Genomic DNA, 71,933 nt, shown 5'->3' with positions numbered 1-71,933 from the left:
GCTAATATAATAAATGTGTCTCTCAAGCGACTCCCACCTCCAGTCTCAAGGTAACACAACAGTTTATCTAAATTCTGCAGAATTGTGGGGGTCAGAGTGATCAGACATGTGTATGAGGCAGTTGGCCAGTGATCTCTTTGCTTTCTCCCACCATATCTTATTGACTGTTCTACCTCTCAGCCACCGTATTTCTGTCTTGTGCTCTTAGCCTCCCTGTTGATAAACTGAATAATCTTCGTTTCCATCGAGGTTTTGACATCTTAAATGACATTTTGTAGATGGTTCATCCCATTTTAATTGTATGTATACTAACATCATTAAACAAATATATATGTATGAGGCAGAGGAGCCCCTGTCATTAAATTACAATAATGCCCAAGAAACACGACTTGAATATGACAAGTTTAATAATTTAAAATAATTTAAATAATTTATTAAAGAAAAAAATTAGAAAAATCGCCAGGAAAAAAATAAAGGTTGTATAGAAGTGAATGGGAATATATACTCTAACAACTTTATTTATTTATTCATTTATTTGTCCAGTTTTTTTAAATATTTGGATTTCAGAATGGAAATGAATGGAACAATGTATTTCCCGCTGGCATGTGGCTTCCTATAAAAAAAATCTGTGAGAATATTTTGTTCATTTTTTTCTTAAATAAGCTAGCATTTGAGAGAAAAAAAGTGTGTTTTTTCCCCACAAACTCCAATTTTGATAAATATGCCCTAATGGTTGCCTAGGTACAGTAATAATACTCTTTTACATGCTAGTAGTAGTCATCCTAAGCATGTGATAAGAGGGATACCCATTGGGCAGTTTTTATGTCTGAGACGGATCTGCACCACTTGGGACTTCTTCAATAAGTAGGCGATGTCCCTTAGGGATCATTTCTTGGAGAGGGGTTATGCCCAAACAGATTTTAAAAAGGCATATGATGGGGGCGTGGTCTGCATGGCGCACTGAGCAGACGTGCATTGTGGAGCTCCGCTGGAAAGATCCTGATATCCCCGGTAACTACCGATTAAACCCCTCCATTTGAGGTACTGAGGTTGCCTGGTCGTCCAAGACTATGAAGGGGACCAGTAGACCCCAAAGAGTGCGATCCGAGGCCGCGGCTCGCTTGGAACAGTATGCCCGGACCTCCCCGCAAAAGGGCGGCGCCTCCCCGCAGCGAGAGGACGAACACCCAGCACCTACTGCTGCGCTGCAGGACCAGGCCGTTCAGCTCTTACTCACGGCGATTACCGACTGTCGGGCAGCTTTATCCTCCAAAATAGAGGAGGTAAAGACGGACCTCTCTCTCCTGCGTGCTGATTTGCAAGTGCTGAGAGAGAGAACGACGGAGACGGAGCGGAGGATCTCTGCGCTGGAAGACATATGCACTCCTATGACGCAGCAGGTACGCACATTGCAGACCCAGAGTGCAACCCTGTTCGCGAAGCTTGATGATTATGAAAACCGGCAGAGACGGAATAATGTGAGGATAGTGGGGCTCCCGGAGAAGGCAGAGGGGGATGACCCGACGCGATTTATTGAGAACTGGCTAAAAGAGCAACTACCAGAGGCCTCCTTCTCACAACAGTTTGTGGTGGAGCGCGCACATAGAGTTCCAGCTCGCCCGCTCCCCCCTGGGGCCCCACCCCGGCCGTTTCTCTTGAAGCTTCTCAATTTCCGCGACAGGGACGAGATTCTACGGGCTGCGAGACAACGCCCCGACATTCTGCACCAAGGCGCCAAAGTGTACCTCTTTCCTGACTACTCCGCTGAGCTACAAAAGGTTCGAGCAGCATTTGTGGGAGTGAAGCGCAGACTTCGAGAGGCCCGTCTGACCTACGCCATGCTGTACCCGGCCAAGTTGCGAGTCCAGGCGGATGGTAAGGCGCAATTTTTTAATACCCCTCAAGTGGCTACTGAATGGCTGGACGGTAGAGGCCACCGTGAAGCTCCGGCGGCTGACTAACGCTCATGGGCTGTAAGTAGCAACATTTCTTTATTCAGCATTGGGTCCATTCTAGGCTGGAATGGTTCCCTCCCCTGGGAGGACAGAACCCCTTCTTTTTGGCGGGACATTTCTTGAGACACTTTTATACGCCTGGGCTAGTGACTGCTGGGGCGTTTTGCCCAGTGCTGTTGACTCTGCTATGACCTGGGGAAGCCTGGCGGGGAATGTTTGGAGGACATGGCAGCTTTTTTGGACACTTATACCCCCTCCCCTGGCCGCCCTGCTAGCTCCCTTTTTCACTTGGTGTTTGGGTGGGTGGGACCGAGACGCTGCAGATCTCAGGACATGCCTGTCAGTCCAGAGGCGCCTGGCCTACTCCCCCCTCCCGTTCAGATGCCTTGTCAATATGCTGTCTCACCGGGTTACTGGATGTTGCTATTGCTCATTCCCTAGTTCAATGTTTATCATTCTGTTTAACACTTGAAGGAATGTTCTGTATCTATTGTTGCAGTCGCTGAGTAGCTGTGTTACTTATGCTTACTTGGGAGTTTACTGGTTTCCTTCGGGTCGCCGGTTGCTATTGGTTACCGGGGCTGGTTGTAATTTTCAATTAATGGAGAGCTCCACAGGCGACCTCTCTCACTGTTAGTGTATAGTTTAGTGGACACAACCTAGTCCAGTCTGACCACACTCCGTTCTTACGGTTAGTTTAACCAGTTATGGGATCAGAGACCTGTCAAGTTCTGCGACAGGTAGGGAAAGTTCAAGGGATTGTAAATAAATGTTTGTACCCTAACCCCCTTCCACCCACTCTCCTCTCCCCACCCTCAGGTACACCATCTCAGCCCCTGTTTGGCCCGTCTCAGCTGCTAATTCCTGTTAGAGAGCACAATGGGGTCACTTAACATTATGTCCTGGAATGTCAGGGGCTTGAATACGAGATTCAAACGGGCTCTTGTTTTTGATTATGTTAAGAAGTATTGTCCACATATTCTCCTGCTGCAAGAAACGCATTTGGTGGGCCAGAGGCTTCTGGCATTGAAAAGGCCCTGGGTAGCCCATACTTATAACTCCACTTTCTCTTCACATGCCAGAGGCACCTCCATTTTAATTAGACGTAATATTCCGTTTGAGCTGATAACACTTACGACTGATCATTATGGGAGGTTTGTTATTTTATCGATGCTGATTGCGAACCAACCGCTCAATCTGATTAGACTTTATGCCCCTCCACCACTAAATTCCTCACTGCTGGATGCACTGATGTCCTCGTTAGCTAAGCACCCAGTTGCACCTACCTGTATATTGGGTGATTTTAACGCCACCTTGGCTGCAGACAAAGACAGGTTCAATGTCACCTCACCGCATTCTAATAAAATGGCACAATGGGCAGAGGCAATGCAGTTGACTGATATCTGGCGCTGGAAGAACCCTGACGGGAAAGCTTTTTCATGTTATTCTGCCACACATAATACACTGACCCGCATAGATCTGGCTCTGGCAACAGGGAATTTACTACACCATGTCGGTGATGCGCAGTACTTGCCCAGGGGCATTTCGGATCATGCCCCATTACTTATTACTTTAAATATGTTGTCGCCCAAAACTCTTAGGCCGTGGAGGCTAAGCCCGCTATGGCTCACAAATGACACAGTAGCTGAGCAGACTGAGGAGGCCATAACTGACTATTGGGCTTTAAATGCAGCAACAGCAGACCCACCAATACTATGGGAGGCCTTTAAAGTCTCTGTCAGGGGGCATATCATTAGTGCAGTGGCGGGGGCGCGATCCAAAACGGCAGAAGAGATTCAGCATACTCAGGCTTCCCTCTCCCAAGCGGAAGCACATTATATCACCAATCCATCCATCCCCAACCTGACTGCTTTCAAAACGGCACAGGCCGAACTAGAGAAGGCCAGAACCAAGGCGACCCGAAAGAAATTACTTTACGCTGCACAACGCACATTTGACAAGGGTGAAAAGAATGGGAAACTACTGGCTTATCTTGCTAGGGCGCACGACCAATCTACTGCGATCCCTAGAATACGGTCCATGGCTGGGGATGTGATTACTGACCCCGAGGGTATTGCACTGGCCTTCTCTAGTTACTACCAAGCCCTTTACACTACGCGAGTTGACTACACTCTGCCCCAGCTGAGCACCTAACTTGATGGGATCCCCATCCCTACGTTATCCCAAGACCTGAGGCAACAGCTGAATGCCCCGATAACGGTGGGGGAGATATCTCTAGCTTTAAAATCAATGTCTGCTAATAAATCACCGGGGCCAGATGGGTATCCAGCAGAATGGTACAAAAAGTATGCTGACGTGATTACACCGCGTATGCATGAGACGCTTGTGGATGCAATAGAGTGCAGAACCCTTCCTAAGTCCTGCCAGGAAGCGACTATTGTAGTTATCCCTAAGGAAGGGAAGGACCCCCTCTCCCCAGGGTCGTATAGACCCATTTCTTTATTAAATGTGGATGCTAAGATCATGGCAAAGGTACTGGCCAATAGATTAAAACATGTGATTACGGAAATAGTTCACCCAGATCAGTCAGGGTTCATGCCAGAGAGGTCCACTGACATTAACATCCGAAGGCTCTATACCAACATTTTGGCCGTGCATAGAGAGATAGGGAGTAGAGTGGTAGTCTCTCTGGATGCTGCAAAGGCCTTCGACTCTGTGGAGTGGGGATACCTATGGGGGGTTATGCAGAGGTTTGGTTTAGGGGATCACTTTATTGCCTGGGTACAACTTCTATATAAGAACCCTCAGGCACGAATCAGCATCAATGGGGTGCTGTCACGGGAATTCCAGCTGAGCCCGGGCACCCGTCAGGGTTGCCCCCTCTCACCGTTATTGTTTGCCCTGGCCATAGAGCCCTTGGCGATCCTAATACGCTCTGCCAATTCTGTCAGGGGAATGTATTTGGGGCAGGATGAGGAGCGAATATCTCTATATGCGGATGATGTGCTGTTATACCTAAATGATCCTGGCCCCTCCCTTCAGGCAGTACTTGCGATCACTACAGAATTTGGTCGATATTCAGGATTGTGCATTAATTGGGACAAGTCGAGTGTCTTCCCAGTAGATGACGGTTTAGAGCCTTTGGATTACCCCCCCTCGCCATTGAAATGGGTTACCTCATTTCGATACTTAGGTATTATAATTGTAAAAGATAGCTCCAGATACAAAGAACTAAATCTAACCCCAATAACAGATAATATGTCACTTCAGCTTAAGCAATGGGAAAATTTACCTCTTACCCTATGGGGCAGAATCAACTTGCTAAAAATGGTCTTCCTACCCAAATTTCTGTATATCCTACATAATTCCCCTGTATATATACCCAAACCTGTTTTTCAGCGTATAGAGCAAATCCAGTCCTCGTTTATATGGGCGAAGAAATCCCCCCGGTTCTCTAAGCTTAAATTGAAAACCCCACTCAGTGAAGAGGGACTGGGCCTCCCAGACCTTTTCTGTTACTTCCTGGCCTCGCAGCTGTTTTATATAGCCTGGTGGCTGGTACCAGACCCACATAACCCCCATCTTAAATTGCAAACTACTCTGGCTGGCTCGGTTGATTCCTTGAAATATATTCTGTACTGGAAGGTATCAGACCTACCAGTAAAGCATCCGGTCCTTACTACCCCCCATAGAGCATGGACAATGGCCACGCGAACTCTTCGCCTTTCTAGTCCGCTGCTTACCGAGGATCTCCCACTGTGGGGCAACTCACACTTGCCCCACTTTGGGCCACTCCTCACTTACATGAGATGGCCGAGAGCTGGGATTATGACGTTGGGGGATGCTGCGCCAGATGGGTTACTCCTTACTAGGGATCAAATGATCCAGGCACACCCGGGGGCACAGATTAGTCATATGGGCTATTTGCAATTTCGACACGCCTTTGTGGCACAATTTACTTCAAATAGGTTGGAGTTGGCTTTCCCTCCTGTGTTGGAAATTCTGAAGTCTCCATCTCAGAAGAAATTGGTAACCAAATTGTATAGTACTTTGCTCTCTACATTTCCCTCACCGTTTGCCAGGGCATACACGCTGTGGCAGATCGGAATTCCTGATCTCACACAGGAGGAATGGGACGAATCCACCTCTACAGCGTATCAATATCTCATTGCTACTAGGGACAGGTTGATTCAGTTTAAAATACTACATCAGCTCCACATTACACCATTGAGGCTGAGTCGTATGGGTGATGCGAGCAAGGCGTGCTGTCCCAAATGTCAACAGAGGGAGGTGGGATATCTGCATATGATATGGGACTGCCCTAAGGTGCATAGATTCTGGAACAGAGTGATGACATAGATTCTGGAACAGAGTGATGACATATATAGGACAAAACGACTTTCCCCAAAATAATGTCACCACAAGTATGTGTTCTTGGAGTGGTAGACGAGGTGACCCCCTTTAGAGCAAAGAGAGACCTCTGGCGTAGCCTACTGTTTTATGCTAGGAAAGCGCTCCTTATGAAATGGATGGACCCAAAAGTACCCTCCTTACAGTTTTGGTTGGACCTTATTAATAAAAATCTTCCGCTGATTCAGATGACATATCTAGCTAGAGGGTGCACCGCCAAATTTGAGAAAACCTGGGAGGAATGGACGGAGGCCAACTCCTAGATAATAGGGCTTCTATAGTGGTACACAGGCTCGGGTCGGGAGATAAATTTAGGTGCACCTGATTTCACAATGTCTCTATGCATTTATTACTCTGTGCTTCTTGTATATGCTATGCATTGTGTACTGAGATGAGGTCTATTATCTCTGCTATTATACTGTATTTTGTGGACTGTGTGGAATGTACCTGATACCCCCCTTTTTTCTCCCCCCCCCTTTTTTCTCTTCTGTACCCCCCCATAACTTGAAAACAAAATAAACACTGTTAAAAAAAAAAAAGAAGGCATATGATAGGGCGGTGGGTGCAACCTGTAATGATTTATTGAATAACAAAGCCAGGTGTACTAGTTCTAATACCCATACAGGACAATATACAGCGATTCACACTGGATCACGATATCCCCGTGTAATTACTACTTATACATCTGATACCCCCGCCTCCAAAAGATATTACGCAAATATTGGAGTGTTCTGAGGCAAGATCCAGTTTTGAAAAAACTTATACCTGCCCAACTAGGTTTTACATTTAGGAAAGGAAAAAGCTTAGGTTCACAACTATCACCCAGCCTCTACTCAGAGGCTAGTAACACGGCTAAGTCCAATTGGCTGAGTGTTAAGGGATGTTATAAGTGCGGGAGGCCACGATGTCATTCATGTGGTTTTATGAGGCCCTTGAAGGAATTCACCTCCAGGACAGACACCTGGTCTTACAAGATTAATTTTTTTGCTAATTGTGGCACCAAATACGTGGTCTATCTCATTACATGCAGGTGTGGTGTACAGTATATTGGTAAGACCATTAGACCGGTCAGGAAACGCACTTAAGATGTGTTTCTAAGTACGATAAGAGTTCAGCAGTGGCAAAACATCTATTAGAGGAACATGATGGTAGTACATGCATCTCTTTTCAAATTATTGATCTAGTAAACCCAGGAGCTAGAAAAGGAGATATGGAGAAGCGACTCCTCAAGAGGGAGACTTACTGGATTTACACTCTAGATACCATCATGCCCTGCGGCCTGAATAGGGATTGGGAAGTCAGTCTCAGCCTATGGGGAAGGTCCCCATAGGCTTTCTATCAATTTTTAGGTCGAAGACAATCGTTCGATCGATGGATTAAAATCCAGTTCGATCTAACGAATAGCGATAAATCCTTCGACTTCGATGTTCGAAGTAAATTTGCCCCATAGTGTGCATTGTCTGTAACCATGGTTGCTATAAAGTTGTGAGGAAGTGCCTTAGGGCACGAAACGCGTCAGTGTTGAGTAATATGCATTGTACCTAAACTGACAAATTTTAATGGATTAAATAAAGTACAATATTTTATATTTTGGAAGTCGTGTCAGAGAAATCCGTATTTATCATGTCAACCAGGAGTAAATATGTAAGTATATGTAAGGTTGATTTATTCCACCAACGTCTTCAATAACTTTACATTGTGCTGACAAGCAGGGAGCACATGTACATTATTGTTTGGTGATGCGTAAGAATCACAAGTAATAGGGATTAGGTCACATGATTGTAGGTGCCTCTGAGAGGACATAGTGGTAGGGATCCTTGACTGGCACAACAAACTTGGCTCATTATGTGTGATCTGCATTATTTACCTAGTGAATACTAGAATATATTGCATACTTTATTAATGGTTTATATTTCCAATATTGTTTTTGCAACACTACAGGGCAACACCCAAGTTCTTCCTTTGACTTGTATTAATTTATAGAGGGTGCATGGATCTGATGTAAGATCGTGGTGGGACCAGTGGGACAATTCTTTTTCATACTGAGTATCAGGAACACTTTTATACCAGATTGTTATACATCAAATATTTTTACTTGTTTTTAACTTTATCAATTTTGCCCTCATGGTATATATTTTTAACAGAGCTATTAAATGTTACGTTTTATTTCTCTGTTTTAAATATATTGATAATGGGTTGAGTGCAGAGGACTCTTGTAGTTGACTATATGTATTTTGTGGTCACAGCCTCATTGCACCCCCGCCTAATGGTTTTAAAAAATAGTGGTGAGCACAACTTTCCCTTGTATGTTTTATTTAAGTCCAATCTTTTGGTATCTGTGGATTGTGAACAGCCTATCGCATGTTTCGCACTTTAATCACTATAAGCACTTTGGGGGAAATTTACTAAAGGGCGAAATGGCTAACGCTGGCGAAAATTCGCCAGTGTGACGTCATTTCGGCACTTCGCCAATTTACTAACAGTTGCTGGTGTAATTTAGCTGGTGTAATTTCTGCAAGGAGATAGATTCTGGCACAACTTTTCACTCTAACGCCAGGTGAATTTTCACTCTGGCGAAAGAGCACTAAGATGCGGATTTTACTGAACGTTACCTCTATCGCCAGACTTGCCTTCGCCACCGCAGACGAGGCAAAGTGCAATAGAGTAGATCGGAGTTTTTCAAAAAAAAAGGTTAAAAATTTTTCTAAGTCCCAAAAAACTCTGGTGTCCTTTTTACAGGGTGATAGGCTGAAAAAGATCGAAACAATTTTTTTGGGGTACCCTCATTCCGCCCTACATTTGATAACATATGGCACCTAAACTAAACTGTGGGCACATGTGTAGGGCATTATAACAACTTTATATAATTGTATTAAGGTTCCCTGGCCTTGTGTAGTGTAATGGATTTGCTGCAACATATACGGCCATTGTTCTTTAACTGCCCGCCATATGCAAATTAGCCGACGATATCGTAACTTTGAACTGCTGAGCGTATTTTTGCTAGCGCAACTTCGCTAGCGTTTGTTACCCTGTGCGCAACTTCGGATCTTCGTGAATTAGCAGGCGAATTTATGCCTGGCGAAGTGTTGCGATGTGCGCAGAGCCATCGCTGGCGAATTTTCGCCGGTTAGTGAATTTGCCCCTTTATATTTATGAATTTTTTAAATGAATTTGCACAATTGATTCAATGACCACAAACAGTAGTTTCTTTTTAACACATGAACTTTATTTGAATCACTATGAATTTCTTACATGAATTGAATTAATATATTTTCCAGTTTGTTTTTTCCTTTTGTCCACACAAATTACTTTCGAATTTATAAATACAGGTATAGGATCCGTTATCGCATTATCCAGAAGGTTCTGAATTACGGAATGAACATCTCCCATAGACTCCATTATAATCAAATAATCCAATTTTTTTTTTTAAAGGATTCCCTTTTTCTCCGTAATAATAAAACAGTACCTTGTACTTGATCCCAACTAAGATATAATTAATCCTTATTGGAAGCAGACCCAGCCTATTGGGGTTATTTAATATTTTCATGATTTTCTAGTAGACTTAAGGTATAAAGATCCAAATTACGGAAAAATCTGTTATCTGCAAAACCCCAGGTCCCAAGCATTCTGGATAACAGGTCCCATACCTATATTGGATTGTGCGACTGCAATAACTCTTCTGGTGGTTCCTTTCTTTTTGGACATTTTGTAACAAACTCTTGATATTAATAATTGTGTTTTGGTTTTGTGGAAAGAAACGCAATATCAAATTTGAAAAAAAATATTAGACATTCGAGTTTTTCTTAAATAAACTCCCAGTCTAATTGTGAGTATATTCAAATTGGAAAAAAAAAATCACATGAATTTGAAATTCAGCCTTTGATAAATGGGCCTCTAAATATTTACATGATTTTCTAGTACATCGCTGGTGGCCCATGGGTCCTTCATTTGTGGCCCGCAAACCTCAGGGGGAATAAATGCAGTTTATATAAAGCCATCCTTGCAGAACATCTGATTTGCATTGTGCGCTTCTCTAGATAAAGTTTTGAGCCGTGAGAGTGAGATTATGTTGGACTGCAGGTGATTAAAAATGTATCAAACTTTTCAATGATGCTCATATTCGGAATTGAAATGTTTCTTATCTGCTGCTGGATTTAGCCAAAGGGAGTGGAGTGTGAGTGTGAAAAATTGCAGTCCTCAGTACCAAAGAAGTAGAAAAAAAGGTAAGCACTGGGGAGCAGGGGGGCGGCATCACAGGAGGCATAGAATCACTGTGGATAACAGGTCCCATACCTGTACTATAGAATCAGGGAATTTCAGATTGAATTCGCTAGGGGGCTGCCTAACATTTGCATTTCCCCCTTGTCACAAGGCAAATTTGATAAAGAAGATTATAATCTGGGAAAGGAACTTCTAAATTTTGTTAATCTTATTAAAATGCAGTTCCTATCCCCAATTCCTATAAATCAGGCATGTCCAAAGTGCGGCCCGGGGGCCAATTGTGGCCCTTTTTTAAATTTACACCGGCCCTCAGCCTCCATCATGAAATTAATAATAATGAGGCCCCCCAGCACAGTACGATCAGGAATCCTATAGCAAAGGTCTAATCCCATAGACGCAAAGATTTTTCTTGCCGAACGACCGATTTTAGCAAAGTCCGACCAATCAGCTTCAGTATAGACCAAGTGGCAGATCATTTCACTAATGTGCCCAAATATTACTGCTACGATTACTCGATTCCTGTAATTTAATTAATGGTTCAAAGAGTGTCAGGCTGAATGGTCGGCCCCCACACATTTTCCCCTCTGGCCCTCGGTGCAAAACGTTTGGGCACTCCTGTTATAAGTCTTTAGGAACACTCCTTGATGGCTGCCTAAATATTTCTTTAAACAACAGAATTATCTGATTATCCTGTTTATTTGAAACAATAAGGACTTTAGGTTTTTTATACCTGTGCTTCAAAGATTGGTATTTACAGGGGGTTATGCATGACTTTTATCTTTATTATTTAGCAGCTATCTTGGTTACTGTTCCATGGTGGTGTGAATCAGGTCTATTCTAACCCTGCTATTGTTATAGAGATTGTGGTGCTGGGATCCCTGGAAACATTAAGAGCTCTGCCATAAGGGGACAGGGAGGTACACCAAACCATTACCACTTCTATGATCACTAGATTGAAGGCTTGGACCACTGCACAAAAACTCCTGCCACCTAAAGGAGATTCAATCTACTCTCCCAACACTCCACTCTGGTGAAGCCTGGTCTCCAGCACTTTAATGGTTTCTCCGACTTTCAGCGGTGCGTCCGATTAGGGATCAAATGCTTACAGGATTTCCACCATTTAGACCAATTGCATGTTACAGAAAGTCTAACTGGAACGAAGAAAACAGGTACCGGCACACAGGTGCAATTCAAGTAGGGGAATTAACCCTGTCGTATTGTGGAAGTGCCGACTTCCTAGGGTCCGAGCACCGGGTCTACCACTTCATAGGGCTCGGGTGTGCACGTGATTGTGTTTCTATAACAGAAAGTCTAACTCCCAACATATGTTTTAGGTACTGCCAGCTCAAGTATGCGGCATGTCTTCACTCGATGGACCTAAACTGGAAGCTACTATCTTTCAAAATAAGCTCCAGCTTCATATTTCTGCCTAGATTTCTCAAGTCCTTATGCTCCCAACAACCAAAAGCAACTCGCCTGCTATGGTAAATGGTCGGCAGATATACCTCCCTTCATTGAAAAAACTGGGCTACAATGTTGTGGCATCTCCTACTTTGAATGGTATCAGCCAAAGACAAGCTTAAACAAATTTATATTTATTATTTTATATATTTTTATATGGTGCTGACCATACATTTTCAAGTACTGGTCCCAGGTATTTGCCTTTGTATTTAAGGTAATGGTTCAGACAACAGAACCTCGCCCTGCGACTGACACTTGGCACAGTTACCTCCAATGAAAGCAGAACCTTGGATAGATGGAAGTGGTCAATAAAGCCCTATCATTTTACAAAACAACGTATATTGCCAGGGGATTTAGGGCAAGTTTATCAACATTTGGCTGCTATAGGCAACAAACACCCTTAACAACAGTCCATATGTTCTGTAAGAAAAAAATTCACTGATTGTGAACTGATGTGAGCCATATTTGACCGAACTCCCATCATCCTCCCCTCTTCTTGAAAAGTAATTCAGAGCTAAAATTGTAGTTGTTCCTACTCAAAAGGCTTGTAGTTTGGGGTCCCCAGCAAATAAAATGAATCTAGACTGCCATTTACTACCTTTAATGATAGTTTGGTCACTTGTGGCACTTTTAATTCGAATCTATGAAGGATACACACACAGCTTGAATGTGTTTCACTGTAAATTTACGTAAACAAAACCCTTATTCTGAAGACACATTAATATGAACACTGTTGTGAGGAGTGAAGATAAAATCTGCTGTTTAATGGGCACGTTTGAAGGCCATGTATCACTGACATAAGAGAGGCTTGGAAACATAATAAGCAGATAATGGCAGTGGTTGCACTAGTATGAATCTGCACATCACGTTAACCTGCAGGAACCTTAGATGTAACAGTATTATTTAATAATGGTGTAATGGATAAGGAACTTTTGGAGGCACACATCTGGCTTGTTTGTCCTACTGTTGGATAGCCATGCTCTAAAGGACACAATTGTATAGTGCAGGGGTCCCCAACCACCGGGCTGCGGCCAAGAACCGGGCAGCGGACAGTCCTGAACTGGGCCGCCTAACAATGAACGTGGTGCTCGAATTTCACCCAAATTGGTCGCCGACCCCTCTTACTCCCACTGCTAACCTTCCTTAACCCCCCCGCCCCACCGTCCCCGACCTCCCCCCGGTCCTTGAAAAAAAAATTGCCTCTTTTTTGGTCCCAGGGCCAAAAAAGGTTGGGGACCCCTGGTATAGTGGCTACCATCATAAGATAAACCCTATGTTATTGGGTGCGTTAACCAACACGTATGTGCATGTGTATGTACCCCAATCAATTTCTGTCTATGTGTATTTGTTCCCAAATGCTTCCCACATAGCAAGATACAAAATGTGTTTTATGGTAGATTCAGATCCATCAAGCTCAAGCATCAGATCATCACAAACAAAATCAAACAGGTTCATATAATCCAGTTATGAGTGTTGAATGTGTTTATTTCAATTATTTTTATTTGCTCATTTGTACAATATCTAGACTCCAAACTTCTATTGTGAAAGGTGCGGGGTGAGTAATGCCGTGCAGATGCTTAAACAATGTCACTGGTGTGACAGTTGTGCCTCTTAGGGTAAGGTTACACTGGGCGATTTGGGGAGATTTAGGAAACTTCGGAAGACTTTGGAATACGAAGCGACGCGTGTGCCATGCCGTAGGCGATTTTTCATTTTAGCCGGCGCAAGACAGAGGTAAAGCATTTGGGGAGATTGAGGCGATTAGTCACCAGGCGACTAAATCTCCCCAAATCGCCCAGTGTGACCTTATCCTTACCTTTTCGATGGTTATACTTGGAAACACCTGTGGGGAGATAGACAACTATATTGTTATCATCATCCTTTATTGACAACATGCTGAAATATTCTGCTGCCTTTTACAGAGATTATACATCATTCCCATCAGTCCCTTCCCCAACAGAGCTTACAATCTAAGGTCACAATCTAATTTATTACATTCACACATACAAGGATCAGTTTTATCAGGAGCCAATTAACCTGCCTGTATGTAGTTGGAGTGTTGGAGGAAACCCACACAAGCCAGGGGAGAACATCCATACCCTTTAGATAAGCCACAATTGCCTCCATTGATATTTTATAGTGATTGCACAATCAATAATTTTCAACGCTTTGCATCTGAAATTACCCCCACACTGGAAATTGTACCTGGTCTGACACCTCAAGCCATTTTCCCATGTCATTTTGGGCCACATAGTTCCCTCCAGCACCTCCAGCCTGCCTATATCTAGGTAAGTCTCCAACAGTTTTTTATTTGATTGTTTTTAAAAATATCTTATTTCCTGCTGTTACTATAAAGAATGAAAATCACAATGTATCATTACTATTTTTATTCTATCTTTTTTTCTATTTGCAGTTCTGGCAGTGCTGATGGCTTGTTTTTACCTGTAGCAGTCCATTCCACAAGGAAGTAAAGAAGTGCAATTTATTTCTGTAATGCCAGCGCCATGCGATGAAAAAATTCCAGGAGTGAAGTGAAAGTAACAATTGAGTGCAGCCAGTCCTGTACAATGAGTGGAAATCCTGGACAATTACATACCTGAACTGGAAAAGGCCAGTGTCTCCCGGGACATGTATGAATGTGAATGTTTAACTGCAATGAAAATGAAACTGGTAAGTGGACAGAGCTGAACAGAGGCGCCTACAACACAACATATTCATTATAGTGACACTTTGGTTAGAAACTTTATTCCAGTGATTTCCCTGCAATGCCCTCCAGCAATAAAGAACAATACATTTATCAAAGAACAGTTTCAAGTTAAACACCCTCCTAAGAGTTAGAGCTTGTTGTGCAGCCTCCGAGCAGCAATAAGCACAGTGCTCTCTGGTTACGATCTGCTGGAGCTGTAAAGCCCTGTTACTCATATATATATATTCCACCACTTCCACCATGAAAACTGAAAAGAATAGATCAGAATGACTCATGAACACTGCACAAAGCTGGAATATATTAAGTAGTAGGAGGTGAAGGCAATTTGCATACTATTAATAATAACATGTTAGAATCAAGTCTCACAAGTGGTTGAATTAGCACATGGTTACCCATGTGAGCAGTAACGCCACGTCAAGGCTTCAACTCTTGTTACTGTCCATTCACACATCTATTGCAGCAAATGGCTCACCCTATCACTTGCTGCAATAGTTTCCTCTCTGGTCCTGCATGGAGTGACATAAACTGTCATGGGACCTTTCCTCTTCAGCAAATACTGAGAGGTATCTGACTAGTCACACACACACATCATTGGCTTTTACATATTTAGATTTACTTTTACTCAAACATATTTAGATTTAGTTTAAAATTTTGATTTTTAGGTTTAGATGATATATACACAGTACTGATACAGGAATCATGATGGACCTATTAAGCTGACTACATATGACTATGGTAAGAATACGTTTGTTCCTAGTTGGCATTTTGGGTCATACACCTCTGCCCAGTCTGTTTATGAACCTTTCCCCCCATCCTTGAGCTGACCTGCAATTTATTCTAAATATGGACCCAGGTATTTTGGACTAGTTGTTACAACAGAACCAATATTCACATTCACACACACATATCTCACACAACCATACAACATTCCTACACATTCCAGAATATCACACATGCTATAATTATTGCTGTTCTTGACTGCAGTTGATTTTTCATCCTTTCGTCCTCTCCTGTACATAGGTGGTGATGATAATAATGGAGATAAAGGGAGGCTTAACATAACCCCAAAAGGAAGTGTGCTACAGTATATAATAATAAATACATTCTTCTTTTAGTAGCCTCCCCAAGAACCCTGCTCCCCTCTAACTACTGGTTTATAAACGTCAACCTGTGACATCCCTATTTAATTTAGTTTTTGACATGCCTTTTCCATTTTTGTGGGGTTGTATTTAGGTTATATTTATATTTTAATGGGCAATTATTTGCAATTAAATAAATTTAGATGATCCAGAGGAAGGCAAAAAACCCCCTTCTGAGGCGGTCTCCAATCTGCCTCAGAAGGGGAAAAAAATTCCTTCCTGACTCCAAAATGGCAATCGGACATGTCCCTGGATCGACAGTAGCCTTGTAAAGGAAATACAATGCCACATAGGGAGTGTACGGGTCCAATTCTATTGCTCCCGTATTGGCATGCCATTAATGAAGCACCAGGTTATAAAATAACCTGATACTAGTGACTGATTCCTTGAAAGGGAGAACAGGTCATTTCCAATACAGAAATGCTTGCGGATTCCAAAAGGGAATTCAACTCCGTGTTCTCCTGTTCAAGGAATGGGTGAGCATTGCAAATAGCTAATTCAACTGATGCACACACACACTCTCACACACACACACATACACACAGACACACTCACACATACACTCACTCTCACACATACACACACTCACTCTAACACATACACATGCACACTCACTCTCACACACACTCACTCTAACACATACACACACTCACTTTCACACATACAAACACACTCCCTCTAACACACACACACACACACTCACTCTCACACACAGACACACACACTCACTCTCACACATACACACACTCACTTTCACACATACAAACACACTCCCTCTAACACACACACACACACACTCACTCTCACACACAGACACACACACTCACTCTAACACATACACACACTCACTCTCACACATACACACACATATATATACAATGGTAAGGTGGTAACAAGAAACCCCTATATATTTAGGTCTCCAGGGGGTATACTTACCACTACTTACCATTAGGGAGCTCAGCGGCTGCTGAGTGATAACAACCCGCCCTACCTTCCCTAAAAGAAAATGATTTTAGATGTATTTTAAGAAAAGTTTCTATAGAGCATATGTTTTCTTTTCTACCTTATTCTAGATGCTTGCCTGTCAATAGTTATATAATATCTATTATCCTGTCAATAAACTATTGTATAACATTTTATCTAAAGACCTAAAACCAGCCTAATCTTTTACATTACTCTACACTGTCTCATTTCATCTAACATTTATACTCACGATGGTTAACTCTTCCGTTCTTTCTTTTTCTCTTCTCCAAGTCAAAGCCAGGGATCCCGTGTGGTGGCGACATTGATGGCAGACGCAGGTGGATGAGTTGTTGAGAGGTGCAGCTTGCCATAGAGGGTATGATGTCAATTGGCCCAGGTTGTTGTATTGTCCAGGCAGTATTGATGTTTTCCCATATTAGAACCAATGCCTTACTCCTGCCAACTCCAGCTGGGATCCACGTGGGAGAAATCTGCCAAGTTGGTTTCCTCGTTCCGAATTTGAGAGGAGAATGACAGCGGGATTTCAGTGAAGTCATCTGCTGATGGCTATATGAAAGGAAACAAGGTGCTTCTTACATACTTTATTTCACTCAAGATAAGTCGTAACTTAATATGTGGCTTTAATTATCTGTAAAAAGTGATTACTGGATTCAGATATTAATGCCCAAAATGAGAAATGAGAAGCAGGGGAAAGTTAAAATCAGACTATCACTATCCACCAAAACCCAACAACTTTATTTTAGAAATAAAATTACAAAAAGTTTCTGAAGGCCAAAGAATGAGCTATTGAAAAAGGAAACGGTCAATAAATGAATAAGGGACCCATTCATTTCACTATGGACACATGATTATCTGTCTTTGTTACAGCAGTAACCACAGTGGCGACCAAGTCCAGGTTGGGTCAAATCTGAAGGTGAATTGTGTTTTATCAGTCTTGGATATTACTAGAACTTTAGGAAAGTTACTGTTAGCAACATGTTTTCATATCTAAGTGAATCCCAAACCAATGTTGGGAGCCTTAACCCAAAAGCTCCGAAGACCTCTGGCCTACCAAGTGGTGGATGAGTAAAAAAGAGCAGCAGTTTTTCTGCAGTGTGAGAGTGGGTGGATGTATCATATATATCACATGTATTTACCATTCCTGGCTGGAAAGGGGTCTTCACTCTCCGGTTCTCCAGCTCTTCCCACTTCACTGTGCTGTAGAAAGCGTGCTCCCTGATGTTTCCGTTGACACCGATCCGCTGATTCTCATCCATCTCCAAAAGCTAAAAAGAAACATGAACATGAATTTCAATATTGCAGGTGCTATGTCATGTACCTTCTTAATATATATATTATTCTGTAATTCTGCTTTGGCTCATATTTACCTTCGGCAGGAGGTCCAGCATTTCCTTGCTCATATAATATGGGTAATAAGGCGTATTCTTCTTTATTGCAAAGAATTGCCTTAAAATACTGCCTGATGGTGAAAATGGCAAGCTGCCCGTGGCCATTTGGTACATGGTAATCCCAAAAGACCACCAATCCACGCCTGCGTTATACTCTGCCTTTGATAGAACCTATGACATAAAATGATTACAGAGAAAACATGAGTCATGAACTTGATAGGCTACTTGCAGAACACAAAATAACGTGTTATTTCCATATTAAATTGCAGATGGATTACATTTAACTTCTGTATTACTATTAATTAATATATTAATAATATTAATTAATATTAAATGAGCACAGATCCAATACATGTGGAATTATCAGAGATGCTGTTCTCATTTAAATGGGTTGTTTTTCACCTTCAGGTCAACTCTTCGTATGTTATAAAACATAACATTCTTAGCAACCCTGCACTGATTGAATCAGACCTCTCTATCTACCGAAGCGATAAATTAGTATTAAGGGCATCTTCTCTTTCAATTAAGTTTTATTCTTAGCAACCTTTGCATTGGTCTTCATTTTTTATCTTTTATAGTTTTTCAACTATTTGCCTTTCTCTCCAGGATTCAGAATGGGGTTTAGTGACACCTTCCGCTAAAATCAAATCGCACTATAAGGCTACAGTTTTGTTGTTACTGAAACTTTTTATTACTTATCTTTATATTCAGGCCCATTCCTTTTAATTTCCCAGTATCTCATTCAATTCAGGCCCTGGTTGCTAAGTTAAATTAAACCCTAGCAACCAGATAGCTGCTGGAACTCCAAAATAGAGAGCAGCTGAACAAAAAGCTAAATAATTAAAAAATCATTTAAAATGAAGACCAATTTCAAATTGTCTCAGAATATCACTCTCTGCATGAGACTAAAGGTTAAATTAAAGGTGAATATGTTTGTATTTTAAATGTTTGTTGTCACCTCTGGTGCGCGGTATCCAGGGGTTCCTATTACTCCGTTGGTTCTTGTCTGGTCGAAGATGTTCTCTGCGGCGAGGCCAAAGTCGCAGATCTTGATATGGCCGTATCTGTCCACCAACACGTTGTCAGGTTTCAGGTCACTATAGGATAAGCATTAGGAGCAAGTTACATAGGTAACAGTTCTTGGGACCAACATTGCCCTCCACTGCCCCTATAAGTAGGCTGCCATCAGAGTGGGGATCCTGCAGGGGGCCCATAGTAACAGAGAACCCAAAGAAATGTGAAGGTACAATTCATAGAGTAAAAAAGATATTGGACCTGCAGAGGGAATTAGTAGTGTTTGGGTGGGGATGCTGACGTGTTTGAGCAGAACGGAGTGTGTGTTCTATAACATATTCTATATTCTTTTAATTGGGGCCATGTTTTACTTTATTGGATTTGCCCACCTCCCACAGGGGTGAGGGGCCAACCTGGCAGTGGGATAAAAACCTGGGCTTATATGGCTCTATGTAGTATGGGGGTCCCATGACTTCTAACAGCACCCTGCAGTCTGACTGTGTAAGTGCTTTCTTGTATTGGCTAATTTAAAAAGGAGTTGGGAGAGATGAGTAGCTACTATGGGAAATGCTTGCCTACAGCACATGTAGTGGTGACAGTCCATCATCACTCAGTGAATCTATGTGTCAGAAAGCACATAGAGACAACACAATATACTGAGAATTTACTCACCGATGAATGATGCCCTTAGAGTGCAGGAACTGGAGAGCAACCACCATCTCCGCTGTGTAGAACCTTTTACAAAAAGAAAATCATCATCGTTCCTATATCACATTCATTACATAGGATTTTTTACAGTTAACTATAGAGTTGCCTCGCAGTGTTCTCTGTGCTTGCATCTGATGCAAATATCTAAGTGTAACATACAAAAGGGTGCAGAACACGTCTTACTGACAGCACAGGCAAACATGCTACATATGTAACTTGTTATGGGAACAAATTCAGCCCATTCAAGTGCCCAGCGTTTTCTACTTATAAAAGAGCTGTAGTAACACTGTCCCAGAGAAAATCCATTAAAGTGATCCAGCTACAATTCCTTAAACATGTCCTGTTCATATCAGTAAAATTAAATCAGAGAAATAAAAAAGGGAAATGTATGAAATGTGCAAAGTATAAAAAGTACAGTTTCTAATGCAATTCCTCTACAATGGGCCATTGGTTGGGGCAGCTGGGAGGGGTGATATTGCAAGTCTATGGCATCTTTTAACAACTCCTTTAGTATTGGCCATAATCTAAAGATTGCCACCTGAATGAAACACAAGTTCGGGTGCAGGAAAGGGGACACTGCTACTCAAGCTTGTCCCTCGGTAATACACTGCTGCCAGAGAGCAAAAACCTATTAAGGGCCAAGAGGTAGGCAGTGAGCAAAGTATGAAAAACATGGTGAGCTGCATCTATTCTTTCCAGTTTGCTCCCTGTCCCATGTACTGTAAATGGGTCCTAATGTCACTTACATGATTCTTGCCATTGGCAGATTTCCTTTGCGAAGAATCATTTGCATTAAAGATTTCCCGCTGGCATACTCCAGGACGAAGAAGGATTCCAGCTGTTAAAGAGAGAATAGAAGAAGGTGAGACCTAGAACATCCAGCCTCCCACCCAAAACTTTAAAACTGTCTGAATAGAAGAGGTAATGTGAATAAGTGGAAAGCAACATCTTGGCGCTCCATGGAGATATAGAAACCGCCATGTATGAGGAGCAAATGAGACCCCACCGCATAGTTTGTCTAACACTGGTCTAATTATGCTAAAAGAGATAAGGACATCAGAAAATAACCTTTTTCATTATCTTTCATAACATTGTCTTTGAATGTGATTTATAATTTTGCCATAAAAATATTTGCCGGAAGTTTTTACATTACCTTTCTTACTACCCCGTTCCTCTATGAGGAGGCTGCCATATTTGTGGAGCAGAAATCCGTTAGCATTAGACTGACCGGTTAAGATTGGACAGTCAGGTTGGCAAAACAGTCAGGTTTAAGAACTTCAAGTGTCAATTACAAAAGCAGAACTATCAGCGAAAAACAATCAACATGACCTATAGGTAACTTTTAATGTAGATTAATATTTTGAAAAGAAAATTTTTAGTGTCGGTATCACTTTAAAGTTAATTTTAATGCTAGATTCCATTTAAAGACATTGTGGGACATTCACTAAGATTCAGAGTTGCACCAGGTGTAACTTCGCCGCACTTTGCCGCACTTCGCCAGGCGTAGTTTCGCCAGCGCTCCGCAAATTCACTAAAATCCGAAGTTGCGCTCAGGGGGTAGGGTAAGGTTGCGAAGTTGCGCTAGCGTTGATTCGCTAAGCGAAGCGAAGTTACGCTAGCGATGGTTAATTTGCATACGGCGCCAAATTCAAATTTCAATGGAGGAATATGTAGCAGCACTACAAATGCCTGGGAAACCTTCAAAACATCAAATAAAATTTTTATTTGCCCTACACATGTGCCCACTGTATAGTTAAGTTGCCATAAGTTAGGAAATGAAGGGGGGAAGGATGGGAGCCCCAAAAAAATATTTCAATCTTTTTTAACCTATCACACATAATATAGAAAAACACCGGCGTTGGGAATTAGAATTTTTTTTTACTTTTTTTGAAGAAATCCCTATCTACTCTATTGTGCTTCGCCTGGTCTGAGGTGGCGAAGGAAGTCTAGCGTAAAAGGTAGCGTTCAGAACACTGCACGCATTAGTGAATTTGCGTAGTTATGTCTGTTGCGCAAATTCGCCAGGTGTAAGGGTGCGAAGTTACACTAGCGAAGTTACGCCAGCGTCCGTTAGTGAATTTGCAAAGTAACGAAAATGCCCAACGCTAGCGAACTGACACTAGCGTTAGGCGCTTCGGCGCATAGTGAATTTGCCCCATTATATGCAATCAGGCACGTTTCAGGGGCTGCTGCCACCTGAGGCAGGCAGCCCCAATGCCGCCCCTCCTCCTGCTCCGCTCTTCTAACTGCCAGCGTCGGAGCGGGTGGAGGAGGGGCCGCATCGCTAGTGCAGTGAGCGCTATTGCGCTCGCTGCGCTAGAAGAGACGAATTTCAGTTTTAAAAAACGGAAATTCGGCTCTTAAAGGTACCAGAGGCGGCTTTTTGCCGCCCCTGGTAACTGGCCGCTTCGTGCCGCCTGAGGCAAGATTCTCACCTTGCCTCGTGGCCGGAGCGGCCCTGTATGCAATTAAAAGCAGTATTTACCTCTGATTGAAAAGCTGCGTAGGAATGGCATAAAAATGTGCTTCCTCTAGCGACCGACAGCACTCGGGCCTCCTTCATCATGATGTTGAAGTTGTTCTTGTCTGGACTTTTCTGCATGATCTTTACTGCTACCAGTTGCTTCTTCGGTGTAAACGAAGCCAACATCACCTAATAACGAAGGGCAAATATTAGATATGACATGGTGTTTGGTAAAGATAAATGCTAAACACTGAGAGGCTAAAATGAAAAAGTTATCTGTTTTCACTTTACACCGTAGGTGGAAAATAATAAATAGTCTCCCCAATTTATTAGAAACAGTATCTTCCAGTGATTCCTTCCCCAACATAAATGTCCCCGTTCTATATCACCACTTTATAATGATATTCTTAGAACTGTATTTACAAAACAATGAGTAATAATACTAAACTACTTTATTCTCGCCTATGTTTTCTGCTTCCCTATGATTTATACTAAGAGAAATCATTCCTGGGAAGCCTTTCACTTACCCGGCCAAAGCCTCCTTTTCCCAGCTCTGAATAAAACCTGTAGTTCTTAATATCCAGGGGGACAGGTCTGCTGATATCCACACAGAGTTTCTTCGCTGCGCTTCCACCTAGGAAAAAACTCCATTAGTACCTTGTATTACAAATAACCTGTACATAGCATATATTAATAAACCCATCAGCAAGCATAAGGCAGGGCTCCTTAATATGAGGCAGCACAAGGGACTGGAGAGGGGACACCTACACCTATGTGCCTCCCCCAGATGGCCCCCATGAATACATCTCCCAGAAAACTTAAGCCTTTGATTATATATTTAGAAATGCTGGAAGCCTGGGTTTCTGACATATTGACACGGCAGACCATTAGTGATAGTAATGTTCATCAGAATCAATCAGTAATTAGATTTGAACAGTTACATACAAGGTAGAAGATGAAAGCAGATGTGATTGGTTGACATTGGCATCACTGATAATACTAATTTCCTATACTATGGAAAACCAGCCCTGATTGGTTGATACTGGCAATATCACTAGTGATTTTTATTTTCCCTTACAGTAAACCAGCCCTAGTTTCATACCAAGATTAAAAAAGAAGAAGAAAGAATAAATAAAAAGATGGGTAATTTTTAGTCAGAACAAGACCTTGGGTAAATCAGCAAGCTATAAACATCAGGCAAACAAATTAATTGCAGAAATCCTGATAAAAAGACATCCCAGCAAGTTAGGGCAGATAGATCCTATGGGGCCACTTCTTATTAGAAAGTTAGGGGAGAGATTAAGCACAAAAGCGGCAACTGTGTTTTCTTACCTTCTAAGGGATCCTCTGGACTTCTTGATTTTTGATCCTTATTCACTCCTTCACTGGTCTTTTCCAACTGACTTTTCTTTTCTTCTAACTGTAACTTTTCACTCTTCTCTATGGGGCTTTTCTCCTTGTCTTTTAATTTACTCCTTCTGCTTTTATTGCTCCCATCTTGACGGGTCTTCTTTTCCATGGGGTGTTTCTTCTTTTCTTCCAACTCATCTCCACTCCTTCTCCTTTTATTTCTCCCATCTTCACTGGTCTTCCTTTCCATGGGGCTTTTCTCCTTTTCTTTTACCTGTCCTTCACTCCTTCTCCTTTTACTGCCCCCATCTACACTGATCTTTTTCATTTGACTTTTCTTCTGATCTTCTAACTCACCTTCACTCCTTCTATTATTGCTCCAATCTCCACAGTTCTTCCTTTGTATGGAGCTTTTCCTCTCTTCTATCTGTCCTTCACTCATTCTCCTGCCCCCATCTTCACTGGTCTTCTTTTTCACCAGGCTTTTCTTCTTGTCTTCCAAATCACCATCACCCCTTCTGTTCTTGCTCCTATCTCCACTGGTCTTCCTTTCTTTAGGGCTTTTCTTCATCTCTTCCAGCTCCCTTTCTCTCCTTCTCCTTTTACTGCCCCCATCTTCACTGGTTTTCTTTTCACCAGGCTTTTCTTCTTCTCTTCTAAATCTCCATCACTCCATCTCCTTTTCTTGCCTTGTCCTTCCTCCTCCGAATTCCGACTCCTCTTCTTCGTCACCTCCATGTTAATCTCTCCTCCTATAGTGTTTTTTTTAATTTATTTAAGCTCTATCGCAATTTATCTACTTTTATTTATCGCCACTCTCACTCCATGTCTCTTCTCCTCACTGTCCAAACAGCAGTTGGCCTGAACCAACTGAACAAGTAACTGAAACTAGGTGAGTCATGTGACCACCAGCAGTGTCATGCAGGCAGGCAACATGGAGCGACAATGGAGAGCCATTGACACTACAGAGGACATTGCTATGGCACTACAGAGAAGAAAAACTTCTCTAAGAGCAAATGTTTAAAGTTGAGAATATGATTTATTAGTAAAACCATTAAGGGGCAGAGCTGAAATCCCTGCAGTCCACAAGGGTTATCAAATGGAACTGCTAACAGAGTTGTATTATATTTACACTGATTGATGCTAATTGTATCAGAGTTCCAGAACTGTGCTGAGATTCTGTGTTCACTTCAGCTCCTTCATGGGAAATCGGAAGTTGCTGATTACCTCAACAGTTCCCACATATTAGTAGGCTGGTGGCCATTATCAGGACAAACACCAGTTGTTGCTTAGAGGAACTCCTATTTAAATGGCGCCTATCTATGCTGCCAGAATTCCAAACCTTATTGGAGGTTTAGTGGGACCTATGTCTTTGTTGAAGCATGACATGCTGACAATTATCTACATTCTTTATCTATAGACCCTTCTTCACCATTTCCATATTTCACTGCACTGCATTGTAAACTCCTAAATAGAAAGATTTATAGACACTGATAAATGTAACAGCTCTATATATTTGTGGACTAATGTAAAAGGTAAAAAATAAAGGGCTAAACAGAAGCAAATTATTGTGAGTGCCACGTATAGGTGGCTCTGCTCTGTATTGCTTCTTCTTTTTCCCTGTTAATGTGTAATGTGGAAAACTGTATAGGGCAAATGCTATATAAATACAGGCACCTTACATGCATCCAATTCTCACATAGTAACATAGTAGATGAGGTTTGAAAAGAAAAAATGTGTCCATCAAGTGCAACATGCACAACTGCTAGTGAATCCAGAGACGGCAAAAAAACTACCAATCTGAAGCCCTGGGGCTGGGGGAATTCCTTCCTGACTCCCAGATGTCAGTTGGACCAGTCCCTGAATTAATTTTGGATTAAGAGCTATTTTTAGAAACCTTGTGTTTCATCCCTTGCTTAAAAGCCATCCAACGCCTGTAGGCAGTGCCACCCATTAGAAATCATGGGGCCCTGTACAACAACATTTTTGGTGCCCAGATTTATTAAGAGTGAAATGTTCTAGACCTGACCTGCTGGTAATTCAACCCACATCCTCTCCATACTTGCACTCTATTGCCAATGGACCTGCTCAATGCCCCACCTACCATGGTGGATACCACGGCTATCTGAATCACTGCACGGCCAAACATGGGGAAATACAATATTAAAATAACTGCTAAGATCAAGTAGTAAGGTGTCATTTCCGTCTTAGCCAGAACTTTGCATTGAACAGCTCAGTGAAAATCTATTGGCAAAACTTAGAAGAGATTTGTTTCTTACCTGGCCAGCAAACTTTGGGGCAAAGCTTCTTGTCATGTTTATCAAAGAACACTGACGATGGCCGGTCAAGCAAGTCCTGATACAAACCATCCATGTCCATTTCTTGTTCTTTAGTCCTGTCCATGTTGGCCGTTAGCCAGTTTCTAACTTCAACAGAGATCTATATGTGACATCTCCAGAGTGGAGCCCCCAGGTGACCAGGGCAAGAGGCTGAAGAAAGAACACAACAGGCCACAGCATAATATGATAAGACACAAACGCTTCATTGAAAGCTACAATACAACCCACAGCAAAACCCACTGAGGGCATTCCTGTAAAAACATAACATATAATACCAATAAACATTTTTACTTTCACTGCTCTACCTGCCTGAGTACTCTGTGATCTCACCTCTGGTTCATAATGAGTGGTAATGCTTGGGAACACCTGTGGGAAGCCAGATAACTATACTTATTATAATCATTTATTTACAATGCACTCAAATATTCTGCATAAGTCTACAGAGCTGGAATAGAAGCACTTACACCACAGTATATTCATTATATCAACACTTTGGTTATGGATTCCTAATCCGCAAACCCAAAATCCAGAAAGCTTCAGTATTATAGGAAGCCCATCTCCCATAGACTCCAGTTTAAACAAATGGAGCTGAATAAATCCATATTGGTGGTAAAACAATCCTATTAGGTTATTCAATGTTTAAATAATTTTAGGCAGACTTTGGTTCAAATTACCGAGGATCCTTTATGCAGAGGTACCGTGCATTCTGGATAATAGATCCTATACCTGTATATTTTATTACCATTGAATTTTGTGCAATGCCAATAAAGGGACAATACACTAATTCCAGATCTGTTTCCACGTTAAACATTCTTTGAATATATGCTGAAGCAGGGTTAGTGATTGTCTAGGGGCTGATTTGTGAAGCACCAAGGAGCAATAGCACAATGGCTCTCTGGTTACCTCAGTTCATTAAAAGGGGTGTTTCGCCTTTGAGTTAAATTTAGTATGTCATAGAATGGCTAATTCTAAGTAACTTTTCAATTAGTCTTCATTATTTTTTTGTTATAGTTTTTGAATAATTTGCCTACTTCCTCTGACTCTTTCCAGCTTACAAATGGGGGGTCACTGATCCCATCTAAAAAAACAAATGCTCTGTAAGTCTAAATATGTATTGCTATCGTTCTGTTTTATTACTAATCTTTCTACTCTGGCCTGCTCCTATTCATATTCTAGCCTCTTGTTAAAATCAATGCATGGTTGCTAGGGCAGTTTGGACCCTAGCAACTAGATTGCTGAAATTGCAAACTGGAAAACTGCTGATTAAAAAGCTAAATAACTCAAACCCCACAAATAATAAAATTAAAACCAATTGCAATCATACAACATCATACTAAAGTAAACTTAAATGTGAACAACCCCTGGTGACATGCTGTAAAGCCCTGTCCCCACCTTCTCAGGATTACCAACAGCCTGAGTGAATTGATAAGCCAATATAAAAGTTGATGGGAGTCAGCAGTGATTCTGAAAAAGGACTGAAACAACGACAAGTGATTGACCGGCACTTAAGCAAAACATTGGGATCATTACAACTTCCCTATGCACAGATGTGGTCACATTTCACACGATCACCCTGATGTCAGTTGAATCCTTACTTGGTATAGCAAATAAATAATATGTATGACCTATACAGTTAAATATTGTCTCAGTGATGTAAAATAAGACAAGCGGGTCATACGTCTCCATAGCATTCATACTGTACCAACTGCTGTTTTTAATAATATGTTTAGAACAATATAAAAAAAAAATAAACAAAGACCGGAAATGCGCCTCCAGGTGGCCCCCACGAGGAATACAGTAAAAAACACACACAGTATTTTTTAAGCTGAATAACTGTTTATCTAAAATTAAAGACCAACTAGTACAAATAGCACTCCTAACCAGGTGGGAGTAAGGCCTCACTAACTAACTTGTGCTGACTATCTACCTAAGTCAAGAAGGCAAAGTCCTTTAATGTCCTTCCACAAAACAGTCTCTGTATCTTCAAGCACTTTTTTAGGGTACTGTCCCTTTAAACAGAATACTCACTTCAAATCCTTTTCAGATGCTTTACAGTTTCTCTTCAGGTGAGTACAGCACATTCAGACATATAGGGGCAAATTCACTAAACGACGAAGCGCCCAACGCTTGCGTGAATTCGCCAGCGTAAGCAATTTTCGTTAATTCACAATTCACTAACGGACGCTGGCGTAAATTCGCTAGTGTTACTTCGCACCCTTACACCTGGCGAATTTGCACAACGGACGTAACTATGCAAATTCACTGGCGCGCAAATTATTCTGAACGCTACTTTTTACGCCAGACTTTCTTCGCCACCTCAGACCAGGCGAAGTGCAATAGAGTAGATAGGGATTGCTTCAAAGAAAGTTAAAAATGTTTCTAAAGTCCCAAAAAAACGCTGGCGTTTTTTCTTTTTTTATGGGTGATAAGCTGAAAAGATGGAAACATTTTTTGGGCTACCCTCCTTCCCCCCCTACAATTTCCTAATCAGTGGGCACATTGTAGGGAAAAAATAAAAATTTTATTTGCTGTTTTAGGTTTCCGGCAGGCTTTGGTTGTAGTGATGCTACACTATACCCCATTGTAAGCTCAATTTGGCGGGCCGTCAATGCAAATTAAGCATCGCTACCGCCGGTAACTTTGGCTTTGCTTGGGGAATTACGCTAGCGCAACTTCGTTAACCTTACGCTTCGCCCTCAGCGGGCACACTTCGGATTTTAGTGAAATTTGCGTAGCGGCTGAGCGAACAATACTCCTGGCGAAGCGCGTGCATAAGCGGACACTGGCGCTAACTACGAATCTTAGTGGAATTTCCACATAGTGGCGACTACCAACCCTTTGGATGCTCAGATGGAAATCCCCTGCTGATGCTGGTTTCTCCAATCTGGATTTCTTTCATGCTCTCTGTCTCTCCAGGCACAGTATATGGCTTCCCTGTGGCAGCTGATACAAATGTCTGCATTTGGTGAAGCCTCTCAGCTCTCTGGGCCTGCCGGCAGCTCTCTAGTCTTTCTTTCTGTCCACCGTGTGGTTCTCTATGCCAGGCTTTTCTCTTCTGCCAGCATTCCTGTCACTCTCGCTCTTCCTGCAGCACTCATTAGCTGCTGTGTCACTTCCTGCTACACTGAAATCAACTGAACAGCTGGTTGCTTAGGTACAGCTTACAGCACACAGACACAGGCTCTGTATTGATCTCTTAAGGGTAGTGCGATGGTTTGCCGCTAATTCCTACAATTATGTTACAGGACTCCCATTTGATTTGGCATAAAGATTCTCACCCTTAAAGCTTGGCTAGGCTCTATGTACGCTCGTACGACTCAAGTTTATTCAGAGTCAGAATCCTGCCCATTACCACTGACAACACCATTCAGATGTCTCTGTAGAATATGTGATTATATGGGAAAATTCACCATGGTGAAGCATCAATATACCCTCCTTCAGGATGAGTTGCCATAATGCTCTATTAACTTCTGTGCACTGGTCCCTATTGATGTGGGACTAGTGCCCTAGGTGCGAGCACTTCCCGCAGCTGGACGTTTTCCACATGGTGTGGATTTGCCCACTGCTAGCAGTGTTTTTTGGGGCAGGCAGCTCATAATTAGAGATAGAACAGGGTAGTGCTCCCACTAGACTCCAATAGGTTGTGCCACTTAACCAGGATGAGGAATTGTCGCCCGTCACACACAAAGACCCTGCTATTATGGGGGGATGTATGGGGGGGGGGGAAATGATTTCAGCAACTCTGGCAATCAGCGGGCGGACTGACACTTAGAATACGGGAAACCTATGATTGAAATATATCCCTCTGTATAAACTTACGTATATAAGAGCGCTGTCCACAAAAATGTGATAAACTCTGGAGCTCAATCGGATAGAAGCAGAAGCTGACCAGGACCCCTACAATCACATTGAAACCTAAGGTGTGCTTTAACTTTACTAAGTCCTCCTCCAGATATAGACGCCTGCCCAATGAAGTCAACACAACCTGAAATGCAAATTGCTGATCCTGTGTGGTCCCATGTAATCAGGAGTAATTGTGATACATGCTTATGTGCAGCAATGAGACACGACCCAAGTTTACTGTTTTGTTGTTTATTGTATAATAAGCATCTGGGCATACAGTATGTATTTATGCACGCCTGTAAATAACTATGTTCTTAAACATGCTAAAATAAAAGAATTATTTTTAAATTGAACAGGTTTAATAATACCCAGTCCTGCAAAACTTGTACCTTTAGGTGTTTCTAGAGAGAAAATCTATGGGGAAAATTTCAAAAGATAATTTTGCTCGCCTGTCTGGTTAATTGATGGGTTACTGCGAAAGAAGCAAATAGTTTAAAACTACCCTCAAGTCTTAGAGATTCCTGGCACATCAAGAAACAATATGGATTCAGCAGTTTAATCCTGGAAAGCACTTTTCTGACATATGAATCCTTATTGGAGCACAACTCCGCCAATTGGGTTTTCCATGATTTTCTAGCTGACTTAAGATCAGCTTACATAAAGATCCTTATCAGAAGACTCTGGTTCCGAGCATTCTGGATAACAGGTCCCATACCTGTACTGATTGCTGAGGGTGATTCATAATGATGTATCATTGGCGGCTATTTAGAAGGCCAATGTTTCAGGCAGCAGCACTGACAACAATGGAACAGGTAGCGTAGAAACGTAGAAGAAAGCCTTTCATCTTCTATTAATTCCCTGGGGATTTCTTGTGGTGGCCCTAGGTGGGCGTTTGGTGCATCGTATAGACATTTTAAGACATTCTAGACTGTGCATATGTCAGCAGGGGAAACTGTCGAGAATGAAGCATTGGCACCAGAGCAGTGCATTTTTAAAGAAGAGGCGCGCAAGGTCTGGGTAGTAAAGTAAGTAATATCTTTTGGACAAAAAAACATGTAGAACTTTCCTCATACTCATAATCAATTTGATTCATACTGCGGTAGGCAGCAGGCTAATCCCTCATGCTGCAGGAAATAGTGCCTTGTGCCATGCTCACTGCTTATTGATATATTGAGAACAATCGTATACAGGTATGGCGATATGGCATCTAGATAAACCCGTCTATAAACCCGTTAATCAAATCATTGAAATTTTTAAAAACAATTGCCTTTTTTTCTCTGTAATAGTAAAATAGTACCTTGTACTTGTCCAAATAAAGGTCAGTAATGCTTATTAAAGGTAAAGAATCCTATTGGGTTTCATTTAAGGAGAACTAAACCCCCTTTCGGCAAAAGTCTCCACTGACAACCTCCTGCCTCCACCCTGAATTCTGACCCTCTAGAATAGTGACACACATGCGAGTCAGGCAGCAGAGCTGCAGAGACCATCTTCGTGGCCTGTCGAAATTGTATGTAATGTAAGCGCTGTATTGGCGCATGCTGCAAGTGAGTAATTCTTCCTCTTCGATGCAAACTGCGCATCGCGCTGAAAGAGCAGAATTTTTTCCGAATGGACTCGAAGAAATACTGAACATTGGAAGATTGGCGCCCGTGAGCTTGCTGACTCTGCATGTAAGTCACTTTCTAGAGGGGAAAGAGATTCAGGGGTAAGAATGTGCAGGGGGGAGGAGGGGGAGGGGGCCGCGGTGGGGACTTTTGTCAAAAGGCGAGGTTTATGTTCTCCTTTTAATGTTTAAATGCTTTTTTTTTTTTTTTTTTTTAGCAAACTTCAGATATGGGTACCCAAGAATTCTGGTTAACAGGTCCCATTACTGGTATATGATAAGGCACCAAAGGAGCTTTGGTAGCCGGGCAAGGGTGGTTAATGTAGGGGGGGCCCCACCAAAAAAAAACCTTTGTTTTTTGGAAACAACTGCTGTAAATGTCGTCTGCGCCTAAGAACAAGGGAGTTCATTTACAAAGGCACTTTTAATGATAGCCGCACCCATTAACATGACATTGAAAAGGGAGTTTTGAGTCTTATTAAGACTGCTGTAGAAGTGGCTGCAACCGCTAATCGCCCCATGTATAGTCATAATGGTTTAGGCATTTAAGCTTGGAGAATAATAATCTTAAGCAATTACATGCATGGGAGAGTAAATCAAAACCCTATGATATATCCCAGCCCCGTAGCATGTAGCGAAGAGGCAAGTCAAGCTTAACTTCCCCTTTATTTTTCCCTGCGTGTTGTTTGTAGTGAAAAAATCCCTCTGCAATTTTTCCAGGGACATACGTTTTCCTACATAAAGAGAGGTCGGGAGCTTTTAAGGGGATGCTGGGAGCCGGCCATTACTGCGCACATTCTGCACCAAATCAACTCGCAGCAATCACGAGAACTTAGCAGCGGACATACAGAGCTCAGATGCCCGCATCCTGTTTTCTGACTGGGCAGGAGTTAGGAGGATTTACCAAGAAACCGTGCATATATCGCCGCAACTGTTCTTTCATGTACGCAGCCCAAATTACGAGTGACAGATCTATCCAATACAAAGAGGGCTCTCTGACGCTATAGCTAATCTGATTTGGGTGTTTGGTAGAGACCTCTCACTTTGTGCTGCAGCCTGGTAGAGTCTGTAGCGTCGCTGGCGTGGGAAGAGTGTGGGTTAGCATGTTACAAGGGACTGCCGGGAATTACGTATAGTCTCTCTACTGGAGTAAACTTGGGCCTCGCTGTACGTCTAAAATGCGCGCAGTTGCCTTTCCCCTGTTTCCATCGATATTTACAGCAGTGGATTTTTCATGTATGAAGTTAAATGGCGCATGCCGCTGTATGCAATAGTTTTAGTGGGACATAGTTTGTTACCTTTTGTTAAAGAGTTGGGTCACGTTTAATGTTATAACTTCTAAGCACGTTTTAATTGGTTTGTATTATTTTTTTTTGGACTAGTTTTTGAATTATTTGCCACTCTCTAAATCTTTTGCAGCCCTTTTTCCAAAAAATGGGGGGGGGGGTCACTTGACCCCATCTAAAATAAAATGTCTGTAAGGCTACAACATTTATTGTTATTGCTACCTTGTTGTTATCCCTTTCTATTCAGTCCTTCTCCTATTTCATACAGTCCAGTTATTCTTCAAACCATAATATATAGTTGCTAGGGGTTATCTGGACCCTAGCAACCAGATTGCTTTATGTGCAAACTAAGAGCACTGAATAAAATTTACAAATAATACCGAAAACCAATTTTTGGGGCAAATCTGTCTCAAATATCAACTCGTATCATACTAAATATAGGGAACTCCCTTTAATGTTATCCATCTGTAACCTCATGACCCAGTTAATGACTCAGTGTATTATAAACACTCAGTATTGTAAATAACTCAATATTTCTTTTAATAATAAGGATTTATTTTGTTTTATTCATGCCTGTTTGTGGGATATGTAGTGTCTGCTAATTTATTTATAGGGTTGGATTAACTCTGCTGTCAAACATGCTAATATAATAAATGTGTCTCTAGCGACTCCACCTCCAGTCTCAAGTAACACAACAGTTATCTACAATTTGCAGAATTGGTGGGGGTCAGAGTGATCAGGATCATGTGTATGAGGCAAGTTGGCCAGTGATTCTTTGCTTTCTTCCCACTCATATCTTATTGCTGTTCTAACTTCCAGCCACCGTTTTCTGTTGTGCTCTTAGCCTCCCTGTTGATAAACTGAATAATCTTCGTTTCCATCGAGGTTTTGACATCTTTAAATGACATTTTTGTAGATGGTTATGCACCATTTTAATTGTATGTAATAACTTAAAAAACATGCATTAAACAATATATATGTATGAGGCAGAGGAGCCCTGTCATTAAATTACAATAATGCACAAGAAACACGACTTGAAATATGACAAGTTTAATATTTAAAATAATTTAATAATTTATTAAGAAAATTAGGAAAAAATTTCGCCCAGGAAAAAATAAGGTTGTATAGAAGTGAATGGGAATATATATCTAACAAATATTTATTTATTCATACACTACGAAATGTACGGCCAGCGTCGGTAGTGAATTTGCAAAGTAACGAAAATGCCCAACGCTAGCGAATTGACACTAGCGTTAGGCGCTTCGGCCCATAGGGAATTTGCCCCATATATGGCAATAAAAGCGTATTACCTCTGATTGAAAAGCTGCGTAAATGGCATAAAATGTGCTTCCTTAGACCGACAGCACTCGGGCTCACTCATCATGGAGTTGTTTGACAGTTGTTCTTGTACTGGACTTTCGGCATGATCACGCACCAGTGCTTCTTCGTGTAAACGAAACCACATTCACCTAAATAACAAAGGGCCAATATTAGGATATGAACATGGTTGATGTAAGGTAAACGCCCGGTGGGTAGAGAGCAGGTGGGTGGAGGAGCTAAATTAAAAAAAGTTATCTGTTTTCACTTACCACCATAGGTGGAGAATAGATAATAAGTCTCCCCAATTTATTAGAACAGTATTCTTCCAGTGATTCCTTCCCCAACATAAATGTCACCGTTCTATATCACCACTTTATAATGATATTCTTAGAACTGTATTTACAAAACAATGAGTAATAATACTAAACTACTTTATTCTCGCCTATGTTTTCTGCTTCCCTATGATTTATACTAAGAGAATTCCTGGGAAGCCTTTCACTTACCCGGCCAAAGCCTCCTTTTCCCAGCTCTGAATAAAACCTGTAGTTCTTAATATCCAGGGGGACAGGTCTGCTGATATCCACACAGAGTTTCTTCGCTGCGCTTCCACCTAGGGAAAAAAACTCCATTAGTACCTTGTATTACAAATAACCTGTACATAGCATATATTAATAAACCCATCAGCAAGCATAAGGCAGGGCTCCTTAATATGAGGCAGCACAAGGGACTGGAGAGGGGACACCTACACCTATGTGCCCCCCTCCCCCCCATGAATACATCTCCCAGAAAAAAGCCTTTATATATTAGAAATGCTGGAGCCGGGTTTCTGACATATTGGCAGACCATTAGTGATAGTGATGTTCATCAGAATCAATCAGTAATTAGATTTGAACAGTTACATACAAGGTAGAAGATGAAAGCAGATGTGATTGGTTGACATTGGCATCATCACTGATAATACTAATTTCCTATACTATAGAAAACCAGCCCTGATTGGTTGATACTGGCAATATCACTGGTTTTTTATTTTCCCTTATAGTAAACCAGCCCTAGTTTCATACCAAGATTAAAAAAGAAGAAGAAAGAATAAATAAATAGATGGGTAATTTTTAGTCAGAACAAGACCTTGGGTAAATCAGCAAGCTATAAACATCAGGCAAACAAATTAATTGCAGAAATCCTGATAAAAAGACATCCCAGCAAGTTAGGGCAGATAGATCCTATGGGGCCACTTCTTATTAGCAAGTTAGGGGAGAGATTAAGCACAAAAGCGGCAACTGTGTTTTCTTACCTTCTAAGGGATCCTCTGGACTTCTTGATTTTTGATCCTTATTCAATCCTTTACTGGTCTTTTCCAACTGACTTTTCTTTTCTTCTAACTGTAACTTTTCACTCTTCTCTATGGGGCTTTTCTCCTTGTCTTTTAATTTACTCCTTCTGCTTTTATTGCTCCCATCTTGACGGGTCTTCTTTTCCATGGGGTGTTTCTTCTTTTCTTCCAACTCATCTCCACTCCTTCTCCTTTTATTTCTCCCATCTTCACTGGTCTTCCTTTCCATGGGGCTTTTCTCCGTTTCTTTTACCTGTCCTTCACTCCTTCTCCTTTTACTGCCCCCATCTACACTGATCTTTTTCATTTGACTTTTCTTCTGATCTTCTAACTCACCTTCACTCCTTCTATTATTGCTCCAATCTCACAGTTCTTCCTTTGTATGGAGCTTTTCCTCTCTTCTATCTGTCCTTCACTCATTCTCCTGCCCCCATCTTCACTGGTCTTCTTTTTCACCAGGCTTTTCTTCTTGTCTTCCAAATCACCATCACCCCTTCTGTTATTGCTCCTATCTCCACTGGTCTTCCTTTCTTTAGGGCTTTTCTTCTTCTCTTCCAGCTCCCTTTCTCTCCTTCTCCTTTTACTGCCCCCATCTTCACTGGTTTTCTTTTTCACCAGGCTTTTCTTCTTCTCTTCTAAATCTCCATCACTCCATCTCCTTTTCTTGCCTTGTCCTTCCTCCTCCGAATTCCGACTCCTCTTCTTCGTCACCTCCATGTTAATCTCTCCTCCTATACTGTTTTTTTTAATTTTATTTAAGCTCTATCGCAATTTATCTACTTTTATCTATCGCCACTCTCACTCCATGTCTCTTCTCCTCACTGTCCAAACAGCAGTTGGCCTGAACCAACTGAACAAGTAACTGAACTAGGTGAGTCATGTGACCACCAGCAGTGTCATGCAGGCAGGCAACATGGAGCGACAATGGAGAGCCATTGGCACTACAGAGGACATTGCTATGGCACTACAGAGAAGAAAAAATGTTTAAAGTTGAGAATATGATTTATTAGTAAAACCATTAAGGGGCAGAGCTGAAATCCCTGCAGTCCACAAGGGTTATCAAATGGAACTGCTAACAGAGTTGTATTATATCTACACTGATTGATGCTAATTGTATCAAGAGTTCCAGAACTGTGCTGAGATTCTGTGTTCACTTCAGCTCCTTCATGGGAAATTGGAAGTTGCTGATTACCTCAACAGTTCCCACATATTAGTAGGCTGGTGGCCATTATCAGGACAAACACCAAGTTGTTGCTTAGAGGAACTCCTATTTTAAATGGCGCCTATCTATGCTGCCAGAATTCCAAACCTTATTGGAGGTTTAGTGGGACGTATGTCTTTATTGAAGCATGACATGCTGACAATTATCTACATTCTTTATCTATAGACCCTTCTTCACCATTTCCATATTTCACTGCACTGCATTGTAAACTCCTAAATAGAAAGATTTATAGACACTGATAAATGTAACAGCTCTATATATTTGTGGACTAATGTAAAAGGTAAAAAATAAAGGGCTAAACAGAAGCAAATTATTGTGAGTGCCACGTATAGGTGGCTCTGCTCTTATTGCTTCTTCTTTTTCCCTGTTAATGTGTAATGTGGAAAACTGTATAGGGCAAATGCTATATAAATACAGCACCTTACATGCATCCAATTCTCACATAGTAACATAGTAGATGAGGTTGAAAAGAAAAAATGTGTCCATCAAGTGCAACATGCACAACTGCTAGTGAATCCAGAGACGGCAAAAAAAACTACCAATCTGAAGCCCTGGGGCTGGGGAATTCCTTCCTGACTCCCAGATGTCAGTTGGACCAGTCCCTGAATTAATTTTGGATTAAGAGCTGTTTTTAGAAACCTTGTGTTTCATCCCTTGCTTAAAAGCCATCCAACGCCTGTAGGCAGGGCCACCATTAGAAATCACGGGGCCCTGTACAACAACATTTTTGGTGCCCAGATTTTATAAGAGTCAAATGTTCTAGACCTGACCTGCTGGTAATTCAACCACATCCTCTCCATACTTGCACTCTATTGCAATGACCTGCTCAATGCCCACCTACCATGGTGGATACCCACGGCTATCTGAATCACTGCACGGCCCAAACATGGGGAAATACAATATTAAAATAACCTGCTAAGATCAGTAGTAAGGTGTCATTTCCGTCTTAGCCAGAACTTGCAATTTGAACAGCTCCAGTGAAAATCTATTGGCAAAAACTAGAAGAGATTTGTTTCTTACCTGGCAGCAAACTTTGGGGCAAAGCTTCTTGTCATGTTTATCAAAGAACACTGACGATGGGCCCGGTCAAGCAAGTCCTGATACAAACCATCCATGTCCCATTTTCTTGTTCTTTAGTCCTGTCCATGTTGGCCCGTTAGCCAGTTTTCTAACTTCACAGAGATCTATATGTGACATCTCCAGAGTGGAGCCCCAGGTGACCAGGGCAAGAGGCTGAAGAAAGAACACAACAGGCCAGCAGCATAATAATGATAAGACACAAACGCTTCATTGAAAGCTACAATACAACCCACAGCAAAACACTGAGGGCATTCCTGTTAAAAACATAACATATAATACCAATAACATTTTTACTTTCACTGCTCTACCTGCCTGAGTACTCTGTGATCTCACCTCTGGTTCATAATGAGTGGTAATGCTTGAAAACACCTGTGGGAAGCCAGATAACTATACTATTATAATCATTTATTTACAATGCACTCAAATATTCTGCATAAGTCTACAGAGCTGAAATAGAAGCACTTACACCACAGTATATTCATTATATCAACACTTTGGTTATGGATTCCTAATCCGGAAACCCAAAATCCAGAAAGATCAGTATTATAGGAAGCCCATCTCCCATAGACTCCAGTTTAAACAAATGGAGCTGAACAAATCCATATTGGTGGTAAAACAATCCTATTAGGTTTATTCAATGTTTAAATAATTTTTAGCAGACTTTGGTTCAAATTACAGAGGATCCTTTATGCAGAGGTACCGTGCATTCTGGATAATAGATCCTATACCTGTATATTTTATTACATTGATTATTGTGCAATGCCAATAAAGGACAATACACTAATTCCAGATCTGTTTCACGTTAAACATTCTTTGAATATATGCTGAAGCAGGTTAGTGATTGTCTAGGGGCTGATTTGTGAAGCACCAAGGAGCAATAGCACAATGGCTCTCTGGTTACCTCAGTTCATTAAAAGGGTGTTTCGCCTTTGAGTTAAATTTTAGTATGTCATAGAATGGCTAATTCTAAGTAACTTTTCAATTAGTCTTCATTATTTTTTTGTTATAGTTTTTGAATAATTTGCCTACTTCCTCTGACTCTTTCCAGCTTACAAATGGGGGGTCACTGATCCCATCTAAAAAAACAAATGCTCTGTAAGTCTAAATATGTATTGCTATCGTTCTGTTTTATTACTAATCTTTCTACTCTGGCCTGCTCCTATTCATATTCTAGCCTCTTGTTAAAATCAATGCATGGTTGCTAGGGCAGTTTGGACCCTAGCAACTAGATTGCTGAAATTGCAAACTGGAAAACTGCTGATTAAAAAGCTAAATAACTCAAACCCCACAAATAATAAAAATTAAAACCAATTGCATCATACAACATCATACTAAAAGTAAACTTAAATGTGAACAACCCCTGGTGACATGCTGTAAAAGCCCTGTCCCCCACCTCTCAGGATTACCAACAGCCTGAGTGAATTGATAAGCCAATATAAAAGTTGATGGGAGTCAGCAGTGATTCTGAAAAAGGACTGAAACACGACAAGTGATTGACCGGCACTTAAGCAAAACATTAGGATCATTACAACTTCCCTATGCACAGATGTGGCCACATTTCACACGATCACCCTGATGTCAGCTGAATCCTTACTTGGTATAGCAAATAAATAATATGTATGACCTATACAGTTAAATATTGTCTCAGTGATGTAAAATAAGACAAGCGGGTCATACGTCTCCATAGCATTACATACTGTACCAACTGCTGTTTTAATAATATGTTTAGAACAATAAAAAAAAAATAAACAAAGACCGGAAATGCGCCTCCAGGTGGCCCCACGAGGAATACAGTAAAAAAACACACACAGTATTTTTTAAGCTGAATAACTGTTTATCTAAAATTAAATAACCAACTAGTACAAATAGCACTCCTAACCAGGTGGGAGTAAGGCCTCACTAACTAACTTGCGCTGACTATCTACCTAAGTCAAGAAGGCAAAGTCCTTTAATGTCCTTCCACAAAACAGTCTCTGTATCTTCAAGCACTTTTTAGGGTACTGTCCCTTTAAACAGAATACTCACTTCAAATCCTTTTCAGATGCTTTACAGTTTCTCTTCAGTGAGTACAGCACATTCAGACATATAGGGGCAAATTCACTAACGACGAAGCGCCCAACGCTCGCGTGAATTCGCCAGCGTAGCGAATTTTCGTTAATTCACAATTCACTGACGGACGCTGGCGTAAATTCGCTAGTGTTACTTCGCACCCTTACACCTGGCGAATTTGCACAACGGACGTAACTACGCAAATTCACTGGCGCGCAAATTATTCTGAACGCTACCTTTTACGCCAGACTTTCTTCGCCACCTCAGACCAGGCGAAGTGCAATAGAGTAGATAGGGATTGCTTCAAAAAAAGTTAAAAATGTTTCTAAGTCCCAAAAACGCTGGCGTTTTTTCTTTTTTTATGGGTGATAAGCTGAAAAAGATGGAAACATTTTTTGGGGCTACCCTCCTTCCCCCCTACATTTCCTAACTCAGTGGGCACATGTGTAGGGAAAAATAAACATTTTATTTGCTGTTTTGTTGGTTTCCCAGGCTTGTGTAGTGATGCTACATATACCTCCATTGTAACTTCAATTTGGTGCCGTATGCAAATTAAGCATCGCTAGCGTAACTTTGCTTTGCTTGGGGAATTAACGCTAGCGCAACTTCGTAACCTTACGCTTCCCCTCAGCGCAACTTCGGATTTTAGTGAATTTGCGTAGCGCTGGCGAAAATACGCCTGGCGAATCGCGGCAAAGCGGACGCTGGCGCAACTACTAATCTTAGTGAATTTCCCACATAGTGCGACTACCAACCCCTTTGGATGCTCAGATGGAAATCCCCTGCTGATGCTGGTTTCTCCAATCTGGATTTCTTTCATGCTCTCTGTCTCTCCAGGCACAGTATATGGCTTCCCTGTGGCAGCTTGATACAAATGTCTGCATTTGGTGAAGCCTCTCAGCTCTCTGGGCCTGCCGGCAGCTCTCTAGTCTTTCTTTCTGTCCACCGTGTGGTTCTCTATGCCAGGCTTTTCTCTTCTGCCAGCATCTGTCACTTCCTCTTCCTGCCAGCCACTCATTAGCTGCTGTGTCACTTCCTGCTACACTGAAATCACTGAACAGCTGGTTGCTAGGTAACAGCTTACAGCACACAGACACAGGCTCTGTACTTGATCTCTTACAGGGATAAGTGCGATGGTTTTGCGCTAATTCCGTACAATTATGTTACAGGAATCCCATTTGATTGGCACTAAGATTCTCACCCTTAAAGCCTTGGCTAGGCTCTATGTACCGCTCAGTACACTCAAGTTACTTCAGAGTCAAATCCTGCCCAATTACCACTCACAACACCATTTCAGATGTCTCTGGTAAATATGTGATTATATGGGAAGAAATTCACCATGGTGAACATCAATATACCCTCCCTTCCAGGATGAGTTGCCATATGCTCTAATTAACTTACTGTCACTGGTCCTATTGATGTGGGACTAGTGCCCTAGGTGCCAGCACTCCCCAGCTGACGTTTTCCACATGGTGTGGATTTGCCCACTGCTACAGTGTTTTTGGGGGAAGGCAGCTAAATATATTAGAGATAGAACAGGGCTAGTGCTCCCACTAGATCCAATAGTTGTGCCACTTAACCAGGATGAGGAATTGTCGCCCGTCACACACAAAGAACCCTGCTATCTATGGGGGGATGTATGGGGGGGGAAATGATTTCACAACTCTGGAAATCAGCGGGGGACTGACACTTACAATACGGGAAACCATGATTGAAAATATCATCCCTCTGTATAAACTTACGTATATAAGAAGAGGCTGTCCACAAAAATGTGATAAACACTGAGTTCAATGGATAGAAGCAGAAGCTGACCAGGACCCCTAAATACACATTGAAACCTAAGGTGTGCCTTTAACTTTACTAACGTCCTCCTCCAGATATAGACCTGCCCAATGAAGTCAACACAACCCCTGAATGCACATTAATGATCCCTGCGTGTCCCACTGTAATCAGGAGTAATTGTGATACATTTATGTGCACCAATGAGACACGACACCAAGTTTACTTGTTAGTTTGTTTATTGTATAAATAAGCATCCTGGGCATACAGTATGTATTATCAGCCTGTAATACTATGTTTTAAACATGCTAAATAAAAGAATTATTTTTAAAAAAATGAACAGGTTTAATACTACCCAGTCCTGCAAAACCTGTACCTCTAGATGTTTCTAGAGAGAAAAATCTATGGGAAAATTTCAAAAAGATAATTTCTCTCCTGTCTGTTAATGATGGTTACTGCTGAAAGAAGCAATAGTTTAAACCCCTCACAGTCTTAGAGGATTCCTGCACATAAGAAACAATATGGAATTCAGCAGTTTAATCCTGGAAAGCACTTTTCTGACATAATGAATCCTTATTGGAGGCAAAACCAGCCAATTGGGGTTTCATGATTTTCTAGTAGACTTAAGATCCAGCTTACATAAAGATCCCTTATCCAGAAGACCTCTGGTTCCGAGCATTCTGGATAACAGGTCCCATACCTGTACTGATTGCTGAGGGTGATCATAATGATGTACATTGGCGGCTATTATAGAAGGCCAATGTTTTCCAGGCAGCAGCACTGACAACATGGAACAGGTACGTAGAACAGTAGAAGAAAGCTTTCCATCTTCTATTATTCTCCTGGGGATTTCTTGTGTGGCCCTAGGTGGGCGTTTGCATCGTATAGACATTTTTCAGACAATTCTAGACTGTGCATATGTCCAGCAGGGGAAACCTGTGAGAATGAAAGCATATGGCACCAGAGCAGTGCATTTTTAAAGAAGAGGAGCGCAGGTCTGGGGTAGAAAGTAAGTAATTTTTGGAAAAAAAACAGAGAACTTTCCTCAACATCATAATCAATTTGATTCATCTGCAGGTAGGGCACAGGCTAATCCCTCATGCTGCAGGAAAATAGCTGCCTGTGTGCCATGCTCACTGCTTATTGCCATATTATTGAGAACAATCGTATACAGGTATGGGATCAGGCATCTAGAAACCCGTCTATAAACCCCTTTTAATCAAATCATTGAAATTTTTAAAAACAATTTCCTTTTTCTCTGTAATAGTAAAATAGTACCTTGTACTTGATCCAAACTAAGGCATAATTAATGCTTATTAAAGGTAAAGCAATCCTATTGGGTTCATTTAAAGGAGAACTAAACCCCCTTTCGGCAAAAGTCTCCACTGACCACCTCCCTGCCTCCACCCCTGAATTCTGACCCCTCTAGAAATAGTGACCACACATGCAGAGTCAGCGCAGCGGAGCTCGCAGACACCATCTTCGGTGCTTCGAAATTGTACGTAATGTAAGCGCTGTATTGGCGCATGCTCAAGTGGAGTAATCTTCCTGTTCGATGCAACTGCGCATGCGCCGAAAGCAGCAGAATTTTTCCGAATGGACTCGAAGAATACTGAAGCATTGGAAGATGGCGCCCGTGAGCTCTGCTGACTCTGCATGTACAGTCACTATTTCTAGAGGGGAAAGAATTCAGGGGTAAGACTGTGCAGGGGGGAGGCAGGGAGGGGGCCAGCGGTGGGGACTTTTGTCAAAAGCGAGGTTTAGTTCTCCTTTAATGTTTAAATGCTTTTTTTTTTTTTTTTTTAGCAAACTTCAGATATGGAGACCCAAGAATTCTGGATAACAGGCCCCATACCTGTATATGATATGGCACCACAAGGAGCTTTGGTAGCCAGGGCAAGGGTGGTAATGTAGGGGCCACACTTGTGACACTGCTGTAAATGTGTCTGCGCCCTAAGAAACAAGGGAGTTCATTTACAAAGGCACTTAATGATAGCAGCAAATAACATTGACATTGAAAAGGGGAGTTTATGTGTCTTATAAGACCTGCTGTAACGTGGCTCACCCTACTGCCCCCACTGTATAGTCATAATGGTATTAGCCATTCTAAAGCTTGGAGATAATAATCTAAGCAATTACATGCATGGGAGAGTAAATCCAAAACCTATGATATCATCCCAGCCCCCGTAGCAATGTAGCGAAGAGCAAGTCAAGTTAACTTCCCCTTTAAATTCTCCCCTGCATGTTGTTTTTAGTAAAATCCCTCTGCAATTCTTCCCAGGGACAACGTTTTCCTAATAAAGAGAGTCGGGAGCTTTTAGGGTATGTGAGGAGCCCGGCCATTACTGCGCACTTCCGCACAACTCGCAGCGATCACCGAGATTAGCAGCGGCACCACAGAGCTCAGATGCCCCATCCTGTTTTCTGACTGGGAGGAGTTAGGGGATTTACCAAGAAACACGTCATATCGCCGCACTGTTCTTTCCACTGTACACGCAGCCCAAATACGCGTGACACGATCTATCCAATCAGAGGGCTCCTGACGCTATAGCCTAATCTGATTGGGTGTTGGTAGAGACTCTATACTTTGTGCTGCAGCCTGGTAGAGTCTGTAGCGTCGCTGGCGTGGGAAGACGTGTGGGTTACATGTTACAGGGACTGCCCGGGAATTACCGTATATCTCTCTACTGAGAACACTTGGAGCCTCACTGTACGTTCTAATGAGCCGCAGTTGCCTTTCCCCTGTTTTCCATCGATATTTACAGACAGTGGATATTTCATGTATGAAGTGAAATGGCGCATGCGCTGTATAGCAATAGTTTAGATGGGAATAGTTCTGTTACCTTGTTAAAGAGTTGGGTCACGTTTAATGTTTATTTCTAAGCAACGTTTTAATTGGTTTTATTATTTTTTTTTGGATAGTTTTTGAATTATTTGCCACCTCCTAAATCTTTTCAGCTTTCAAATGGGGGGGTCACTAACCCCATCTAAAATACAAATGCTCTGTAAGGCTACACATTTATTGTTATTGCTACTTGTTGTTACCTTTCTATTCAGTCCCTCTCCTATTCACAGTCCAGTCTATTCTTCAAACCAATATATATAGTTGCTAGGGTTATCTGGACCCTAGCAACCAGATTGCTTTAATTGCAAACTAGAGAGCATCTGAATAAATCACAAATAATACGAAAACCAATTGCAAATTGTCTCAGAATATCACTGTATCATACTAAATATTACTTTTAAAGGTGAACTACCCCTTTAAATGTTATCCCATCTGTAACCTCAGACCAAGTTAATGACTCAGTGTATTATAACACTCAGTATTGTAACATACTCAATATTTCTTTTATAATAAAGGATTATTTTGTTTTATTCATGCCTGTTTGTGGGATATGTAAGTGTCTGCTATATATTATATGGGGTATGGATTAACTCTGCTGTCAAACACTGCTAATATAATAAATGTGTCTCACAAGCGACTCCCACCTCCAGTCTCAAGGTAACACAACAGTTTATCTAAATTCTGCAGAATTGTGGGGGTCAGAGTGATCAGACATGTGTATGAGGCAGTTGGCCAGTGATCTCTTTGCTTTCTCCCACCATATCTTATTGACTGTTCTACCTCTCAGCCACCGTATTTCTGTCTTGTGCTCTTAGCCTCCCTGTTGCTAAACTGAATAATCTTCGTTTCCATCGAGGTTTTGACATCTTAAATGACATTTTGTAGATGGTTCATCCCATTTTAATTGTATGTATACTAACATCATTAAACAAATATATATGTATGAGGCAGAGGAGCCCCTGTCATTAAATTACAATAATGCCCAAGACTTGAATATGACAAGTTTAATCCCATTCCAGTTGAGCCCAGTTAGGTTTGATAAACTCCATAATTTTGCGTAATAATTTATTAAAGAAAAAAATTAGAAAAATCGCCAGAAAAAAAATAAAGGTTGTATAGAAGTGAATGGGAATATACACTCTAACAACTTTATTTATTTATTCATTTATTTGTCCAGTTTTTTTAAATATTTGGATTTCAGAATGGAAATGAATGGAACAATGTATTTCCCGCTGGCATGTGGCTTCCTATAAAAAAAATCTGTGAGAATATTTTGTTCATTTTTTTCTTAAATAAGCTAGCATTTGAGAGAAAAAAGTGTGTTTTTTCCCCACAAACTCCAATTTTGATAAATATGCCCTAATGGTTGCCTAGGTACAGTAATAATACTCTTTTACATGCTAGTAGTAGTCATCCTAAGCATGTGATAAGAGGGATACCCACTGGGCAGTTTTTATGTCTGAGACGGATCTGCACCACTTGGGACTTCTTCAATAAGTAGGCGATGTCCCTTAGGGATCATTTCTTGGAGAGGGGTTATGCCCAAAACAGATTTTAAAAAGGCATATGATAGGGCGGTGGGTGCAACCTGTAATGATTTATTGAATAACAAAGCCAGGTGTACTAGTTCTAATACCCATACAGGACAATATACAGCGATTCACACTGGATCACGATATCCCCGTGTAATTACTACTTATACATCCGATACCCCCGCCTCCAAAAGATATTACGCAAATATTGGAGTGTTCTGAGGCAAGATCCAGTTTTGAAAAAACTTATACCTGCCCAACTAGGTTTTACATTTAGGAAAGGAAAAAGCTTAGGTTCACAACTATCACCCAGCCTCTACTCAGAGGCTAGTAACACGGCTAAGTCCAATTGGCTGAGTGTTAAGGGATGTTATAAGTGCGGGAGGCCACGATGTCATTCATGTGGTTTTATGAGGCCCTTGAAGGAATTCACCTCCAGGACAGACACCCGGTCTTACAAGATTAATTTTTTTGCTAATTGTGGCACCAAATACGTGGTCTATCTCATTACATGCAGGTGTGGTGTACAGTATATTGGTAAGACCATTAGACCCGGTCAGGAAACGCACTTAAGATGTGTTTCTAAGTACGATAAGAGTTCAGCAGTGGCAAAACATCTATTAGAGGAACATGATGGTAGTACATGCATCTCTTTTCAAATTATTGATCTAGTAAACCCAGGAGCTAGAAAAGGAGATATGGAGAAGCGACTCCTCAAGAGGGAGACTTACTGGATTTACACTCTAGATACCATCATGCCCTGCGGCCTGAATAGGGATTGGGAAGTCAGTCTCAGCCTATGGGGAAGGTCCCCATAGGCTTTCTATCAATTTTTAGGTCGAAGACAATCGTTCGATCGATGGATTAAAATCCAGTTCGATCTAACGAATAGCGATAAATCCTTCGACTTCGATATTCGAAGTAAATTTGCCCCATAGTGTGCATTGTCTGTAACCATGGTTGCTATAAAGTTGTGAGGAAGTGCCTTAGTGCACGAAACGCGTCAGTGTTGAGTAATATGCATTGTACCTAAACTGACAAATTTTAATGGATTAAATAAAGTACAATATTTTATATTTTGGAAGTCGTGTCAGAGAAATCCGTATTTATCATGTCAACCAGGAGTAAATATGTAAGTATATGTAAGGTTGATTTATTCCACCAACGTCTTCAATAACTTTACATTGTGCTGACAAGCAGGGAGGACATGTACATTATTGTTTGGTGATGCGTAAGAATCACAAGTAATAGGGATTAGGTCACATGATTGTAGGTGCCTCTGAGAGGACATAGTGGTAGGGATCCTTGACTGGCACAACAAACTTGGCTCATTATGTGTGATCTGCATTATTTACCTAGTGAATACAAGAATATATTGCATACTTTATTAATGGTTTATATTTCCAATATTGTTTTTGCAACACTACAGGGCAACACCCAAGTTCTTCCTTTGACTTGTATTAATTTATAGAGGGTGCATGGGTCTGATGTAAGATCGTGGTGGGACCAGTGGGACAATTCTTTTTCATACTGAGTATCAGGAACACTTTTATACCAGATTGTTATACATCAAATATTTTTACTTGTTTTTAACTTTATCAATTTTGCCCTCATGGTATATATTTTTAACAGAGCTATTAAATGTTACGTTTTATTTCTCTGTTTTAAATATATTGATAATGGGTTGAGTGCAGAGGATTCTTGTAGTTGACTATATGTATTTTGTGGTCACAGCCTCATTGCACCCCCGCCTAATGGTTTTAAAAAATAGTGGTGAGCACAACTTTCCCTTGTATGTTTTATTTAAGTCCAATCTTTTGGTATCTGTGGATTGTGAACAGCCTATCGCATGTTTGGCACTTTAATCACTATAAGCACTTTGGGGGAAATTTACTAAAGGGCGAAATGGCTAACGCTGGCGAAAATTCGCCAGTGTGACGTCATTTCGGCACTTCGCCAATTTACTAACAGTTGCTGGTGTAATTTAGCTGGTGTAATTTCTGCAAGGAGATAGATTCTGGCACAACTTTTCACTCTAACGCCAGGTGAATTTTCACTCTGGCGAAAGAGCACTAAGATGCGGATTTTACTGAACGTTACCTCTATCGCCAGACTTGCCTTCGCCACCGCAGACGAGGCGAAGTGCAATAGAGTAGATAGGAGTTTTTCAAAAAAAAAGTTAAAAATTTTCTAAGTCCCAAAAAACTCTGGTGTCCTTTTTACAGGGTGATAGGCTGAAAAAAGATCGAAACAATTTTTTTGGGGTACCCTCATTCCGCCCTACATTTGATAACATATGGCACCTAAACTAAACTGTGGGCACATGTGTAGGGCATTATAACAACTTTATATAATTGTATTAAGGTTCCCTGGCCTTGTGTAGTGTAATGGATTTGCTGCAACATATACGGCCATTGTTCTTTAACTGCACGCCATATGCAAATTAGCCGACGATATCGTAACTTCGAACTGCTGAGCGTATTTTTGCTAGCGCAACTTCGCTAGCGTTTGTTACCCTGTGCGCAACTTCGGATCTTCGTGAATTAGCAGGCGAATTTATGCCTGGCGAAGTGTTGCGATGTGCGCAGAGCCATCGCTGGCGAATTTTCGCCGGTTAGTGAATTTGCCCCTTTATATTTATGAATTTTTTAAATGAATTTGCACAATTGATTCAATGACCACAAACAGTAGTTTCTTTTTAACACATGAACTTTATTTGAATCACTATGAATTTCTTACATGAATTGAATTAATATATTTTCCAGTTTGTTTTTTCCTTTTGTCCACACAAATTACTTTCGAATTTATAAATACAGGTATAGGATCCGTTATCACATTATCCAGAAGGTTCTGAATTACGGAATGAACATCTCCCATAGACTCCATTATAATCAAATAATCCAATTTTTTTTTTAAAGGATTCCCTTTTTCTCCGTAATAATAAAACAGTACCTTGTACTTGATCCCAACTAAGATATAATTAATCCTTATTGGAAGCAGACCCAGCCTATTGGGGTTATTTAATATTTTCATGATTTTCTAGTAGACTTAAGGTATAAAGATCCAAATTACGGAAAAATCTGTTATCTGCAAAACCCAGGTCCCAAGCATTCTGGATAACAGGTCCCATACCTATATTGGATTGTGCGACTGCAATAACTCTTCTGGTGGTTCCTTCTTTTTGGACATTTTGTAACAAACTCTTGATATTAATAATTGTGTTTTGGTTTTGTGGAAAGAAACGCAATATCAAATTTGAAAAAAAATATTAGACATTCGAGTTTTTCTTAAATAAACTCCCAGTCTAATTGTGAGTATATTCAAATTGGAAAAAAAAAAATCACATGAATTTGAAATTCAGCCTTTGATAAATGGGCCTCTAAATATTTACATGATTTTCTAGTACATCGCTGGTGGCCCATGGGTCCTTCATTTGTGGCCCGCAAACCTCAGGGGGAATAAATGCAGTTTATAATAAAAGCCATCCTTGCAGAACATCTGATTTGCATTGTGCGCTTCTCTAGATAAAGTTTTGAGCCGTGAGAGTGAGATTATGTTGGACTGCAGGTGATTAAAAATGTATCAAACTTTTCAATGATGCTCATATTCGGAATTGAAATGTTTCTTATCTGCTGCTGGATTTAGCCAAAGGGAGTGGAGTGTGAGTGTGAAAAATTGCAGTCCTCAGTACCAAAGAAGTAGAAAAAAAGGTAAGCACTGGGGAGCAGGGGGGGCGGCATCACAGGAGGCATAGAATCACTGTGGATAACAGGTCCCATACCTGTACTATAGAATCAGGGAATTTCAGATTGAATTCGCTAGGGGGGCTGCCCAACATTTGCATTTCCCCCTTGTCACAAGGCAAATTTGATAAAGAAGATTATAATCTGGGAAAGAACTTCTAAATCTTGTTAATCTTATTAAAATGCAGTTCCTATCCCCAATTCCTATAAATCAGGCATGTCCAAAGTGCGGCCGGGGGCCAATTGTGGCCCTTTTTTTAAATTTACACCGGCCCCTCAGCCTCCATCATGAAATTAATAATAATGAGGCCCCCCAGCACAGTACGATCAGGAATCCTATAGCAAAGGTCTAATCCCATAGACACAAAGATTTTTCTTGCCCGAACGACCGATTTTAACGAAGTCCGACCAATCAGCTTCAGTATAGACCAAGTGGCAGATCATTTCACTAATGTGCCCAAATATTACTGCTACGATTACTCGATTCCTGTAATTTAATTAATGGTTCAAAGAGTGTCAGGCTGAATGGTCGGCCCCCACACATTTTCCCCTCTGGCCCTCGGTGCAAAACGTTTGGGCACTCCTGTTATAAGTCTTTAGGAACACTCCCTGATGGCTGCCTAAATATTTCTTTAAACAACAGAATTATCTGATTATCCTGTTTATTTGAAACAATAAGGACTTTAGGTTTTTTATACCTGTGCTTCAAAGATTGGTATTTACAGGGGGTTATGCATGACTTTTATCTTTATTATTTAGCAGCTATCTTGGTTACTGTTCCATGGTGGTGTGAATCAGGTCTATTCTAACCCTGCTATTGTTATAGAGATTGTGGTGCTGGGATCCCTGGAAACATTAAGAGCTCTGCCATAAGGGGACAGGGAGGTACACCAAACCATTACCACTTCTATGATCACTAGATTGAAGGCTTGGACCACTGCACAAAAACTCCTGCCACCTAAAGGAGATTCAATCTACTCTCCCAACACTCCACTCTGGTGAAGCCTGGTCTCCAGCACTTTAATGGTTTCTCCGACTTTCAGCGGTGCGTCCGATTAGGGATCAAATGCTTACAGGATTTCCACCATTTAGACCAATTGCATGTTACAGAAGGTCTAACTCCCAACATATGTTTTAGGTACTGGCAGCTCAAGTATGCGGCATGTCTTCACTCGATGGACCTAAACTGGAAGCTACTATCTTTCAAAATAAGCTCCAGCTTCATATTTCTGCCTAGATTTCTCAAGTCCTTATGCTCCCAACAACCAAAAGCAACTCGCCTGCTATGGAAAATGGTCGGCAGATATACCTCCCTTCATTGAAAAAACTGGGCTACAATGTTGCGGCATCTCCTACTTTGAATGGTATCAGCCAAAGACAAGCTTAAACAAATTTATATTTATTATTTTATATATTTTTATATGGTGCTGACCATACATTTTCAAGTACTGGTCCCAGGTATTTGCCTTTGTATTTGTAATGGTTCAGACAACAGAACCTCGCCCTGCGACTGACACTTGGCACAGTTACCTCCAATGAAAGCAGAACCTTGGATAGATGGAAGTGGTCAATAAAGCCCTATCATTTTACAAAACAACGTATATTGCCAGGGGATTTAGGGCAAGTTTATCAACATTTGGCTGCTATAGGCAACGAACACCCTTAACAACAGTCCATATGTTCTGTAAGAAAAAAATTCACTGATTGTGAACTGATGTGAGCCATATTTGACCGAACTCCCATAATCCTCCCCTCTTCTTGAAAAGTAATTCAGAGCTAAAATTGTAGTTGTTTTCTACTCAAAAGGCTTGTAGTTTGGGGTCCCCAGCAAATAAAATGAATCTAGACTGCCATTTACTACCTTTAATGATAGTTTGGTCACTTGTGGCACTTTTAATTCGAATCTATGAAGGATACACACACAGCTTGAATGTGTTTCACTGTACATTTACGTAAACAAAACCCTTATTCTGAAGACACATTAATATGAACACTGTTGTGAGGAGTGAAGATAAAATCTGCTGTTTAATGGGCACGTTTGAAGGCCATGTATCACTGACATAAGAGAGGCTTGGAAACATAATAAGCAGATAATGGCAGTGGTTGCACTAGTATGAATCTGCACATCACGTTAACCTGCAGGAACCTTAGATGTAACAGTATTATTTAATAATGGTGTAATGGATAAGGAACTTTTGGAGGCACACATCTGGCTTGTTTGTCCTACTGTTGGATAGCCATGCTCTAAAGGACACCGGTATCACAATTGTATAGTGCAGGGGTCCCCAACCACCGGGCCGCGGCCAAGAACCGGGCAGCGGACAGTCCTGAACTGGGCCGCCTAACAATGAACGTGGTGCTCGAATTTCACCCAAATTGGTCGCCGACCCCTCTTACTCCCACTGCTAACCTTCCTTAACCCCCCCGCCCCACCGTCCCCGACCTCCCCCCGGTCCTTGAAAAAAAATTGCCTCTTTTTTGGTCCCAGGGCCAAAAAAGGTTGGGGACCCCTGGTATAGTGGCTACCATCATAAGATAAACCCTATGTTATTGGGTGCGTTAACCAACACGTATGTGCATGTGTATGTACCCCAATCAATTTCTGTCTATGTGTATTTGTTCCCAAATGCTTCCCACATAGCAAGATACAAAATGTGTTTTATGGTAGATTCAGATCCATCAAGCTCAAGCATCAGATCATCACAAACAAAATCAAACAGGTTCATGTAATCCAGTTATGAGTGTTGAATGTGTTTATTTCAATTATTTTTATTTGCTCATTAGTACAATATCTAGACTCCAAACTTCTATTGTGAAAGGTGCGGGGTGAGTAATGCCGTGCAGATGCTTAAACAATGTCACTGGTGTCACAGTTGTGCCTCTTAGGGTAAGGTTACACTGGGCGATTTGGGGAGATTTAGGAAACTTCGGAAGACTTCGGAATACGAAGCGACGCGTGTGCCATGCCGTAGGCGATTTTTCATTTTAGCCGGCGCAAGTCAGAGGTAAAGCATTTGGGGAGATTGAGGCGATTAGTCACCAGGTGACTAAATCTCCCCAAATCGCCCAGTGTGACCTTATCCTTACCTTTTCGATGGTTATACTTGGAAACACCTGTGGGGAGATAGACAACTATATTGTTATCATCATCCTTTATTGACAACATGCTGAAATATTCTGCTGCCTTTTACAGAGATTATACATCATTCCCATCAGTCCCTTCCCCAACAGAGCTTACAATCTAAGGTCACAATCTAATTTATTACATTCACACATACAAGGATCAGTTTTATCAGGAGCCAATTAACCTGCCTGTATGTAGTTGGAGTGTTGGAGGAAACCCACACAAGCCAGGGGAGAACATCCATACCCTTTAGATAAGCCACAATTGCCTCCATTGATATTTTATAGTGATTGCACAGATCAATAATTTTGCAACGCTTTTGCATCTGAAATACCCCACACTGGAAATTGTACCTGGTCTGACACTCAAGCATTTTCCCATGTCATTTTGGGCCAATAGTTCCTCAGCACCTCCAGCTCTGCCTATATCTAGGTAAAGTCTCCAACAGTTTTTTATTTGATTGTTTTTTAAAATCTCTTATTTCCAGCTGTTAGCCTAATATAAGAATGAAAATCACACATGTATCATTACTATTTTTATTCTAGTCTTTTTTTTCTATTTGCAAGTTCTGCAGTGGCTGGATTGGCTTGTTTTTACCTGTAGCAGTCCATTCCACAAGGAAGTAAGAAGTGCAATTATTTCTGTAATGCCAGCTGCATGCGATGAAAAGATTCGCAGGAAGTGCAGTGAATAGTAACAATTGAGGTGCAGAACAGTCCTAGGGTACAATGAGTGGAAATCCTGGACAATTACTATACCTGAACTGGAAAAGGCCATCTTGTGTGTCCTCCCAGGATGTTACATGTATGAATGTGAATGTTTTAAACTGCAATGGAAAATGAAACTGGGTAAGTGGACAGAGCTGAACAGAGGCGGCCTAACAACCAACAATATTCAATTATAGTGACCTCATTTAGAGTTGGTTAGACCACTTTATTCCAGTGATTTCCCTGCAATGCCCTCCAGCAATAAAGAAGCAAGTACATTTAATCAAAGAACAGTTTCCAGTTAAACACACCTCCTAAAGTTTAGAGCTTGTTGTGCAGGGCTCGAGCAGCAATAAGCACAGTGCTCTCTGGTTACGATCTGGCTGGAGCTGTAAAAGCCCTGTTACTCATAATATATATATTCCAGCACTTCGCACCATGAAACTGAATAAGAAATAAGATTCAAGAATGACTCATGGAGCACTGCACAAAGTCTGGAATATATTAAGTAGTAGGAAGGTTGAGGCAATCTTGCATACTATTAATAATAACATGTTAGAATCAAGTCTCAACAAGTGGTTGAATTAGCACATGGTTTACCCATGTGAGCGAGTAAACGCATCGTCAAGGCTTCAACTGCTTGGTTTACTGTCATTTCACACATCTATTGCAGCAAATCGGCTCACGCGCTAATCACTTGCTGCAATATTTTCCTCTCTGGTCCTGCATGGATGAACATAAATGCTGGTTCCATGGGACCGCTTTCTCTTCAGCAGAATACTGAGAGGCTATCTGACTAGTTCAGCACACCACTACACATCATAGTGGCTTTTACATATTTAGATTTACTTTTACTAAAAACATATTTAGATTTATTGTTAAAAATTTTGATTTTTTGTTTTTAAGATGATATATACACAGTACTGATACTGGAATCATGATGGACCTATTAAGCTGACTACATATGAACTATGGTAAAGGAATACGTTTTGTTCCTAGTTGGCATTTTGGGTCATCACACGCTCTCCCAGTCGTTTATGAACCTTTCCCCATCCCTTGAGCTGACCTGCAATTTATTCTAAATATGGACCCAGGTATTTTTGACTAGTTGTTACAACAAGAGCGATATTTCAAACATTCACATTGAGCACACATTCTCACACAACAATACAACATTCATACACATTTTTTGCGCCCCGCCCCAGAGAATATCACACATGTTAATTATTGGCTGGTTCTGTCTTGACTGCAGTTGATTTTCATCTTTCGTCTCTCCGTACATAGTGGTGAGATCAATAGATGGAGATAAAGTGGAGGCTTAAAACATAACCCAAAGAAGTGTGCCTACAGTAATATAATAGATAAATACGTTCTTCTTTTAGTAGCCTCCCCAAGAACCCTGCTCCCCTCTAACTAATGTTTTTATAAACGTCAACCTGGGACAATCCCTTTTAATTTAGTTTTTGACATGGCTTTTCCATTTTCGTGGGGTTTGTATTTGGTATATTTATATTTTTATGGCATTATTTGCAATTGGAAATAAAATTTAGATGATCCAGAGGAAAGGCAAAAACCTCCTTCGACTTCTGAGGCGGTCTCCAATCTGCCTCAGAAGGGGATAAAAAATTCCTTCCTGACTCCCAAAATGGCATCGGACATAGTCCCAGGATTCGACGAGTAGCTTGTAAAGGAAATGACAATGCCACATAGGGAGTGTACGGGTCCAATTCTATTGCCTCCCGTATTGGCATGCCATTAAATGAAGCACCAGGTTAATAGAAATAACCTGATACTAGTGCTGATTTTCTTGAAAGGGAGAACAGGTCTTTCCCACTTTGGGCCCACTCCTCACTACATGAGATGGGCGAGAGCTGAGATTATGACGTGGGGATGCTGCCGCCAGATGGGTTACTCCTTACTAGGATCAAAATTGATCTCAGGCACACCCGCGTGGGCACAGATTAGTCATATGTTGCTATTTGCCAATTTTCGACACGCCTTGTGGCACAATTTACTTCAAATAGGTTGGAGTTGGCTTTCCTCCTGTGTTTGAAATCTGGAAGTCTCCCATCTCAGAAGAATTGGTACCAAATTGTATAGTACTTTGCTCTTCTACATTTCCCCACGTTTGCCAGGGGCATACACGCTGTGGCCAGATCGGAATCCGATCTCCACAGGAGGAATGGGACGAAATCCAACCTCTACAGCGTATCAATATCTCATTGCTTTACTAGGGGACAGGTTTGATCAGTTTTTAAAATTACTACATCAGCTTCCACATTACACCATTGAGGCTGAGTCGTATGGGTGTGGAGCAAGGCGGCGCCCCAATAGCAAACAGAGTGTAGTTTCGCAATGATATGGACTTGCCCTAAGGTGCATAGATCTGAAATCTATGATGACAAAGATCACAGTGTGATGTGTATAGCGTAATAGACCAAAAACGTATTTCCCCAAGTAACTATAATTGGTACCACGATAGCTATGGTCGTTGAGTGGTAGACGGAGGTGATCCCCTTAAGATGCAGTAGAGACCTCTGTGTAGCCTACTGTTGATGCTAGAAAGCTCGATGAAATGGATGACCTCTAATAATATACCCGCAATCAAGTGTTTTGTTGGACCTTTATTAATAAAAATTCTTCCGCTTGATTCAGATGACATATCTAGCTAGAGTTGCACCGCCAAATTTTGAGAAAACCTAGGAGGATGTACGGGCCAAACTCCTAATAATAGGGGCTGTCTATAGTGGCTACACAGGCTCGGGCGGGAGATAAATTTGAGTGACACACTGATTTTCACAATGTTCTCTATGCAAATTTATCTCACTCTGTGCTTCTCTCTGCTATATGTCATCATTGTGTAATGAGATGAGGTCTATTATCTCTGCTATTATACTGTATTTGTGGACTGTGTGGAATTGTACCTGATACCCCCCTTTTTCTTCCCCCCCCCTTTTTTCGTCTTCTGTACCCCCCCTAACTGAAAACAAATAAACACTTGTTAAAAAAAATAAAGAAGGCATATGATAGGGCGGTGGGTGCAACCTGTAATGATTATTTGATATTAACAAAGCAGGTGTAACTAGTTCTATACCCATTACAGGACAATATACAGCTCGATCACACTGGATTCACGATTATCCCCGTGTAGTATACTTACTTATACATCTGCATACCCCCGCCTCCAAAAAGATATTTACGCAAATATTGGAGTGTTCTGAGGCAAGATCCAGTTTGTGAAAAAAACCTGTTATACCTGCCCTACACTAGGTCATACATTTAGGGAAAGGAAAAAGCCTATAGGTTCACCAAGCTATCACCCAGCCTCTACTCCAGAGGGCTAGTAAAACACCGGCTCGTCCAATTGGCTGAGTGTTAAGGGATGTTATAAGTGCGGGAGGCCACGATGTCATTTTCATGTTTGGTTATTAGTGTGTGTGTGCCCTTGAAACGGATATTCACCCCAGGACAGGGAACCTGGTCTCTCACAACGATTAATCTCTCTCTTGCTATTGTGGCACCCAAATTACGTGGTCTATCTCATTACATGCCAGGTGTGGTTACAGTGATATTGGTAAGACATTTAGACCGGTCTAGGAAACGCACTTCAGATATGTGTTTCTTATAAGTACGATGAGATTCAGCAGTGCAAAACATCTATTACGAGGAGACATGATGTAGTACATGCAATCTCTTTTCAAATTATTTGATCTAGTTAAATCCCAGGAGCTAGAATAAGGAGATTATGGAGATAGGCGACTCCTTCAACGCGAGGGAGACTTTACTGATACACTCTATGATACCATCATGCCCTGCGGCCTGAATAGGGATTGGGAAGTCCAGTCTCAGCCTATGGGTGGTGAAGGTCCCTCATTAGGCTTTTCTAGTTCAATTTTTAAGGCCGAAGACAATCGTTCGATCGCATGAGATTCAAAATCCAGTTCGAATCTAACGAATAGCGGATAAATCCTCTCGACTCGATTGTTACGAAGTAAATTTGCCCCATAGTGTGCATTGTCTGTAACCCATGGTTGCTAAAGTTGTGAGGAAGTGCCTTTAGGGCACGAAACGCGTCAGTGTTGAGTAATATCTGCATATGTACCTAACAACTGACAAATTTTAATGGATTAAATAAAAGTACAATATTTTATATTTGGGAATCGTGTCAGAGGAAATCCGTATTTATCATGTCAACCAGGAGTAAATATGTAAAGTATATGTAAGGTTGATTAATTCCACCAACGTCCTTCAATAACTTTACAATATGTCTGACAAGCAGGGAGACAGCATGTGTACATTATGTTTTGGTGATGCTGTAAGAATCAACAATATATATGGATTAGGTCACATGATTGTAGGTGCCTCTGAGAAGGACATAAGTGCGTAGGGTCCTTGACTGGCCACAAACAAACTTGGCTCATTATGTGTGATCTGCTTATTTACCTAGTGAATACTAGAATATTATTGCATACTTTATTAAATGGTTTTATTTCCAATATTGTTTTGGCGACACTACAGCAACACCCAAGTTTCTTCCTTGACTTTGTATAATTTTATAGGAGGGTGCATGATCTTGATGTAAGATCGTGGTGGGACCAATGCGACAATTCTTTTCATACTGAGTATCAGGAACGACCTCTTTTATAACCAGTATTTGTTTATACATCAAATATTTACTTTGTTTTTAACTTTTAATCAATTTTGCCCTCATGGTATTATATTTTAAACGAGCTATTAAACTGTTACGTTTATTTCTCTGTTTTAAAATATATTGAGAATGGGTTGAGTGCAGAGGACTCTTGTAGTTGACATATATGTAATTTTGTGCGTCACAGCCTCATTGCACCCCCGCCTAATGGTATTTATAAAAAATAGTTGGTGGCACAACTTCCCTTGTATGTTTTATTTAAGTCCGAATCTTTTGGTATCTGTTGGATGTGAACAGCCTATGCGCATGTTTCGGCACTTTATCACTATAAGCACTTTGGGGGAAATTTACTAAAGGGCGAAATGAGCTAACGCTGGCCGAAAATTCGCCAGTGTGACGTCATTTCGGCACTTCGCTCCAATTTAACTAACAGTTGCTGGTGAATTTAGCTGTGTAATTTCTGCAAGAGATAGATCTTTTGGCCACAACTTTTCACTCTAACGCCAGGTGAATTTTCACTCTGGCGAAAGAGCACTAAGATGCGGATTTTACTGAACGTTACCTCTATCGCCAGACTTGCCTTCGCCACCGCAGACGAGGCGAAGTGCAATAGAGTAGATAGGAGTTTTTCAAAAAAAAAGTTAAAAATTTTTCTAAGTCCCAAAAAACTCTGGTGTCCTTTTTACAGGGTGATAGGCTGAAAAAGATCGAAACAATTTTTTTTGGGTACCCTCATTCCGCCCTACATTTGATAACATATGGCACCTAAACTAAAACTGTGGGCACATGTGTAGGGCATTATAACAACTTTATATAATTGTATTAAGGTTCCCTGGCCTTGTGTAGTGTAATGGATTTGCTGCAACATATACGGCCATTGTTCTTTAACTGCACGCCATATGCAAATTAGCCGACGATATCGTAACTTCGAACTGCTGAGCGTATTTTTGCTAGCGCAACTTCGCTAGCGTTTGTTCCCTGTGCGCAACTTCGGATCTTCGTGACATTAGCAGGCGAATTTATGCCTGGCGAAGTGTTGCGATGTGCGCAGAGCCATCGCTGGCGAATTTTCGCCGGTTAGTGAATTTGCCCCTTTATATTTATGAATTTTTTAAATGAATTGCACAATTGATTCAATGACCACAAACAGTAGTTTCTTTTAACACATGAACTTTATTTGAATCACTATGAATTTCTTACATGAATTGAATTAATATATTTTCCAGTTTGTTTTTTCCTTTGTCCACACAAATTTACTTTCGAATTTATAAATACAGGTATAGGATCCGTTATCACATTATCCAGAAGGTTCTGAATTACGCGAATGAACATCTCCCATAGGACTCCATTTATAATCAAATAATCCAATTTTTTTTTTAAAGGATTCCCTTTTCTCCGTAATAATAAAAACAGTACCTTGTACTTGATCCCAACTAAGATATAATTAATCCTTATTGGAAGCAGACCCAGCCTATTGGGGTTATTTAATATTTTCATGATTTTCTAGTAGACTTTAAGGTATAAAGATCCAAATTACGGAAAAATCTGTTATCTGCAAAACCCCAGGTCCCAAGCATTCTGGATAACAGGTCCCATACCTATATTGGATTGTGCGACTGCAATAACTCTTCTGGTGGTTCCTTTCTTTTTGGACATTTTGTAACAAACTCTTGATATTAATAATTGTGGTTTTGGTTTTGTGGAAAGAAACGCCAATATCAAATTTGAAAAAAAATATTAGACATTCGAGTTTTCTTAAAATAAACTCCCAGTCTAATTGTGAGTATATTTCAAATTGGAAAAAAAAAATCACATGAATTTGAAATTCAGCCTTTGATAAATGGGCCTCTAAATATTTACATGATTTTCTAGTACATCGCTGGTGGCCCATGGGTCCTTCATTTGTGGCCCGCAAACCTTCAGGGGAATAAATGCAGTTTATATAAAGCCATCCTTGCAGAACATCTGATTTGCATTGTGCGCTTCTCTAGATAAAGTTTTGAGCCGTGAGAGTGAGATTATGTTGGACTGCAGGTGATAAAAATTGTATCAAACTTTTCAATGATGCTCATATTCGGAATTGAAATGTTCTTATCTGCTGCTGGATTTAGCCAAAGGGAGTGGAGTGTGAGTGTGAAAAATTGCAGGTCCTCAGTACCAAAGAAGTAGAAAAAAATGGTAAGCACTGGGGAGCAGGGGGCGGCATCACAGGAGGCATAGAATCACTGTGGATAACAGGTCCCATACCTGTACTCATAGAATCAGGGGAATTCAGATTGAATTCGCTAGGGGGCTGCCCAACATTTGCATTTCCCCCTTGTCACAAGGCAAATTTGATAAAGAAGATTATAATCTGCGAAAGGAACTTCTAAATCTTGTTAATCTTATTAAAATGCAGTTCCTATTCCCCAATTCCTATAAATCAGGCATGTCCAAAGTGCGGCCGGGGGCCAATTGTGGCCCTTTTTTAAATTTACACCGGCCCTCAGCCTCCATCATGAAATTAATAATAATGAGGCCCCCCAGCACAGTACGATCAGGAATCCTATTAGCAAAGGTCTAATCCATAGACACAAAGATTTTTTCTTGCGCCGAACGCACCGATTTTTAACGAAGTCCGGACCAATCAGCTTCAGTATAGACCAAGTGGCAGATCATTTCACTAATGTGCCCAAATATTACTGCTACGATTACTCGATTCCTGTAATTTAATTAATGGTTCAAAGAGTGTCAGGCTGAATGTCGGCCCCCACACATTTTCCCCTCTGGCCCTCGGTGCAAAACGTTTGGGCACTCCTGTTATAAGTCTTTAGGAACACTCCCCTGATGGCTGCCTAAATATTTCTTTAAACAACAGAATTATCTGATTATCCTGTTTATTTGAAACAATAAGGACTTTAGGTTTTTTATACCTGTGCTTCAAAGATTGGTATTTACAGGGGGTTATGCATGACTTTATCTTTATTATTAGCAGCTATCTTGGTTACTGTTCCATGGTGGTGTGAATTCAGGTCCTATTCTAACCCTGCTATTGTTATAGAGATTGTGGTGCTGGGATCCCTGGAAACATTAAGAGCTCTGCCATAAGGGGACAGGGAGGTACACCAAACCATTACCACTTCTATGATCACTAGATTGAAGGCTTGGACCACTGCACAAAAACTCCTGCCACCTAAAGGAGATTCAATCTACTCTCCCAACACTCCACTCTGGTGAAGCCTGGTCTCCAGCACTTTAATGGTTTCTCCGACTTTCAGCGGTGCGTCCGATTAGGGATCAAATGCTTACAGGATTTCCACCATTTAGACCAATTGCATGTTACAGAAGGTCTAACTCCCAACATATGTTTTAGGTACTGGCAGCTCAAGTATGCGGGCATGTCTTCACTCGATGGACCTAAACTGGAAGCTACTATCTTTCAAAATAAGCTCCAGCTTCATATTTCTGCCTAGATTTCTCAAGTCCTTATGCTCCCAACAACCAAAAGCAACTCGCCTGCTATGGAAAATGGTCGGCAGATATACCTCCCTTCATTGAAAAAAACTGGGCTACAATGTTGCGGCATCTCCTAGTTTGAATGGTATCAGCCAAAGACAAGCTTAAACAAATTTATATTTATTATTTTATATATTTTTATATGGTGCTGACCATACATTTTCAAGTACTGGTCCCAGGTATTTGCCTTTGTATTAGAACCTCGCCCTGCGACTGACACTTGGCACAGTTACCTCCAATGAAAGCAGAACCTTGGATAGATGGAAGTGGTCAATAAGCCCTATCATTTTACAAAACAATTGTATATTGCCAGGGGATTTAGGGCAAGTTTATCAACATTTGGCTGCTATAGGCAACGAACACCCTTAACAACAGTCCATATGTTCTGTAAGAAAAAAATTCACTGATTGTGAACTGATGGTGAGCCATATTTGACCGAAACTCCCATCATCCTCCCCTCTTCTTGAAAAGTAATTCAGAGCTAAAATTGTAGTTGTTCCTACTCAAAAGGCTTGTAGTTTGGGGTCCCCCAGCAAATAAAATGAATCTAGACTGCCATTTACTACCTTTTAATGATAGTTTGGTCACTTGTGGCACTTTTAATTCGAATCTATGAAGGATACACACACAGCTGAATGTGTTTCACTAATTCTGAAGACACATTAATATGAACACTGTTGTGAGGAGTGAAGATAAAATCTGCTGTTTAATGGGCACGTTTGAAGGCCATGTATCACTGACATAAGAGAGGCTTGGGAAAGATAATAAGCAGATAATGGCAGTGGTTGCACTAGTATGAATCTGCACATCACGTTAACCTGCAGGAACCTTAGATGTAAACAGTATTATTTAATAATGGTGTAATGGATAAGGAACTTTTGGAGGCACACATCTGGCTTGTTTGTCCTACTGTTGGATAGCCATGCTCTAAAGGACACAATTGTATAGTGCAGGGGTCCCCAACCACCGGGCTGCGGCCAAGAACCGGGCAGCGGACAGTCCTGAACTGGCCGCCTAACAATGAACGTGGTGCTCGAATTTCACCCAAATTGGTCGCCGACCCCTCTTACTCCCCACTGGCAACCTTCCTTAACCCCCCGCCCCACCGTCCCCGACCTCCCCCCGGTCCTTGAAAAAAAAATTGCCTCTTTTTGGTCCCAGGGCCAAAAAAGGTTGGGGACCCCTGGTATAGTGGCTACCATCATAAGATAAAACCCTATGTTATTGGGTGCGTTAACCAACACGTATGTGCATGTGTATGTACCCCAATCAATTTCTGTCTATGTGTATTTGTTCCCAAATGCTTCCCACATAGCAAGATACAAAATGTGTTTTATGGTAGATTCAGATCCATCAAGCTCAAGCATCAGATCATCACAAACAAAATCAAACAGGTTCATGTAATCCCAGTTATGAGTGTTGAATGTGTTTATTTCAATTATTTTTATTTGCTCATTTGTACAATATCTAGACTCCAAACTTCTATTGTGAAAGGTGCGGGATGAGTAATGCCGTGCAGATGCTTAAACAATGTCACTGGTGTCACAGTTGTGCTTCTTAGGGTAAGGTTACACTGGGCGATTTGGGGAGATTTAGGAAACTTCGGAAGACTTCGGAATACGAAGCGACGCGTGTGCCATGCCGTAGGCGATTTTTCATTTTAGCCGGCGCAAGACAGAGGTAAAGCATTTGGGGAGATTGAGGCGATTAGTCACCAGGGCGACTAAATCTCCCCAAATCGCCCAGTGTGACCTTATCCTTACCCTTTTCGATGGTTATACTTGGAAACACCTGTGGGGAGATAGACAACTATATTGTTATCATCATCCTTTATTGACAACATGCTGAAATATTCTGCTGCCTTTTACAGAGATTATACATCATTCCCATCAGTCCCTTCCCCAACAGAGCTTACAATCTAAGGTCACAATCTAATTTATTACATTCACACATACAAGGATCAGTTTTATCAGGAGCCAATTAACCTGCCTGTATGTAGTTGGAGTGTTGGAGGAAACCCACACAAGCCAGGGGAGAACATCCATACCCTTTAGATAAGCCACAATTGCCTCCATTGATATTTTATAGTGATTGCACAATCAATAATTTTCAACGCTTTGCATCTGAAATTACCCCCACACTGGAAATTGTACCTGGTCTGACACCTCAAGCCATTTTCCCATGTCATTTTGGGCCACATAGTTCCCTCCAGCACCTCCAGCCTGCCTATATCTAGGTAAGTCTCCAACAGTTTTTTTATTTGATTGTTTTTAAAAATATCTTATTTCCTGCTGTTACTATAAAGAATGAAAATCACAATGTATCATTACTATTTTTATTCTATCTTTTTTTCTATTTGCAGTTCTGGCAGTGCTGATGGCTTGTTTTTACCTGTAGCAGTCCATTCCACAAGGAAGTAAAGAAGTGCAATTTATTTCTGTAATGCCAGCGCCATGCGATGAAAAGATTCCAGGAGTGAAGTGAAAGTAACAATTGAGTGCAGCCAGTCCTGTACAATGAGTGGAAATCCTGGACAATTACATACCTGAACTGGAAAAGGCCAGTGTCTCCCAGGACATGTATGAATGTGAATGTTTAACTGCAATGAAAATGAAACTGGTAAGTGGACAGAGCTGAACAGAGGCGCCTACAACACAACATATTCATTATAGTGACACTTTAGTTAGAAACTTTATTCCAGTGATTTCCCTGCAATGCCCTCCAGCAATAAAGAACAATACATTTATCAAAGAACAGTTTCAAGTTAAACACCCTCCTAAGAGTTAGAGCTTGTTGTGCAGCCTCCGAGCAGCAATAAGCACAGTGCTCTCTGGTTACGATCTGCTGGAGCTGTAAAGCCCTGTTACTCATATATATATATTCTACCACTTCCACCATGAAAACTGAAAAGAATAGATCAGAATGACTCATGAACACTGCACAAAGCTGGAATATATTAAGTAGTAGGAGGTGAAGGCAATTTGCCATACTATTAATAATAACATGTTAGAATCAAGTCTCACAAGTGGTTGAATTAGCACATGGGTTACCCATGTGAGCAGTAACGCCACGTCAAGGCTTCAACTCTTGTTACTGTCCATTCACACATCTATTGCAGCAAATGGCTCACCCTATCACTTGCTGCAATAGTTTCCTCTCTGGTCCTGCATGGAGTGACATAAACTGTCATGGGACCTTTCCTCTTCAGCAAATACTGAGAGGTATCTGACTAGTCACACACACACATCATTGGCTTTTACATATTTAGATTTACTTTTACTCAAACATATTTAGATTTAGTTTAAAATTTTGATTTTTAGTTTTAGATGATATATACACAGTACTGATACAGGGAATCATGATGGACCTATTAAGCTGACTACATATGACTATGGTAAGAATACGTTTGTTCCTAGTTGGCATTTTGGGTCATACACCTCTGCCCAGTCTGTTTATGAACCTTTCCCCCCATCCTTGAGCTGACCTGCAATTTATTCTAAATATGGACCCAGGTATTTTGGACTAGTTGTTACAACAGAGCCAATATTCACATTCACACACACATATCTCACACAACCATACAACATTCATACACATTCCAGAATATCACACATGCTATAATTATTGCTGTTCTTGACTGCAGTTGATTTTTCATCCTTTCGTCCTCTCCTGTACATAGGTGGTGATGATAATAATGGAGATAAAGGGAGGCTTAACATAACCCCAAAAGGAAGTGTGCTACAGTATATAATAATAAATACGTTCTTCTTTTAGTAGCCTCCCCCAAGAACCCTGCTCCCCTCTAACTAATGTTTTATAAACGTCAACCTGGGACATCCCTATTTAATTTAGTTTTTGACATGCCTTTTCCATTTTCGTGGGGTTGTATTTAGGTTATATTTATATTTAATGGGCAATTATTTGCAATTAAATAAATTTAGATGATCCAGAGGAAGGCAAAAAACCCCCTTCTGAGGCGGTCTCCAATCTGCCTCAGAAGGGGAAAAAAATTCCTTCCTGACTCCAAAATGGCAATCGGACATGTCCCTGGATCGACAGTAGCCTTGTAAAGGAAATACAATGCCACATAGGGAGTGTACGGGTCCAATTCTATTGCTCCCGTATTGGCATGCCATTAATGAAGCACCAGGTTATAAAAATAACCTGATACTAGTGACTGATTCCTTGAAAGGGAGAACAGGTCATTTCCAATACAGAAATGCTTGCGGATTCCAAAGGGGAATTCAACTCCGTGTTCTCCTGTTCAAGGAATGGGTGAGCATTGCAAATAGCTAATTCAACTGATGCACACACACACTCTCACACACACACACACTCTGTCTCTCTCTCTCTCTCTCTCACACACACACACATACACACACACACAGACACACACACACTCGGACATACACATACACTCACTCTCACACATACACACACTCACTCTAACACATACACATGCACACTCACTCTCACACACACTCACTCTAACACATACACACACTCACTTTCACACACACTCACTCTAACACACACACACACTCACTCTCACACACAGACCACACACACTCACTCTAACACATACACACACTCACTCTCACACATACACACACATATAGATACAATGGTAAGGTGATAACAATAAACCCCTATATAATCAGGTCTCCAGGGGGTATACTTACCACTACTTACCATTAGGGAGCTCAGCGGCTGCTGAGTGATAACAACCCGCCCTACCTTCCCTAAAAGAAAATGATTTTAGATGTATTTTAAGAAAAGTTTCTATAGAGCATATGTTTTCTTTTCTACCTTATTCTAGATGCTTGCCTGTCAATAGTTATATAATATCTATTATCCTGTCAATAAACTATTGTATAACATTTTATCTAAAGACCTAAAACCAGCCTAATCTTTTACATTACTCTACACTGTCTCATTTCATATAACATTTATACTCACGATGGTTAACTCTTCCGTTCTTTCTTTTTCTCTTCTCCAAGTCAAAGCCAGGGATCCCGTGTGGTGGCGACATTGATGGCAGACGCAGGTGGATGAGCTGTTGAGAGGTGCAGCTTGCCATAGAGGGTATGATGTCAATTGGCCCAGGTTGTTGCTATGTCCAGGCAGTATTGATGCTTTCCCATATTAGAACCAATGCCTTACTCCTGCCAACTCCAGCTGGGATCCACGTGGGAGAAATCTGCCAAGTTGGTTTCCTCGTTCCGAATTTGAGAGGAGAATGACAGCGGGATTTCAGTGAAGTCATCTGCTGATGGCTATATGAAAGGAAACAAGGTGCTTCTTACATACTTTATTTCACTCAAGATAAGTCGTAACTTAATATGTGGCTTTAATTATCTGTAAAAAGTGATTACTGGATTCAGATATTAATGCCCAAAAATGAGAAAATGAGAAGCAGGGGAAAGTTAAAATCAGACTATCACTATCCACCAAAACCCAACAACTTTATTTTAGAAATAAAATTACAAAAAGTTTCTGAAGGCCAAATAATGAGCTATTGAAAAAGGAAACGGTCAATAAATGAATAAGGGACCCATTCATTTCACTATGGACACGTGATTATCTGTCTTTGTTACAGCAGTAACCACAGTGGCGACCAATCCAGGTTGGGTCAAATCTGAAGGTGAATGTGTTTTATCAGTCTTGGATATTACTAGAACTTTTAGGAAAGTTACTGTTAGCCACATGTTTTCATATCTAAGTGAATCCCAAACCAATGTTGGGAGCCCTTTAACCCAAAAGCTCCGAAGACCTCTGGCCTACCAAGTGGTGGATGAGTAAAAAAGAGCAGCAGTTTTTCTGCAGTGTGAGAGTGGGTGGATGTATCATATATATCACATGTATTTACCATTCCTGGCTGGAAAGGGGTTTTCACTCTCCGGTTCTCCAGCTCTTCCCACTTCACTGTGCTGTAGAAAGCGTGCTCCCTGATGTTTCCGTTGACACCGATCCGCTGATTCTCATCCATCTCCAAAAGCTAAAAAGAAACATGAACATGAATTTCAATATTGCAGGTGCTGTGTCATGTACCTTCTTAATATATATATTATTCTGTAATTCTGCTTTGGCTCATATTTACCTTCGGCAGGAGGTCCAGCATTTCCTTGCTCATATAATATGGGTAATAAGGCGTATTCTTCTTTATTGCAAAGAATTGCCTTAAAATACTGCCTGATGGTGAAAATGGCAAGCTGCCCGTGGCCATTTGGTACATTGGTAATCCCAAAGACCACCAATCCACGCCTGCGTTATACTCTGCCTTTGATAGAACTATGACATAAAATGATTACAGAGAAAACATGAGTTCATGAACTTGATAGGGTACTTGCAGAATACAAAATAACGTGTTATTTCCATATTAATTGCAGATGGATTACATTTAACTTCTGTATTACTTTAATTAATTATTAATAATATAATTAATATTAAATGAGCACAGATCCAATACATGTGGAATTATCAGAGATATAACATAACATTCTTAGCAACCCTGCACTGATTGAATCAGACCTCTCTATCTACCGAAGCGATAAATTAGTATTAAGGGGCATCTTCTCTTTCAATTAAGTTTATTCTTAGCAACCTTTTGCATTGGTCTTCATTTTTTATCTTTTATAGTTTTTCAACTATTTGCCTTTCTCTCCAGGATTGAGATGGGGTTTTAGTGATACCTTCCGCCTAAAATCAAATCGCACTATAAGGCTACAGTTTTGTTGTTACTGAAATTTTATTACTTATCTTTATATTCAGGCCCATTCCTTTAATTTCCCAGTATCTCATTTCAATTCAGGCTCTGGTTGCCTAAGTTAAATTAAACCCTAGCAAACAGATAGCTGCTGGAACTCCAAAATAGAGAGCAGCTGAACAAAAAGCTAAATAATTAAAAAATCATTTAAAATGAAGACCAATTTCAAATTGTCTCAGAATATCACTCTCTGCATGAGACTAAAGGTTAAATTAAAGGTGAATATGTTTGTATTTTAAATGTTTGTTGTCACCTCTGGTGCGCGGTATCCAGGGGTTCCTATTACTCCGTTGGTTCTTGTCTGGTCGAAGATGTTCTCTGCGGCGAGGCCAAAGTCGCAGATCTTGATATGGCCGTATCTGTCCACCAACACGTTGTCAGGTTTCAGGTCACTATAGGATAAGCATTAGGAGCAAGTTACATAGGTAACAGTTCTTGGGACCAAAATGCCCAAAATTGCCCTCCACTGCCACTATAAGTAGGCTGCCATCAGAGTGGGGATCCTGCAGGGGGCCCATAGTAACAGAGAACCCAAAGAAATGTGAAGGTACAATTCATAGAGTAAAAAAGATATTGGACCTGCAGAGGGAATTAGTAGTGTTTGGGTGGGGATGCTGACGTGTTTGAGCAGAACGGAGTGTGTGTTCTATAACATATTCTATATTCTTTTAATTGGGGCCATGTTTTACTTTATTGGATTTGCCCACCTCCCACAGGGGTGAGGGGCCAACCTGGCAGTGGGATAAAAACCTGGGCTTATATGGCTCTATGTAGTATAGGGGTCCCATGACTTCTAACAGCACCCTGCAGTCTGACTGTGTAAGTGCTTTCTTGTATTGGCTAATTTAAAAGGAGTTGGGAGAGATGAGTAGTTACTATGGGAAATGCTTGCCTACAGCACATGTAGTGGTGACAGTCCATCATCACTCAGTGAATCTATGTGTCAGAAAGCACATAGAGACAACACAATATACTGAGAATTTACTCACCGATGAATGATGCCCTTAGAGTGCAGGAACTGGACAGCAACCACCATCTCCGCTGTGTAGAACCTTTTACAAAAAGAAAATCATCATCGTTCCTATATCACATTCATTACATAGGATTTTTTACAGTTAACTATAGAGTTGCCTCGCAGTGTTCTCTGTGCTTGCATCTGATGCAAATATCTAAGTGTAACATACAAAAGGGTGCAGAACACATCTTACTGACAGCACAGGCAAACATGCTACATATGTAACTTGTTATGGGAACAAATTCAGCCCATTCAAGTGCCCAGCGTTTTCTACTTATAAAAGAGCTGTAGTAACACTGTCCCAGAGAAAATCCATTAAAGTGATCCAGCTACAATTCCTTAAACATGTCCTGTTCATATCAGTAAAATTAAATCAGAGAAATAAAAAAGGGAAATGTATGAAATGTGCAAAGTATAAAAAGTACAGTTTCTAATGCAATTCATCTACAATGGGCCATTGGTTGGGGCAGCTGGGAGGGGTGATATTGCAAGTCTATGGCATCTTTTAACAACTCCTTTAGTATTGGCCATAATCTAAAGATTGCCACCTGAATGAAACACAAGTTCGGGTGCAGGAAAGGGGACACTGCTACTCAAGCTTGTCCCTCGGTAATACACTGCTGCCAGAGAACAAAAACCTATTAAGGGCCAAGAGGTAGGCAGTGAGCAAAGTATGAAAAACATGGTGGGCTGCATCTATTCTTTCCAGTTTGCTCCCTGTCCATGTACTGTAAATGGGTCCTAATGTCACTTACATGATTCTTGCCATTGGCAGATTTCCTTTGCGAAGAATCATTTGCATTAAAGATTTCCCGCTGGCATACCCAGGACGAAGAAGGATTCCAGCTGTTAAAGAGAGAATAGAAGAAGGTGAGACCTAGAACATCCAGCCTCCCACCCAAAAACTTTAAAACTGTCTGAATAGAAAGTGGTAATGTGAATAAGTGGAAAGCAACATCTTGGCGCTCCATGGAGATATAGAAACAGCCATGTATGAGGAGCAAATGAGACCCCACCGCATAGTTTGTCTAACACTGGTCTAATTATGCTAAAAGAGATAAGGACATCAGAAAATAATCTTTTTCATTATCTTTCATAACATTGTCTTTGAATGTGATTATAATTTGCCATAAAAATATTTGCCGGAAGTTTTTACATTACCTTTCTTACTACCCCGTTCCTCTATGAGGAGGCTGCCATATTTGTGGAGCAGAAATCCGTTAGCATTAGAAACTCTAACTGACCGGTTAAGATTGGACAGTCAGGTTGGCAAAACAGTCAGGTTTAAGAACTTCAAGTGTCAATTACAAAAAGCAGAACTTTCAGCGAAAAACAATCAACATGACCTATAGGTAACTTTAATGTAGATTAATAGTTTTGAAAAGAAAATTTTCAGTGTCGGGTATCACTTAAAGTTAATTTTAATGCTAGATTCCATTTAAAGACATTGTGGGACATTCACTAAGATTCAGAGTTGCACCAGGTGTAACTTCGCCGCACTTTGCCGCACTTCGCCAGGCGTAGTTTCGCCAGCGCTCCGCAAATTCACTAAAATCCGAAGTTGCGCTCAGGGGTAGGGTAAGGTTGCGAAGTTGCGCTAGCGTTGATTCGCTAAGCGAAGCGAAGTTACGCTAGCGATGGTTAATTTGCATACGGCGCCCAAATTCAAATTTCAATGGAGGAATATGTAGCAGCACTACAAATGCCTGGGAAACCTTCAAAACATCAAATAAAATTTTTATTTTGCCCTACACATGTGCCCACTGCGATAGTTAAGTTGCCATAAGTTAGGAAATGAAGGGGGGGGAGGAGGGGAGCCCCAAAAAAATATTTCAATCTTTTTCAACCTATCACACATAATTTAGAAAAAACCCCGGCGTTGGCGAATTAGAAATTTTTTTTAACTTTTTTTGAAGAAATCCCTATCTACTCTATTGATGCTTCGCCTGTTTCTGAGGTGGCGAAGGAAGTCTAGCGTAAAAGGTAGCGTTCAGAACACTGCACGCATTAGTGAATTTGCGTAGTTACGTCTGTTGCGCAAATTCGCCAGGTGTAAGGGTGCGAAGTTACACTAGCGGAAGTTACGCCAGCGTCGGTTAGTGAATTTGCAAAGTAACGAAAATGCCCAACGCTAGCGAATTGACACTAGCGTTAGGCGCTTCGGCGCATAGTGAATTTGCCCCATTATATGCAATTAAAAGCAGTATTTACCTCTGATTGAAAAGCTGCGTAGGAATGGCATAAAAATGTGCTTCCTCTAGCGACCGACAGCACTCGGGCTCCTTCATCATGATGTTGAAGTTCGTTTCTTGTCTGGACTTTTCTGCATGATCTTTACTGCTACCAGTTGCTTCCTCGGTGTAAACGAAGCCAACATCACCTAATAACAAAGGGCAAATATTAGATATGACATGGTGTATGTAAAGGAAACGCTAAACATTGAGA

At 41.1% G+C, this 71,933-nt stretch overlaps 4 protein-coding genes and 1 long non-coding RNA gene across 6 annotated transcripts; 1 reads left to right on the top strand and 4 right to left on the bottom strand.

The window, feature by feature from the left end:
• Positions 1 to 14,575: 14,575 nt before the first annotated feature.
• LOC121399865 lies at positions 14,576 to 20,843 on the top strand. The gene is made up of 3 exons (XR_005965297.1): positions 14,576 to 14,678; positions 17,109 to 17,403; positions 20,715 to 20,843. It is a non-coding gene; the product is annotated as an uncharacterized LOC121399865 (long non-coding RNA).
• On the bottom strand, positions 17,247 to 23,158 carry LOC121399864 (protein kinase C delta type-like). The gene is made up of 8 exons (XM_041581704.1): positions 22,940 to 23,158; positions 22,434 to 22,601; positions 20,695 to 20,786; positions 19,913 to 19,975; positions 19,185 to 19,323; positions 18,206 to 18,397; positions 17,975 to 18,103; positions 17,247 to 17,384 (listed from the first exon to the last, which is right to left on the bottom strand). The coding sequence occupies exons 2-8, from the start codon at positions 22,596 to 22,598 to the stop codon at positions 17,268 to 17,270; spliced, it is 897 nt and encodes a 298-aa protein (XP_041437638.1). The 5' UTR covers positions 22,599 to 22,601; positions 22,940 to 23,158; the 3' UTR covers positions 17,247 to 17,267.
• An 11,323-nt stretch (positions 23,159 to 34,481) lies between these two features.
• LOC121399863 (serine/threonine-protein kinase PRP4 homolog) lies at positions 34,482 to 37,786 on the bottom strand. 2 transcript variants are annotated; one of them, XM_041581703.1, is made up of 3 exons: positions 37,726 to 37,781; positions 35,445 to 36,214; positions 34,482 to 34,763 (listed from the first exon to the last, which is right to left on the bottom strand). In XM_041581703.1, the coding sequence occupies exons 2-3, from the start codon at positions 35,788 to 35,790 to the stop codon at positions 34,576 to 34,578; spliced, it is 534 nt and encodes a 177-aa protein (XP_041437637.1). In that variant the 5' UTR covers positions 35,791 to 36,214; positions 37,726 to 37,781; the 3' UTR covers positions 34,482 to 34,575. The 2 variants fall into 2 exon arrangements, 1 of the variants encoding a protein (XP_041437637.1); XR_005965296.1 differs by lacking the exon at positions 35,445 to 36,214 and having other exon boundaries at positions 37,726 to 37,786.
• Positions 37,787 to 66,845: 29,059 nt separating this feature from the next.
• Positions 66,846 to 67,936, bottom strand: LOC121399861 (protein kinase C delta type-like). Its single transcript, XM_041581701.1, has 3 exons — positions 67,808 to 67,936; positions 67,577 to 67,705; positions 66,846 to 66,983 (listed from the first exon to the last, which is right to left on the bottom strand). Exons 1-3 carry the CDS (start codon positions 67,931 to 67,933, stop codon positions 66,867 to 66,869), a joined length of 372 nt encoding a protein of 123 aa, XP_041437635.1. The 5' UTR covers positions 67,934 to 67,936; the 3' UTR covers positions 66,846 to 66,866.
• A 716-nt stretch (positions 67,937 to 68,652) lies between these two features.
• LOC121399862 (protein kinase C delta type-like) lies at positions 68,653 to 70,306 on the bottom strand. Its single transcript, XM_041581702.1, has 3 exons — positions 70,244 to 70,306; positions 69,463 to 69,525; positions 68,653 to 68,865 (listed from the first exon to the last, which is right to left on the bottom strand). Exons 1-3 carry the CDS (start codon positions 70,288 to 70,290, stop codon positions 68,709 to 68,711), a joined length of 267 nt encoding a protein of 88 aa, XP_041437636.1. The 5' UTR covers positions 70,291 to 70,306; the 3' UTR covers positions 68,653 to 68,708.
• Positions 70,307 to 71,933: the final 1,627 nt, after the last annotated feature.

This window comes from Xenopus laevis, chromosome 2L (assembly GCF_017654675.1).
Source record: "Xenopus laevis strain J_2021 chromosome 2L, Xenopus_laevis_v10.1, whole genome shotgun sequence".
In the NCBI taxonomy this organism is placed as follows: Eukaryota; Metazoa; Chordata; class Amphibia; order Anura; family Pipidae; genus Xenopus; species Xenopus laevis.
The sequence above is the reverse complement of the archived record's forward strand: the minus strand, read 5'-3'. Positions and strand labels throughout refer to the sequence as shown.

What these genes read in the sequence shown, in the direction of transcription:
- LOC121399861 (XM_041581701.1), bottom strand. Translation starts at nt 67,933, where the DNA reads ATGGCCACGGGCAGCTTGCCATTTTCACCATCAGGCAGTATTTTAAGG. An exon ending in TGCTGGACCTCCTGCCGAAG is followed by an intron (nt 67,706 to 67,807) that starts GTAAATATGAGC and finishes GTTTCTTTTTAG; the next exon opens with CTTTTGGAGATGGATGAGAA. An exon ending in CCCCTTTCCAGCCAGGAATG is followed by an intron (nt 66,984 to 67,576) that starts GTAAATACATGT and finishes CCTTTCATATAG; the next exon opens with CCATCAGCAGATGACTTCAC.
- LOC121399862 (XM_041581702.1), bottom strand. Translation starts at nt 70,290, where the DNA reads ATGCAAATGATTCTTCGCAAAGGAAATCTGCCAATGGCAAGAATCAT. An exon ending in CTGCCAATGGCAAGAATCAT is followed by an intron (nt 69,526 to 70,243) that starts GTAAGTGACATT and finishes TTTTTGTAAAAG; the next exon opens with GTTCTACACAGCGGAGATGG. An exon ending in TCTAAGGGCATCATTCATCG is followed by an intron (nt 68,866 to 69,462) that starts GTGAGTAAATTC and finishes CTTATCCTATAG; the next exon opens with TGACCTGAAACCTGACAACG.
- LOC121399863 (XM_041581703.1), bottom strand. Translation starts at nt 35,790, where the DNA reads ATGAAAAAGATCAGTGTAGATGGGGGCAGTAAAAGGAGAAGGAGTGAA. An exon ending in TCCAGAGGATCCCTTAGAAG is followed by an intron (nt 34,764 to 35,444) that starts GTAAGAAAACAC and finishes TTTTTTCCCTAG; the next exon opens with GTGGAAGCGCAGCGAAGAAA.
- LOC121399864 (XM_041581704.1), bottom strand. Translation starts at nt 22,598, where the DNA reads ATGTTGGCTTCGTTTACACCGAAGAAGCAACTGGTAGCAGTAAAGATC. An exon ending in ACGCAGCTTTTCAATCAGAG is followed by an intron (nt 20,787 to 22,433) that starts GTAAATACTGCT and finishes TCTCTTTAACAG; the next exon opens with CTGGAATCCTTCTTCGTCCT. An exon ending in CTGCCAATGGCAAGAATCAT is followed by an intron (nt 19,976 to 20,694) that starts GTAAGTGACATT and finishes TTTTTGTAAAAG; the next exon opens with GTTCTACACAGCGGAGATGG.